The sequence below is a fragment of the Hippopotamus amphibius genome, chromosome 2, assembly GCF_030028045.1.
Source record: "Hippopotamus amphibius kiboko isolate mHipAmp2 chromosome 2, mHipAmp2.hap2, whole genome shotgun sequence".
NCBI lineage: Eukaryota > Metazoa > Chordata > Mammalia > Artiodactyla > Hippopotamidae > Hippopotamus > Hippopotamus amphibius.
The window spans coordinates 173,804,489-173,876,577 of record NC_080187.1 but is presented as its reverse complement, the minus strand read 5'-3'; the positions used below and the strand labels follow the sequence as shown (position 1 = coordinate 173,876,577).

Below are 72,089 nucleotides of genomic sequence, written 5' to 3'. Positions count from 1 at the left end.
CATTGGCTGAATATGGCAAATGGTTGCAGCCCTAATATAATTGCTGTCAACTTAACTGAGATGTCTAAATAGGCAGCTTAGACTCGCCAACCATGTCAACAAGCCATGACATGACACAGGCAAACTGATATCAGCAAGTTACACTTCCTGTTCTGGTGCAGAAGCAACTCACAGTTCAGTAATCGTGCACATGCTGTGTCAGGCACAGGCCAGGCGTTTAGCCCTGAATCTGAGACAGAAGACAGCAATTTTCACTCAGAGGAAGAGCTTCCAACATAGGGCTCCCTGGCCTGCTGAGAGTTGTCATAGCCTCCATGTGCCTTGGTAAGGCTGGGGAGGATGGCCACCAGCAGACTCAGCTCCGCTCAGCTCCCATGTTTGGGGGTAGCAAGGTATTATTGTCTGGGGGGGTTTAGGAGAGTTTGAGTAACAGGTAGAGGAATTAGAATTCTTAGTCCTACGTTGGCTCCTTGCAGCCCTCTGGGTTCCACCAGGAGAATCAGCCTAATTCTTTTTCTCTGTCTCTCTGTCTGTGTCTCTCTGTCTCTCTCTCTCTCTCTGTGTATACACACACACACACACACACACACACATACACATATATACGTGTATATATATACAATTATAATTTTTTCTTTTCCCTGGGATCCATCCTGGCCCAGAAAGTAACTCAGGACCAGCCAGAAATTTCTGGCTGGAGAAAGAGGATGCAACCTTTGACTGTGTATATGAAGCTAGTAGTTATACTTATTATTTATTCTGCTACGAACAACCAGCAGGTGGGGAAATGATTTTCCTTATTCATCAGGACTCTTACAATGAGCTGAATACAACAGAGGGTCAGTATTTTTTGAACTTCCAGAAAACAGCCAGTTCCATTAGCCTCACCATCACAGCCTTGCAGCTCGGAGACTCAGCGGTGTATTTCTGTGCTCTGAGAGACTGCAGTGATGCGGGTGCCTGTGGGAGCCCCACAGAAACCTCAGATCTCAACATGAGGCGTCCCCCAGCTGTGAACACCTTAGTGAGATTCTCAGTAAGGACAGGAAAAGGCAGGGCTGTTGTCAGCGGGAGTAGAGGGTTAGAAGTAGAAACCTCACTCTAAGGAAAATGCTGTCTCTGTGGCTCAGAGGACATATCTAATAGTGTCATTCATCAAGAGCATTTTTATTGTCAATTCTTTATCTTGAAGTAGATCATTTGTCAAAAAATTTTAAAACTTTTTTTCATGATGTTTGTATTAAAGTAAGAGATTTGGTTTAAAAAAATTCGGTAATATTTGGCCACATCTGCACCTGAATTGTTAGATCTTTCTGTCCACTGCACCAATATTTATGCATAGCTAAGTCTGGCCACTGTGTGAGATGTGTAGTATCTCTGAAATGGTACTTCTTGGACCTTCCTTGTCCCCTTGCCTCATGCTGTGCCAGGAATAACTTGGAATGATGTGCATAGAATAAATGTCACCACAAATCTTGATGCCAAGGAGAATTGAAGCTCTTCAGTGTGCTCACAATTAACCTCACCACCTGGTCACATTCTCTATATGTGATTACAACGTTATGCATTTTAAGGTAGAAAAAACTAGAATATCCAAAGAAGGAATGCTAAAAATAAATAAAATAAAATAAAATAAAAACTCAAAAATTCTACCAGTCAAGAAAAACCCTACTACAGAATCATATCTTATAGGATGTTTTCTCTTCTGCATTTTTCCCCAACAGTATATAGTGCAATAATTATTTGCACACCATTGTTTACAGATCAACATCACACATTCTAATAGTGATATTCCAATGCATGATTATATAATATTTTTTTGGTGAATTCCATCTTAGTAGCTTTTTAGAGTGTTTTACTCACAGTAATAAATAATGCTGAAATGAACACGCATGTATTTGATGATTTCCCTGATAACTCCCAGAAGTTGAATAGGAGTTTATCTTTAAGTCTTCCTGGTATGGGCTCCCTGGTCATTTCTGTGACCCTGGAGTACTGCACATTTTCACTCTGCAACTACTAAACACTCATATGTTCCCTGTTTCACAAAATTCTCTTATACAAAGTCTTTGCTCTACACTTTAGCTCCTAACAACTCCAGATGGCCTCAATTTCAGACAATTTTGCACCACATATGTGCAGAGTAGCTGTCACATCACATGTAAAACAGTGATGTCTCTGCACTATTGTTTGGTGATGTTAGGTGGGAATTAACCTAGTGGATTTGTTTTCATCTGGAATTCCAAAAAGAAAGGTACTCTTCCTTGTGTAAGGATTTTCTATCCTGACTGTACAAATTGCAATGACCCCAGTACAGAACAACCTTCCAGAAAAGAAAGCATAAGTAAGTGTGTGTGTGTGTGTGTGTGTGTGTGTGTGTGTGTGTGTGTGTGTGGGTATGTGAGAGAGAGAGAGAATAGAATTATGTAACCAAGTCATCAAGTAACTAGCTAAACAGTTACATTTATAAAATGTATTGGAAGTCAGTTAGTAAAGTCTTCCAGATACAACTTTTAATGAAGAAAATAGATGTGAGTAGTTTACAAGAGAATGAATCAAAGATTTGGAACAGGACAACTGTATCCTAGAATCTGGTGCAGGAAGTGGTATTGGTGAGAGACACTTAAAAGAGTATTCTCAACATTTAGCAAAAAATTTAAAACACCAGACCAAAAATAATCAATGAACTATCTTGTTTAACAATTATTTCAATCTGTTTGTATTTTTAAAGTATGAGGAATCTAAGGCACTTGGAATAAGATTGCATAACAGCTCAAACTGGAGCCATTGTAAAATCATGGTCACTAGTCTCCACTTGACCCCTAACACCCCCCAAATCATACCCTGTTTCCTTAGTCAATGAGCTATGTTACCATAACTGTTATTTTAAATATTCTCGATTGTCACATAACTCTATTTTTTCTAGTATCTCCATCAGATTACTTTGCCAATAAGTAAATAAATGCCATCTGGGAAGGAATGCATTAACAGTGTGTCTGCAACTTGTTTTCTGCCTCCTCTGAGGTCCCCTGAGGCCTTTGGGGTGACCTGAGCTGACCTCTTGGTGGACACAATAATTGCATTTATACTTCAGAGATAAAGAGGAGTTTTTAGGGGTTGTTCTGTACTAAGTTCTTATCTAGAATGACCTTAGCAGGACATCTAGGGTATTTCTACATTATTCATTGCAAATAAACTAGAATTTATGGACATGGGATATATCTGCTTGAAAAATGGTAGTCACCAATGTTGGATCTTTGGGAAGCTTCATTTGAAGGACTTAGGAGCTCCCAGAGACTGAAGCTGGGTCTCCTGCTCTTCCTTGCTTGTAGTTTTGCTCTCCAGAAGCCCCCTTGCATCCTCTTCTGGTCACTACCATCCTTCCAGGGAAACCACAGTCCCATAGATAGATTGGTTTGTGCATTTTGAACATTATCAAATAGATTTCTATAGTTTCGATTCTTTGCTATCCAGATTCTTCTCTTAATATCATATTTCTAAGAGTCACCTGTGCTATGTACAGTTTAGTTTGCTTATTGTCATTGCTGTATGAATATACCACAGTATATTTAGCCATCTGCTTAAATGTTTCTTTGGATTTTCCCAGGCTTTGGCTGTTATCAATAGTGTATTTTTTAAATAATTTTATTTATTTTTTATTTATGTTATTGGCTGTGTTGGGTCATTGTTGCTGCACACGGGCTTTCTCTAGTTGTGGTAAGTGGGGGCTACTCTTCATTGTGGTGTGCTGGCTTCTCATCGCGGTGGCCTCTCTTGTTGCAGTGCACGGGATCTAGGCTCATGGGCTTCAGTAGTTGCAGCACATGCACTCAATAGTTGTGGCTCACAGGCTTAGTTGCTCCACGGCATCTGGTATCTTCCTGGGGCAGGGATTGAACCCATGTCCCGTGCATTGGCAGGCAGATTCTTACCCACGGCGCCACCTAGGAAGTCCTATCAATAGTGTATTTATAAATATTCTTATACATGTTCTTTGGTGAACATATTTATACACTGCTATTGGGCATATATGTTAGACTTTCTGGATTAACGGCTATGCATATATCTGGCTTTAATTCCTCTACAAGCTAAGCCCTCAGAGTACTAATGACCTCTGTGCTGTAAATCAACTGAAATTTCCAAATCTCATCCTAGCTGACCTCTCAGAAACTTTTGACACACGAGTTGTGAGCATTTACTCTTGCTTCAAACTCTCTCTTCCTTAGAGAAAGTTTCTCTGTTTCTTAGAGAAACAACTTCTCTGACAAAACACTCTCTGAGGTTTGTACCTACTTCTTGGGCTGTTTCCTCCTTGACCCCTGCACTCACTTTCATCTCCCTTCCAATCCTTGACTGTTGGACGTCTGCAAGGTTTAGCTCTAGACTATCTCCTGCCCTTGTGTTATTCTCTCTCTCTCTCTCTGACATGCTAGTCATACCTACATGACTCTGTACCAGGCCTCACCATCTACTTTCTCTAGCTTTTCACTCAGTTCAGACAGTATGAGTCACCTTTCTGTCACGTATATACAGAGATAAAAACAACAAAGTAATCAGCCTTCTGGCCATAAACATAGTAAAGTGAGAGAAATTGTCATTGCCACCTAGAATGACCCTCTAAATCCTCCAGACTCCAGGGGACTCATTTCAAAGTCTCCGAGCCAATTTTTCGAATCTCCTCTAACTTGGCTTGAGGAGGAGTGAAAAAGACACACCATCACAGCTTCCCTTCTATTTACTCTAACTCTTTAGAGAATTATCAGTTTTCTCATATATCTTTACTCTGCATAATACGCTAAGGAAAGTTAAAAAGAATGGGCTTCATGTATGTTTTGCAAGTGTCCACAAGCCTGTATTGTGGACTCTCTCCATGCAGGCTCATGTGTTGTAGGCTCTCTTTAAAATCCAAGACAAAAGGAAATGTTGCAATTAATAATTAATATGCTTTTATGTATCTATATCTATATCTATACTTATGTATAGAGTTTTAAATTCCTGTTATGCCTGTAACTGTGAGCTCCATAGGGTAAGGGAACATGTATGTATGGTACATTACATAGTACGTGGCACATAGTGGTAGCAGATTAAATGTAGTTTAACTGAAGAATAAAATAATTGATAACATCAGCAGATACAAAGCTTTGGATGTTGGTAGATTATTGGGGATCAATTATTTCTGGTATTTGTCCATTTCACATCACTATAAGAATACTTCTATTTCCATGTACCATAAATCTCCGTTCTGTTTACACAGATTTTTGTCACAATGTACTATTTTCAGGTTTGCAATTAGACGGTCTCCCTCTTGTTGGCATAGACAGAGCCATCTTCATCGCCTGAGTGAATGTATATCTAACTAATTTTCTTTTGGACTTGAAAGTCCCTCTCTCAGTGATTCTTCTAGGTTTCTCACAGTGATGACATACCCCTTTATTATCTCTTTTCTGCTTTCATCTGTAGAGTTTTTATCTTAGAATTTCAGCCTCAAATATTTCCTTGCTGTAGCTAGAAATACAAGTCCTATAAAGCTAAGAGTGGTAGAGGGTGGGGAGTGGGGGAGCAGGCCAGGCTGAAAGAAAATCATAGTTAATATAGTTCTCTTTGAATCCCAATACCTTTCCTTTGCATCCTAATTTCTAGGGCTCAAAGGAAATGATCTGTGTAGAATAGATGTTCTGTATACACTACACGTTGCCCACGAGTACAATTGGATGGTGTCAAACTATCTGTTTCTATTTATCTTTCCCATAGCTATGACTTGCTCCGCTTTTTATATATTTTTTCTTTCAAGTCTGGTGACCTAGTTTTTAAAAAATTTTTTTGTGTGTGTGTGTGTGTGTTTTGTCTTTTAAACTCCTTTATTGTTTAACTTTGTTATAAGGAGTAAATATAAAGGTATATTTGAGGGAAAAAGACCTTCAAAAATATTAGAATTTTGCAAAATACAAACAGGGCAAAGGAAATTGTATAGTATCTGTACTTCTGTACTTCAGTAATCTCTAATCTGTACTTCTGTAATAGCATTTCTTAAATATTTTATTTAAATTTCTAGTCTTTTCTCATGCTTATAAAAACTTGTTTAGCATAATTGCCATAAAATAAATTGCACATATGTAAAGTGTTCAGTTTAATGAGTTTGACATGAAGTGACCTAGTTTTGGTGTAGATGTTCCTACCATTGGAAGTCCTAGCCTAAGACAAGAAAAATGTCCTGTCTGTTTTCCCAGTTTCCTAATTCTGGTTCCAAGGGTTGAATTATTTCACTCAAGAATCCTTTTAAGCTCCTAGGTTCACAACCCTTAAGGAATCTTTCAGAAAGTATTATCCTCAATTGTAATATTGGTATTGAAAAAATTCTCCTATGAGAGCAAAATCAGGACTCTGCCCCTCGGACAGTAGGAAGAAGAATCACTACACGCCTGGGGACATGACCTTGGAATGGTGACTGTGAAAAAAAGGTAAATGGAAGCATGTAATTTTAGCAAAAACTAACAACAGAAAAAGGAAGTTTTCCTTCTTATAGACAATTTGTAGAGAATATTCTCTTCAAGAAACACATGCTTAATATAGAAAAGAAGTTACAGGCAAGGAGGAGAATCTCACTTTTATCTCAGTTTGATGACTTAAAGATTGTTAGGCATCTTTTTTTTTTTCAGAGAATTTTAAAGATTAAAAGAATGTGAATGTTAGGAAAGATTACAGTTATCCTTGATCATAAGATAGATGTAACCATTTTCCAAATCTACACTAGAAAACATTGTCCTGTAATACATGACAGAGGATTTCAGAGGCTGATGACTTGAGAAGGATTTGATTTTGTACTATAGTTTTGTTTGTTTGTTTGTTTTTGGTAGAAGTTTATTTGTTTGTTTGTTTGTTTGTTTGTTTCCTTTTGGCTGCATTGGGTCTTTGCTGCTGCGCACGGGCTTTCTCTAGTTGCGGTGTGAGGGGGCTGCTCTTCATTGTGGTGCTCAGGCTTCTCATTGTGGTGGCTTCTCTTGTTGTGGAGCATGGGCTTTAGGCAAGCAGGCTTCAGTAGTTGCAGCGCGTGGGCTCAGTAGTTGTGATGCACGCACTTTGTTGCTCCGTGGCACGTGGGATCTTCCTGGACCAGGGATCAAACTCACGCCCCCTGCATTGGCAGATGGATTCTTAACCACTGCGCCACCACAGAAGTTCCTTGTACTATATTTTTAACTTTACTTGTTAGGTAGAGAAATCACAGTAAGTATGAAAAGGGAAACTCACAGGCTCAAAGTATATGTTTTTTTCACTCCTCTATTAGAAGTCCTCAACCTACATTTTGGTTATGTTGCTTTAAACTAGTCATTTGATAACAGCAAATAGGTAAAGCTTAAGACAAAGGTGATGACACATTCCTCTTTTTAAAAAAAATCTTCTGGAAAACAGACATTATAAAAATTAACTCAGAATGAAACATGGACTTAAGTGTAAAATGTAAAACTATGAAATTTGAAAAAAAAGCATAAAATCTTCAGGCCTGGGGCTAAGTAAATCTTACATTTGACACCAAAAGTGTGACACACACACAGACACACACACACCCATAACTGAAACGAAGTTAAAAACTTTCCTCTGCAAAAGACCCTGTTAAGAATATGAAAAGAAAAGTTACAGACAGGGGTAAATATTTACAAACCATATATCTGACCTAGGACTTGTATCTAGAATATATAAAGAAGTCTAAAAGCTACAGGGTAAAGAAAATGAACAACCAATTAGAAAATGGGCAAAAGATTCAAATGGATATTTCACCAAAGAGGATATACAGATTGCAAATCAGCACAGAAAAAGATACTCAACATCATTAGCCATCAGATAAATGCAAATTAAAACCACAATGAAATATCACTGTACAACTATTAGTGGGGCTAAAATAAAAAATAATGACAACACAAAATTCTGGCAGACGTGGGGAAAACTGAATCACTCATATTGCTGATGGGGATATAAAATGACACAGGCACTCTGGAAAACAGCTTGGCAGTTTCTTATAAAACTAAACATGCAATTGCACCCTTGGGCACATATCCTAGATAAATAAAAGATCTTATTTACATAAAAATCCATACCTGAATATTCATGACAGCTTTATTCAAAGCAGCCAAAATATGGAAACCTGATGTCCCTCAGTGAGCGTCTGGTTAAGCAAACTGGGGCACATGCACACCGTGCACTACAACTCAGAAGTAAAGACGAAGCAAACAGGTGGACACACGCGATAACTTGGAGAGGTCTCCTGCTTTTATTACTCATGCTGAGTGAAAAAAACTCAACATTGACTTCTATATGATGCCATTTGTATAACATTCTTCAAATAACAAAATTGTAGGGATGAAGAATAGATTAGTGATTGTCAGGGTTAATGACTAGGGAAGGGGTGGGTGTGGTTACAAAGGGGCTGCAGGAGGAAGCCTTGTGCTGATGAAACAGTTGTGCATCTTGACTGTGGTGGTGAACCTACACATGTGATATACACGAATACACAAATCTGTACATGTGTAAAATTGCATAGAACTGCACACACACACATGACTGCATGTAACACTGAGGAAATAAAGCTAAATAAGCCCTGTGGGTTGTATCAGTGGTCATTTCCTGGTTTAGATACCACTGGAGGAGACCGAGCAAAGAGTACATAGAGCCTCCCTGTGCATTTTTGGAAACTTCCATGAATCTGTAACTATGCCAAAGTAAAATTATTTTTGAAAATTACACGCAATTTTCATAAAAATTACAACAGTATATCATCTCCTTGGGCTCCATTACACATCACACATTCAGGTCCTGGGTTCCTTTAGTGTCTATCCTGCAAAAAACTCCTGCATTAATCTTGCAGTTATCTTTTTCACTTTCTTTCTGAGATACACATTCAGAAACAGAGAAAGATTGCCTTTTAAATATAATTTGTAGGAGTCAGAGTTTGTTGTGTACCTAGAAAAAATAAAATCAAAGGAGGATAAAATGGATATGTTAGTTTAATAATTTTTAGATCACTGAGAAATTATCACATTTTCAAAGAAAAAATCCAAGAACAGCAAACCCCTTACTTACACTGTTAGTGCAATAAATTCTTTGCAGCTTATTTCTTCTGGTCACTGAGAGGGTGAGGGATGAAGTGACATCAAAACAGTGCATCTGAGAGTTCAGGCTCTTTCTGGGTTCTAGCTAATGGGGGGTAGAGTGTGCTGTTCAGACAAGTTTGAAGAGAGCTTATATAAATAGCAGTCAACTACACAACATAAACACATGGTCAATGACAGAATCCAGTGGAGTGTCATAGAATCAAACAAATCATGCAATACTAGTTTTGCAATATGTATCTTCCTGCCCTCCAGGCTGTCCCATGACTTTCTGATCTCTCTGAGGTCTAGAATGGAGAGTATTCTTTCCCTATGCCATGCTCTTCCTTCCTGTCCTCCTAAGATCTATCAAGTTCATGACCTTGAGTTTTAGTTACACTTGGTTCCAGTAGTCAGGCATAAAATTATTTGAAGAAATGGATTTCTCACCTTATGTTCTTAATTCTCAAAGAGGCTTCCAGAGAGATCCACAACTATTCTACCCCACACCCCCATCCCCGATTTTTAAGCACTTTAGTCCTTTTATGGTCTCACCTGCTGAGATTCTTGTGTCCTATAAAGAGAAACACAATCCCTTACAACTAGGCTTGGGTTCAACTCATAACCTCTGGTAGCAGTTTAGCTTTGAAGGCTGTTCTAGGAACAATGAAACGATTCAAATTGCAGGCAGAGAAGGCTTCTCTGATTACGGCTTTAAACCTCATATGCACTGTGCCCACCAATATAAAAAGTGTCCTTCCCTCGATCTTTGTCTTTGTAGATGGCAGGAGTGGGTCCTGTGAAGTGTTTGTGTTGGTGGCCACCAGGTGGCAGTGGTTCCACTCCTCGCCTTCCTCCAGTGCCTTCACCTTCAAAGGCAGGACAGTGACTAGAGGATTTGCTCTTGACTGGCTGAGCCGCCAACAGAAAGGCTCTCTTGTGCATTAGAGAAGGAGAACGAAGACACAGGAGCAGCTCCTCAGGGGAGAAGATTTGGAATCACTAAAATTGTATCAAGAGTGAGATACCGGGATGGAGAACGTGCAGGAATGTGCATTGATAGTCCTGTGGCTTCAGCTTGGCTGTGAGTTGGAGGTTAAGGGATGAGAACCATACGGGCACATTTATCCACAGCTGGGGAGAAGAGAGACAGGGGTCCAGTCTCAGCTCGTCCCAGGTTTCTTGTTGGAATTTTTCAAAACTGCTGAACTGAAAGCTTTGTTATCATTTCTGATTTTGTTTTCCTGAACAGGGTTGAGTGGAGACGACCAGGTGGAGCAGAGTCCTCAGACCCTGAAAACCCAGGAGGGAAACAGTATCAGCCTCAACTGCAGCTACACCGTCAGCAGTTTTAGAGGGCTACAGTGGTACAGACAAGATCCTGGGAAGGGCCCCGAGCTCCTCTTCCTCCTTTCCTCAGTTGGGGATGAAAAGCAGAGAGAAAGACTAAGAGCCACCCTGTTAAAGAAAGGAAGTGCTCTGCACATCGAAGCCTCTAAACCCGAAGACTCAGCTACTTACCTCTGTGCTGTGGAGACACAGTGCTCCCCAGGCACCTGCAGCCTGTACACAAACCCCGCAGTTGGCTCCAGACACACCCTGCTGTGTAAATAAAATATTGACACACACACAAACACATGCACACACACAAAAATACACACAAACACACACACACACTCTCTGTTTGACCATAAAAAATCTTAATACATTTGAAAAACTAAAATTGTGCATAATTTATTCCTTGACCAAAAGTGGAATTGATTTAGAAAATCAATTGCAAAATAGTGTCTCAAGAAACTCCCAAATATTTGTAAGTTAGGTAGTAAACTTTAAAATAACTTATATGTTAAAGAAGCAATTATACTGGTTATTAGAAAACATTTTGAAAGAAAATGCAGTGAAAACACATACATGTAAATGTGTATGAGACATAGCCAAAATAATACATAGAAGAAAATTTATCCTTTTAAATATTTGTAGTACCAAAGAAAAAAGATTGAAATACAATTCTCTAATCTTTCAAAAAGAGAAGATAGAAAAAGAATAAATAAAATCCAATATAATCTAAAAGAAGGAAAAAAAATCAAATTGGTGAACCCTAAAGCAAGCAATAGAGATAACCTTAAAATACAAAGTTAATTTTCTTAAAATGATTAATAAAATTGATATATTCCTAACTAGAATTATCCAGGGAATTATCAATAGAATAAAAGAGAGAAAACACAAATTATACATATGAGGAATGTAAAAGAAAACCATATGCAGGTTTTACAATGTTAAAAGGGTAATAAAAGAGTATCATCAACAACAAGTTTGTGCCACTGAGTAAGTGTGTAGAAGTCACCCGCACAAGTCGGGAAAACTGATTTTGTGACAAAGGTGCAGAGACAATTCAATGGAGGAAAGATAGTCTTCTGAGCAAATGATGTTGGGACAGCGGGTATTCATAGGAAAATAATTGAAACAAGGCTTACATCTCACACTAAGGTGTCTACAAAAGTATGAAGACAATCTCAAAATGGACCATACGTCCAAGTGGAAAATGTAAAACTGTAAATCTTTTAGAAGAAAACATGAGAAAATCTTCATGACCTAGGGTTAGGCAAAAAGATTTTTGACATGACACCAAAAGCACAATCCACAAAAAAACCCCAAAAGCTTAGATTTCATCAAAATTAAAAATGTTAAAAAAATATTAAAAATGTTTGCTCTGTGAAAGTCACTATTAAGAGAATGAAAAAGACAAACCAGATAGGCAGGAAATATATGCAAAATATATTTTCACCAAAGACCTCCTATTCAGAATCCAATGAACTCCTAAACTCAGTAGGAAGAAAGCAAATAATCCAGCTGAAAAATGAACAGAAGACTCACACAGACACTTAAGGGGCTATGTGGTGGGGAAATAAGCATATAAATAAGCACACAAACACATGTTCAATGCCATTAGCCATTAGGGAAATGCAAATTAGAGCCACATGAGATAGCACTCCACATCTATCATAACGGCTAAAATTAAAAATACTGACAATACCAAGTTGCGGCAAAGATGCAGAGAAACTGGATCACTCATACATTGCTGGTGAGTGAATCATAGAGTCATTCTGGAAAACAGTTCAGCAGTTTCACATAAACTTAAATATCCACTTACTTTACAACCCAGCAATCACACTCTTTGTATTCATAATGATGCTTGAGAAATGAAAAACTTATGTTCATACAGATATCTGCACATTAATATTCATGGTAGCTATATTTGTGATGGCCCCAAACTGGAAACCACCCACATGCCTTCATTGGGTGAACTGATAAGTACATATTGTAGTACATCCATACAATGACATATTATTTATAGATTTTCCTCGACTTATGATGGAGTTAGGTCACTATAATCCATTGTAAGTTGAAAAGACTGTAATAGTTGAAAAATGCATTTAATACATCTAACCTATAGAACATCATAGCTTAGCCTAGCTTAGCTTAAACATGCTCAGCATTTACATTAGCCTAGTGTTCGGAAGAGTTATTTCACACAAAGTCTATTTTATAATAAAGTGTTGAATATCTCTTGTAATTTATTGGGTGTTGTACTGACAGTGAAAAACAGAATGGTTATATGGGTACGGAATGGTGATAAATGTATTGGTTGGGTTGTTTACCCTCTTGATCGCGAAGCTGGACGGCAGCTCAGCTTGCTGTCTCTACCCAGCATCACCCAAGAATACCATGCCGTGTGTCACTAGCCCAGAAAAAGATCAAAATTAAAAATTCAAAGTATGGTTTCAACTGAATGTATATGGCTTTCTCATCACCATAAAGTCAATAATCGTAAGTCAAACCATCATTAGTTGGGAACAGTCTGTAGTGATTAAAAGAACAGACTATTGCATTGATACATGCAATAAACTAGGTGGATCTCAAGGGTGTTATGCTGAGTGAAAACAAGTCAGTCTCAGAAGGCTGCATAGTGTATGATTACACTCAATGCATTATTATGATTCCATACATAATGCATGATTCTACTTGTACAACATTCTCAAAAGGACACAATATAGAGATGAAAAGGAGATCAGTAGTTGGCAGGGGTTAGCAGGATTGCAGGGGTGGGGAGGGTGTGCAAAGGGAGTATTTTTAGGATGATGGACAGTTCTGTATCATGATTTCAGGGGCAGTTGCAAGAACCTATTCATGTGATAAAATTTCATGGAGCTGTGCATCAGAAAAAGGGGCATATGAGAACTGATGAATCAGACTAAGATCTGTATTTTAATAACATAAGTATAATAAAGTATTTAAATAAACATTTATCAATATCAGTTTCTGGTACACGTGTAAATATTATATTTATATATATGTATATATATTTATAACATCATGCTGCTTCCCAGGCTGCTGTGGACATCAATGGGTCTCCCCTGCTTAGCTACAAATACTTGCAAACCAGGTAATCGGCTGCCTGTCAGCACTCAGAGGTGACATGGGACAGCAGAATAGATGTCTCAAGTAAATATACACTCTCCTCCCTGCATCACTCATTAATGAGTAGTTCTGACCTCAAAATTAAAGGAGGGCAGCTTTACAGGCATTGTCTGTACTTTCTTTTATCTATTTGCCTTTGCTCCTCTTATATTAATTCATCCACTAAAACAATGAACCCAGATGTAAGACTGACAGCTCTATTCTTCATGATTGTGTACAGTATACAAAACTTCAGTCACCAGCTTCTGTAGTGTTGACATAGACGAAGAGTTTGCAGCTTGTTGACTTCACATTTTGTAGAATTGTATTATAGCATTGTGTCACAACAAGGTCTGGCATGCTTATCGTGGCTTTATTTTACAAAGAGAAAAGTAACCAGCCACTAACAAGTGAGAGTGAACACTTTGGGCCACTGGGACAGAAAATGTGAAGTGAGGACAATTCTAGGACACATGATCTAATAAGTACAATTCTACTCGTGGAGGCAACAGGATCGCATATCCTGATCCTCATCAAAGTCTAATAAATAAGACTCAATATCAGATTTCAAAGGAATAATATTTTATTCCTGATACAATTTCATAAAACATAAATAACTGAATAGATTCTGAAAGTAAGAACAACTGATTTTTTTGTCGTTTGAGTGTGAAGTAACTTATTTATGGAAAAACCTAAGTAGAGCCCTAGAACCCAGTAAACAAGACATACATTAATTATTTGGATAAGATTGCCTTTCACCAAGAAAGCCAAAAGTCTATGAGTTTCTGAAGAGTTATTAGACCCTGAATGGAGAGAGGTAGGTATAGGCTAAATGATGACCAGTAAAGTAGATTTTAAGAAGGGTTCATAGCATATACTAAATTCTGTTTAAAATGGGCTGGAAAAATTGTTCTGCTGCATAATCATCAATGTATACCAACTTGTTTATTCTTCAGTTCCCTCAGCTCAAACCTTTAATAAGAATAACTTTTTCCATGCCCCTTTTCATATACTACGTAGGTGAAAAGTGACAAGGTAATTAATGACCAGGGAAAGAAAAATAGAAAAGTAAAGGTTGGAGGTGTGCCAGATCTTTTTTCCATCTGTGCACAGACCACATGGTCTATGAACATTACACCCCACTTCCTGTTTGGGGGGGTCACACAGGAACCCAGGTACTATGTATATGCGCTGCCAGGCCCTCAAAGACTCTGAGCTCTCAGCTTGAGGCAGAAATAAGCACATTTGTGCAGGGGAATCCATGCCTCATGCCGCTCTCCAGCCTGCTCTGGGTGTTCCTGGCCTTCACCTTCTCTGGTAGGGATGCTTCCAAACATGGATAGGAATGTTCAGAGTGAAAGGACTGCACACAGGCACGTAGTACTTCACATGGACTTGGGGAGGAAAGAGGATTGGAGAAAAGCAAGCATCTTATGATTTCAATGTGGTTTGTCTTCTGATCCTAAATTAGTCTAATTCTTATGCTCTTTTGTTCACTGCTTCATCTCTGTTTTCTGCTTTTTCCCATAGGATCCTGTGTGGCCCAGAAAGTTACTCAAGTCCAGCCAGACATAACCTATCAGGTGGGCGAGGCAGCCATCCTGAACTGTCGGTATGACACAAGTTGGGCAACTTGGAACACAGACATCTACTACATTTACTGGTATAAGCAGCTACCCAGGGGTGAGATGACTTTCCTTATTCGTCAAGAATCTAATAGCCCAAATGCAAGGAATGGCCGCTACTCTGTAAACTTTCAGAAAGCAGATAAATCCATCAGCCTCACCATTTCAGCCTTGCAGCTGGAAGATTCTGCAAAGTACTTCTGTGCTCTCTGGGACCTCACAGTGCTTGAAGTAATAGGAAAAGCTGAACAAAAACCCCAGAGCTCAATAAGAGAGCCCTTCTACTGCTGGAGTCAAGCTGATAGGCACACCTGCAGATCCCAGACAAGAAATGGTAGTCCTGTGGTTGCTTCATCTGTGGTCTGGATCAGAAGATTTTATTTTAAATAAAAGCTCCTTCTACCTCATTTGGAAACAGATGTTCAGAGTAACTTTTTAAAAAAAAATTATTTATTCATTTTATTTATTGGCTGCATTAGTTCTTATTGCCGTGCGCAGGCTTTCTGTAGTTGTGGAGAGCAAGGTCTACTCGTCATTACAGTGCATAGGATTCTTATTGCAGTGGCTTCTCCTGTGGATCACGGGGTCTAGGCAAGCGGGCTTCAGTAGTTGCAGCACATGGGCTTGGTAGTTGTGCTGCACAGGATTAGTTTCTCCATGGCACGTGGGATCCTCCTGGACCAGGACTAGAACCCATGTCCCCAGCATTGGTAGGCAGATTCCTACCCACTGGAGTCACGCTGAAATGCACACCTGCAGAAAGGAAGCCCCAGAGTAACTTTCTACTAACACATTCTCAGTGTTGAATTTTTGATTTTGAAACAATCATGCAGAATGTGTGTCAACTTGTCTAAAGTTGAAAACTTGTCCCCAAATCATTTAAAGTGACAGTTTAACCTAAAGACCCTCACATCACAAACCTGGGTCTAGGTATCTGGAATTGACATAAAAACTACTTCCTTAGACCCTTCGTCCTAGGCTTTGTGTCAGGGTACAATAAGAAGCAGAGCACGAGTGATGTAGAACAAGAGATTAGTTATAAGGCTTAGAACTCAGGCAATGGCTAGAGCTGGTGGAAGAGTCTACACAAAGCTATTCTCTTTGTATCTGGTATTGAGCCTGAATTTACTGGAAGTCAACTAGAGTAACATTTGGGAAGGAAAGTTGGACATGGACAAAAGCATGGACAAACTGTGCCATGTAAGGACATACTAGAATACATGAGGACAATGGAACTCACAAAGACACACTAAAACTTTTCTCTCACCTCCTTCAGCCTCACAGTCGTGGGTGACCTTAGGAGAAGTGGGTGTCATTTGCCATCATGCTACATGCATACCTGGCCCAAGACAAAGAAGATGAGGAGGAGATCTGGTGGGAGGTGGAGGAGTTGTGAGTCAACAATAAGATGAGCTATCAGATCAGAAGCAACATGTGTGAGTTGCCACAGTGCCTGGAGCCCTGCACCAACCAGTGCAGCATAAAAAATATGGCTACTTCATGACAACTGCCTTCTAAATCTTGCACACATCTTTTTCATGGCCAACCTTAACCCAGAACAATACAGGGAAGCAAATTCTGAGAAATAGATTTCCAGATCCTTGAGACAATACAAAGCTACAACAATAGCTTCACTATTTAACTTGGCTCTTGTTAACTAGGCATCCATCAGTACTTTTTTTAACAACACAACTTTCTGATAAAGACAACAGCAAAACTATGCTTCCTACTAATATGATGCGATTATCCCTCATTCAATCAAAATCAAGCTAACCCTCTCCTGCAAAGAGTATACCAAGTTCATCTATCCATTTTTGGGTGAGGTTCTTTCCTCTTCTAGCTGAATCACACTCTCCCTTTGAACCCTGTACCTTAACTACTGAGTTACAAGATTCACTTATATTAGCACATTTTATGTTACCACGTGCAGGCAAACGTGAGAGGGGAGTTAAACATGGTTAATGTATACATAAGTATATTCATATAAAAATGAAAAAAATTCATAACTATTATAGTTTTTGTTACTGCAAATGCCCACATGATTGTAGGTGGTATTTATAACTGCCTCTTCCATTACCTATTCCATAACCTATTCACGCACATCAAGCCCCTCCACTTAACTGCTGTACTTGACTTCCTATGAAACAAGCTCCTTATTCAGGAGAATACTATGTGGGAAGCCATAAATTTGAATAAGGAATTCTGCAAGTCCACCACTGCGGTTTTGAAAGAAGTTTGCAAGGCATCGAAGGCAAATCCAAGGGGCTACTTAAGTGGAAATAATTTTGCCAATTCCCAGGGGAAATTGACATAGTGTGTTCTGGGAAACATCATTAAGAATGATTCCTGACTTCTCTTCAGAAGCAGCAGCAGTCACCAAGGAAAGCATTTCTAAAGTTCTTAAAGAAAACAAGCAAATAAAACTTTCAAGTTAGCTTTTTAAAAAATCACTGCTAAGAGGGTGGAAAGTCAATGCCAGACTGGTAGACTATATCTGCAATGCGTATATCTGACAAGGGACACTAATGCAGGATATATTCAAAGGTCATAAATCAATAGGAAAAGAAAGTACTTAATAAGAATGGCAAAATCTTGGAGATCCAATTCAGCTTGTAAACATACAAAAATGACCTTGATTTTATTATTCATTAGAGAAATCAAAATAAAACCTCATCTGAGTGTTCCTTCCCTGTCTTTTCAGCACCCTGAGTGTATCAATGTAGCTAGGTGGATATGACCCTAAAAGGGTAGTGAAAAACCATGACTGTCTCCAGGAAAATAAGTGATTAAGTAAATTTTCGAGATACTTACATCACTGACCTGATGTGGGGAAAAAAAAAAAAAAAGCAGTAACAGGCCACAAACCTGGATATTGAAGAAAAGGCAGACTGTAGGAGAAAATAAAAAGTTGATATTTATTGAGCTTACTATATGTCAGGCACTGTAGTATGCATTTCAAATTCATTATCTCATTTAAATATCAAAATCCTGTTTGATATGTTTTATCGCTCCTATTCTTTTTAATCTTTGGGAAAAGAGATATAACTTTCTTAACTTTGAAAAATATCTCTAAATTTTCTTTCTAGCCACAGTGTAACATCTTAGAGAGCTCCTAAAGGGAAAGGTTTGGATATGGAGATGCAGTTGGCCCCAGGACAGCATGGCTGGATATCTCAGTGATGGTGACATTACTGGTTTAAACTGGAATCTAAAGGGAACTAGGAATGAGGATGCCAAACCTAGGCACAAATTGCCCCAGGATCAATGGATGAGGAAATCACCCGTTAATCAGTTAGCAGTGCTGAATGCTTCAGCAAGATTCTCATGCAATAGTGTGCTGGGAAGAATAAGGGGCTACAGGGGAAGGTGAGATATTATTCCTTAAACACTCCAAGCATGTTTCTGGATCAAGACCTGTGCCCCCTGCCTTTGCCTTCTCTACGGTGGTGCTGTCCCCCAAATATGTACATGTGCGCCTCTGAACTTCGTTTACTTCCTTAGTCCAATATCTCCCCTTTGTGAATCCCTTATCTAAATCTTTCTATTTTCCTTCCTAGAGAAGCAGGCTGTAGCACCCTGCATGAATCAAGAACGAAGCTGAAGCACTGCCACCTGCTCAACCATTTTGTGAGGCTCACACTGGCCTCCCTGCTGCCTTCCAGGGACCATTGGTTAAATTGTGTGGAAGCCTAGTCACAATCGGAGCTGATGTTGCTGAACCAAAGTCAGTCAACTTCCCAATGCAGAAATCAGGAGAGAGAGGATTCAGGAGAACAGGCTGGTTTTTAATCTGTTGCCTGCCACATGGGAAAGTGATTGACTTCAAATGACAAGTATAATACAGGGAATGATTTTGGCTGGAGACTGTCTACATGGGACAGAAAGCTTGGGATTGTTGCACAAGGTGAGAAGTTTTTTTAAAATTTTATTTTGTCTATCTATCTATCTATCTATCTATCTATCTATCTATCTATCTATCATCTATCAATCTATCTATCTATTTATCTAATCTATCATCTATCTACCTATCTATCTATCATCTATTTATTTCTAAGTGAAATTGTGTTACTAGCCTGTCCTTTCTTATAGTAGAGAAATATTCCGAGAAGTGGGAGCAAGACTCAATAATGGAAAAAAACTCGTCGTAGCAAACACTGCTTGGTATACTCGTTCCATGTTATAATATGCCATTCAGTCTCTCAATATAGCACCCCAATGAACTGATTTCCCGTTAATTGTAAGAGCATGACAGACCATGGATACCTATGTGTTGTGGGAGCACAACACAACAACTGGGATTATACTTCTAGATCTACCACTCAGTAGTTGAGTGATCTTGGGAAAATGACTTAATAATTTTTATCTTCAGTTTCCTCATATCTACAACGTGGATATTGATTGTCTCTACCATGTAGGGCTCTTACGAGAAGTGAATGAGGTGATGAAAGCCAGTGCTCAGCCCAGTGCCCAGCATAAAGATACTGGCTACTTACAGAAAAGGAAATTGAACATGAAAAGGGTTCAATACCTTGCCTGGTGTTGCACAGTACGTGTCAAAGCGGAGCTCTCCCTCTATACCTTACTTAGAGCAGATGCCTTTCCTTACCCCAAGATTATCTATCTTCAATAGAGTACTGTATTGCCTTTAAAGAGCTTATCACAATTTAAAATTATCTTTTTTAAAAAATCCATTTATTTAGTATTTTTTTCTTCTCCAACTGCACTGTAGGCCTTTCATATCTTCTTCACTGCCGCATCCTCCAGGCCTGGCAATACCTAGCACACAGGAGTCCAAAGAATGTGTATATTTAAATACATGTACAAAAGATATTATTTCTAGAGTCTATGCTATTCAAATACTGATATAAAAGATTATGCTCGACTAACTTTTGGGTTGTCTATCTAGAACGGTCAAGACTGATACCCTCCAAGGCACATGGTGTATGATTTAATTCGTGCAGTATTTCTAGGAGTCAACTGGCTTGGCCTCTTTCAGGTAAAGTGGGTTATTATAGATGACAGGATTCTACCACACTAGCTGCAGGAATGCCATGGTTGTTGGAAGCACGCCCTGTTTGTTCTGGACACAGACCCTCCAATATGCAGGTCAATTTTTCAATGAAATCAGTATTTTCATCAAAAACAAGTTCCACAGCAAGTGAGGTTTCTGAATGATGTGGTGATGCCCTCACTCTTGTATTCATCAAGTGGTCTGAGTGCTGTGAGCTGGAGAAGAAAAAAAAGGAACTTGATTTGTAGTGGCTTCTGTTTCTCTAGCAGTTCATCCCTAACCTCAGCCTGTGCCTTCTCAATTAGGAGACATTATGAGGTTTTTCAGGATTTCCTTTATTAACCATAGTTGCATCTGTTTTCTTGGGAAGGAAAGTCAGAGAGGTTAGCCATCGAGACACCTTCCAATCCAGTTCTACTTTTGGGAACATGATTTAAACTCTGTTTGAGTCGTTGGAAGTCACTGTTGCCTGATTTTAGCAACAACCGTACACTATTTCCGTTGTTTATTTCTGTTCACTAGAAAGAAGGTTTTGTAGTTAATTTACATTACCAGTTTCCTAGATATAGATTTAGATTCTGAACAATCTAAATTAATGCTATATTGTACTACTAAATTTTCCCTGGACATATCTTTTTTTTCGAACTGTGTTTTGAGCTCGCAGGGAACAGAGAATGTTATTTTTATAATTTTTAGATCTCCCAGGGAAGTTGTGGGCACAAAATCACTGTTTAAATAAATATGCACATATTGAATCAAACTAACATTATTCCTGGGCTGTGACACAGGTAAGATAGAACATACTTCGTAGTTACTTGTAAACAACTCTATTTGAGGTATAATGCACATTCCACAAGATTCATCCATTTTGAATTTACAGTTCAATGATTTTTGGTAAATTAGCTGAGTTAAGAAACCATTACCATAATCCAATTTTAAATATTTTTATCACTACAAAAAGATCCTTCATGCCCAATCACATTAATTGCTATTCCTGTGCCTGGCCCCAGGCACCATTGATCTATTTTATATCTGTGTGGGTTCCTTTTCTGAACAACTCATATAAATAAAATCATTCAAAATGTGACCTCTTGTGTCTGGTTTCTTTCCCTTAATATAAAGTTTTAGAAATTCATTTATGTTGGAGTATATATTAATATTCAGTTCTTTTTATTGCACTATTAATAGTGGTCCATTGATGCATATACCACTTTTGTTCATCCATTGACCAGCTGCTGAACATTTAGGTTGTTCCCAATATTTGGCTATTAGAGAGAAACCCTAAAAGTAGACGTCTATTATTTTTAGAACGTATCTCCTCTAACATTTAAAACATTTACTGAGCATCACAAATGTACGTGGCATGACGGATTCCAAACACAATAGACTCCATACCAGATAGATATGTGTTCTAATTCTCACTACGCCACTTACAGATGTTTGACCTCAAGTTAAATACTTAATCTATTTTGGCTTTAGTTTTCTTGTTTGTAATCTGGGAATAATGTAACTATATTGCATGACTTTTGTATGAGAATAATGGACATGAGGCAAAAGATAGATTAGCACATGGCAGGTGTGCACATTAATAACTTGGGGAATTTGAAAGTTTTAAAGGGGCTTCCCTGGTAGCACAGTGGTTAAGAATCTGCCTGCCAATGCAGGGGACACGGGTTCAATCCTTGGTCCAGAAAGATCCCGCATGCCGAGGAGCGACTAAGTCCATTGCCGCAACTACTCGACCTGACTTCTAGAGCCCGCGAGCCGCAACTAATGAGTCCAAGTTCTGCAACTACTGAAGCCCTCATGCCTAGAGCCCATGTTCCACAACAAGAGAAGCCACCACAATGAGAAGCCCATGCACCACAACAGAAGAGTAGCCCCCGCTCTCTGCAACTACAGAAAGCCCGCGTGCAGCAACAAAGACCCAGCGAAGCCAATAAAAATAAATAAATAAATTTATTTAAAAAAGAAAGAAAAAATGTGGACCAGTATTCTCAGATTCTTTGGGTTCTCAAATGGATCTGAAATTGAAAATAGCCTGTTAAATTTTGATTATTCGTAGAGATACAGTCATGACCTTTTAAATAGCTCCCCCCACCTTTTCTTTAGAGTTCCCACATGGAACAAGAAGAATGAGTGAAATATAAAAATCACACTGAACAAGAAAAGCTTACACTCTCTGTTTACATAGGGCCCCAGCATGAGCAACCAGCCACCTGCTCCTGGGCTGTGTGAGCCCAAGGCTCTCATTGCCACCTTGTCTTCTGTGCCAGGAAAGGAGCACTAGGACCACATGTGAGAAGAAGTTTGGGGAAATAGGCAGATGTTCCAGGTCCAGCTGTTAGAGGCAATCAGAAATCAGAGAGAGGAAAAGCACGTTTTATTCTTGTCAATTTCTCACATGTCCTCAATAGGATTCTCTTCATGGGGCTTCAGTGTCACTGTGTTTTGCTGCACAACAAACCACCTGAAATTCAGAGGCTTAAAAGAGCTACCGTTTTATTATCTTATGATACCTCTGCTCCATGTGATGACTGGGGGCTCGACTGCACTGGAACCCCTCAACTTGCTCACTCATGTGTCTGGACCTTAGTGGGGTTGCCTGGAAGCCGGGGCTCCGCGGGAACCTGAGGGGGCGGGCTCATCTCTCACTCCACTCATTCTCAGGAGTGGCCGTGGCCCCTGTGTGTGCTCTCTCTTTATGGTCTCAGGGAACCTGTGCGTCTTACTGATGCCTCAGGGCTTCCAAAATCACAAAAGTGTAGGCTGCTAAGGAGTCTTCATGTTTAGTCTCAGAACTGCCACGATGTTAACTTCTGCTCGTCGATTTTTTGCAGTGAGTCAGGGATCACTGGGGGCAACTTTGGCCACTAGTTTCCACATGAAATGATAGAATAAACACATTGCCTATGACAGACGGGTACCAGAGTCTAATGAAACACAAACACCTTCAATAATCATCAAGGTCGTGTCAGTTTATGTCTCAAACAGCACCCACATCCATTTCCTCATTTCTGTACTCTTTGCTACTCTTTTGTTTCAGCAATTCAGCACCTTGCACTTGAGTGCTGGGGGGCCTCTTAAGTATCTTCCTGCCTCTACTCTCAACTCCTTGAATCTAACTTCTAAGGAACACTAGAGTTACCATAAAACATATATATAATCAGATCACTTCCTGCTCATCTTTGGGTGATGAGGAACCATTAGAAATTGTAAACATCAAATTCTATGGTAAGAAATACAAGGCAATACACACGTTCCCCTAACTTACTTCTATTTTCATCATTCCCCGCTTTCCATCACGTACTCCAGATATACATCAGCCACTTTAAAATCCTAACCCTTTATGCACATATCAAGCTCTTTCCTAAATCCAAGCCTTTGCAGATGCTGTCCTCTTTGGCCAGAATGAAATTTTCCCATGTACTTGTGAAAATGCACACAAGTCCCATCATCCTTCATGGCCCAGTTCAGGAAGCATTATTTCTTTCTTATCTGAAATCTCATAGGATACTACTTATAACATCTTATTGTAAATATTCTTGGATCTGGTCTCCTCTCATAATGGTTTTGACAGGAAAATTTGGAACTGAGGGCGATCTTCTATTTGTATATTCAATGGAATCAATTCCTACTAGGCATGCAGAGATTCCTTTTCGTCCATACACCAAAGCAAGGCCAGGCCCCCTTCTCTTCATTTAGCAAATTTCTACTTCACACCACAAGACCCAGAGATAGGCTACAGCAAATACCGTGGTGTGATTTGGGAAAGGACCACCTTCTCCAGCACATGACTTTTATATCTCAGGTTACATTCCCCTGTGTAAACTGCAGCCGGGCTCCTGACCTGCATGACGATCACCAAACCTTCAAAGCATCCCCAGGGGCTGCTCCCGACTCCTTGCTCTTTCGGGGTGGGGGAGGAGCCTCCACTAACATAGCAGTGCTAGATTTGCCTTCATTTTGGGGTCCAAATCCAACATGCATGAGAAGGAAAAGTTATCCCAGTGGGGTGCATTTCATAAACCTTTGTTAACTCACGGGATTTTCATTTTCCAGCACATCCCAAACCTGCTTGTCTTTCTGTTCCATATTATGCAGTAATTCAGACTCACTGTGATTCTGAAAGAAGTGTTGAGATTTCTGTCATTGATACATTTCCATGGCAATACTTCAAAAAAAAATTAAAGACTCTATACTGGGTTGAAGGGCGGCCTCCCAAAAGATGTGTCCACATGCTAATCACAGAAACTGTGAATGTGAGCTATTTGGATAAAGAGCCTTTGCAAAAGGAGATAAGTTAAGGGTAGCAAGATAAGGTCATCCTGGTGTATCCAGGTAGGGCCTTAATCCAGTGACAAGTGTCCTTTTAAGAGACACACAGGGGAGAAGGCCTTGTGAGGTCTTCTCGTTGGAGGTAGAGATTGGAGTTATGCAGTCACACGCGAAGGAACAGCTGCAACCACCAGGAGCTAGAAGAGGCAAGGAAGGATTCTCTCCTAGAATATTCAGAAGCAGTTTGTTCATGCTGACACCTTGTTTTCAGACCTCTGGCTCCAGACTGTAAGGGAACCAGTGTTTGTCTTTTGGAGCCATCAAATTTGTGATAGTTTGTTACAGCAGAACTAGGACACTAATACAGTTTTCCCAAAGTAACCTTTCTAAATAGGTACAAGCAACTCCTGATTGTTTCCATTCGTGGAAGGGAACTTTTAAATTGGTCTTTGGCATATTTTGAGTTCAAACTCTCAAGCACGCAAATGCACCCATTTATTTATTATTCAACAAATACTTTAGTATCTACTATTTATCAGGTATTCAAATAGTTTCTGGGAACATGGTAATGTCAGTATACCAATATCTCAAGTGCATACCACATATCTGGGACTTTAATTGTGATACAAAACAGGCTAAATTCCTTGTTTTCATAGACCTTATATTCTAGAGAATCACCGTTCAATGGAACTGAGATGGTGGAAATGTTGCGTGTCTGAACTGTCCAGTAGCCCCTGCTCACATGTGGATACTGAGCACTTGTTATGTGGCTAGTATAATTGAGAAACTAAAATTTTAATTGCATTTAATTTTAATTAATTTTAATTTAAGTAGCCTCATGTGGCTACTAGCTACTATACAAGACAGCTCAGCTCTTGAAAGTGATACAGTACACACCCTCAGCATCATGAGGCCAGTCTGCACAGTTAACAGGTCATTACAATACAGGCTGATAAGCGCTATGGCAAGTGAGAAATCCTGTGGAGCCACACAAATGTACTCTATCCAAGAGTTTGGCTTAAGGAAGTCTTCTTAGAGAGATTCATATCTGATAGATAAGACTTTTTGTCAAATTATACTGATTTTTAAAAAAATCCCTGGAATGTGGTAAAATAACATGGTGGGACAGTAAATATGAGCTCTAAATTGGATAATTTACAACCAGGATAATCTGCATGACAGCAGAAGAAGAAGGTACTTTTTATTCTTCCATTTTGAGATTTTAGGTTGTCTAACAATAAATTATGATTCTTTTCCACTTTTTAAAAAAATGTCTATGACCTAATATGTTCCATTAGCACACGCAGAGACACATACTGTATGATTCTGACAAAACTGGAAATGACAAATGAAACATTTTATTTTCTTCTGATGCCCTAGTTTTGTATCACAGAATCCACTTTAAAAGGCAAATTATTCCTCCCTAAACAATATTAGCATGAGTAAACTCTTTCTTTTCAAGCCTTGGCAAACATATTTACCACTTGAATTAGAGAGTGTTCTGTAAACATTTGATTATAAAATCAGCAATTTTTGATCTAGTCATGGGGGAAAACATCTGCAAACACAGATATCCGCCCCCTTTCTGAAAATGGGTGAGTAAATAGTGGTAAGTCTGATTGGCTGCATCAAATTGCAGTCACTCCTTTCCCCTTTCTTTCCAAAAGGCAGTGCAGACTGCATTTCTGTGGGTTTGGAAGAAGCCTGTACAAGGGAAACCCTTTAGGAGCAGTCAGATTCAGCAGTTCTTTCTGAAGAGGGAGAAGAGGGGAGATGCTACCAGCAGCACCCGTGTTGGTCTTATGCAGGCAAATATCACGTGAGTCTGGGATTTCCCTGACTGCTTCCAGAGAATTCAGCTCAGTGGGATATTATCTGTAATCGGCTGCAGGAATGAGATTTTCTGATTGAGAGTAAAGATGTTGAGAAAAACACAGAAACTAAAAAGTGGTAAGATAGAGGGAGTTGGGGAGGGAGACATGGAAAGAAGGAGAAAAATATGTACGCAAGACGACTGAGAGAGACCATTGTAGCTGAGAGAATACACATCTAATCAGACTTTCTCTGATACTTCTCACTGCTTTTCTGAACAGAAGTGAATGGACAACAGATAAGGCAAATTCCTCAGTTCTTGTTTCTACATGAAGGAGAAGACTTACCATATACTGTCATTCCTGAAGCACTTTAAGCAGCTTACAGTGGTATAAGCAGAGGCCTGGGGAAGTCCTGTCCTCTTGATGGCGTTAGCTAAGGGTGGAGAAGTGAAGGAGAAGCAAAGACTGACAGCTCGGTTTGGAGAGACTAGACAGCACAGCTCCCTGCACATCACGGCCGCCCAGACTGCAGATATAGGAACGTGCTTCTGCACAGGGGCACAGTGGATTCATTTGGGACAATTTACATCTTAACATATGGAGTCTTGGGTCCTGTCTAATTTATTAAAGTTAAATTTTTTTTTTGTAGAAGACTTGCATACCTTGTATTAAATTAATTCCCAGGTATTTAATAAATGACATTTTAATTTCATTTGATAAAGCTTTGCGCTAGTATCTAGAAGTAAAATTGATTTTTGTGTTTAGTAACTGTATTAATACACCTGTTAGTTTGAGTTCTTGTAGTTTGTCTCTAGACTCCTTTGCATTTTCTACATATACAAATGTATCACCCAAGAATAAAAATGGTTTACTTCTCCCTTTTCAAACTTAATACATCTTATTTCTGTTTCCTGATTTGAAGCCAGGCCCTCCAGTAGGACAGTGAATAGAAGTAATGATAGTCTGTCTTTTCCACAGCTCTATAGGGAATATTGTTGACTCGTGATATTTTCATTGATTCCCTTTATTAGAGTCAGGAATCTCTCTTCCATGTCTGGATTGTTGAGAGTATTCATTATGCAGAGGTGTTGGCCTTTCATCAAATTCTCCCGATTTTCTGAATGTAAGGTATGCACATTAACTTGGTTTTCTGATAACCTCACCTCACATGCTCTTAGAGATATAATCCTCTAACATTAAAAATTCTGAAAAGAGCCAATAGACTAGAAAACTTATTTTTAGATTCTCTATGGTCGCATAAAGTATATTTTGTTTTTCAATATTATTTAAAATGACACTTTTGTAGTGGTTTCTACCATCTTCTAAAAAATAAAGACAGAGAAACCAAAACCAAAAAATTTGTAAATTACTTTTCTTTCACTTTTTGCTAATATAATAAAATAATGCATTCATATCTACTTCAAATAATTTTTAGTTGTTCTTATATTTTCAGTTGTAGTGCTTGTTGGATTATCTCGTGTGTGTGTGTGTGTGTGTGTGTGTGTGTGTGTGTGTGTGATTTGCCACAGAACAGGCTCCCAATGAATATTTATGATTATTTGTTAAATGAAGGAAGCATGATTACCATGATATTTATGGATATTGTCAGTCTAATTTTCCTCCATCCTAGGCATGGCATGTTTGTTGTTGAATTCTGTCCATGATTATAACCCTCTGCTTATCCTATTGGAGTCTTTTGTTTAACATGCCTTCCATAAAATTGGAAGATTATTTGTAGAATAATTTAAAGAGTTGCTCAGCATAATGTTTTTCACTAAATTTACAAATAATGATTCATCTACTAATTTAGGAAACAGATAATTCTTGAATGCCTGGTCTCTACCAGCCACTCTTATACACATTGAATTATATGGGCTTTTGAAGTAAACTTTAAATATGGGAAGGTTAGAGAGAAAAGGAAAGTTAAAAGAAAAGCCAACAACACAGAGTCATACGGCTGAAATAAAGCAATCAAAAATAATTAGAACCTTCTGTGGAGTATTATGGGACTAAGAAAACAAAGGTGAGTGCAGAGGTATTATAACTGAGATATTTACCTTCAAACTGAGGCGTCTTTGAAAAGGTTGCTGGCGGACTTTTGGTCTGGGTTTAGCTCTGCAGGTCATTTATTCAGCCACAAGGGGGGCTGCTTCACCTGAAAACAGCATTCCTTTCTGGGAGAAGGGAAGGAAAGATGATGTTTTCTACTGATGTTCCACAGAAAAAGGAAAAATGACATATTTTCATTCTTTTTAGACAACTTGTGCTTTATACACCCTTGTTGAGTGTGTGTGGTCAAGGATTCAGGGAATCTAAGCTCTTTTTGTGTACCGCCCTAAACACTGCTTTCTCTTTCCCTCCCATGATTATCTTCTCTATTACATATACTCTTTTTTCTTTCCTCCCCTAACTTTTCTACCACCCTCCTCCCCACCTCCACCCCACCCCTGCCTTGTTTGCTTTCCCTTCTGTGTTTTCTCTCTGCTTCAGCATCCTTGGTGCACGGCACCTACAAGCATGGGCATAGAGAACATGAGGATTAAGGACCACTGTTCAAGGAGGATGAGGTGAACTGCATCTGAGACATCAGTTGCTATATCAAGAACAAATGCATTGAGAAATGTCTACCTAGATGGTGATGGATGCATGATTCCAAGGGCCTTTGCAGGAGCTCCAAGCTCCAGGATGTATAGTTTTAGTCTGAAGGTTATTCATATTTCCTGTCCCCCAGATCATAACGTGGATGGGAATTTTCATCTCCTTACAATACAGAGCTCAGTTCAGTTTTCCGGGATTAAACAATGCTTTCCACAAGCTTCATGGAGTATCAGCCAATTTCTTTAAAGAACAAATGATAGAAGAGTGGTTGTGCATAGACAGATCATTGTGATTGGTGTTTCTTTTCCAGAGCCAGACTTTAAATGTCACAGATGATTGGCAGTGGGCACCCTGTGAGCTGGGGATGTCTCACCTTCTTTTGGGGATGTGACTAAAACAGGGGAGGAAGATCTAGACAAGAAACTGCTCCATCATTGTCTGAGAAGGTCCTGGCAAAAACACAGAGGCAGCTATAGTGATTGTAATTCTTTACTAGCAGCGGTTACTTCTGTTCTCTGGAACTCCTTTAAGCCTAGGATCAGACACAAGACAGCTCCGAGCCCATGATCCTAGCTTGTCATTGAAGTATGAGGCTGGTGATTGGAGTGACTGTGTTTCTGACCTTGGGTAAGTGTTTTGTGTCTACCAAGAAATGACTTTGATGCCAATGGACCATGAAAATTTATTTGCTCTCTACTCCTCCTCCTGTGCTTTCTTCAACTTGCTAGGGATGGAACTGAGAACCGATCTATGCATTTGCTAGGGAGCCCAAACTTCTACACAACATGTGAAATCATAGCCATGATCCCAGAAGAGTCCTTAGCAGTATCCTGGTTGTAAGAAATCTCTGGGATTATTGAGCCAAGGCCCCATGGAAGAGAGACTATGGAGTCTCTGATTCTTGTCATGTGTCTTTGGTCTCTATTATAAACACCAATGATAGTTTTGCTGGGCATAAATAAAAACACTGAAGTAAGGGGTAGAGCTAGAGAGTTATGGGAGTGTTGTGTCCTTGATCCGTAGAATTACACTGATTTGTGGTAAGGGGCTAATTTTATTTTCTTGACCCTTTAGGGACTGTGATTGATGCTAAGACCACTCAGCCTAACTCCATGGACCGTAAGCCTACTTTGTAACCACTCTACCACAGGTGGAAATGACTATACACATCGGTATCAGCAAAATCCCAATCAGAGTCCACAGTGTATCATTCACAGCTTATGAACCACTGTGACCAACAGCATGGCCTCACTGACCATAGCTCCAGACAGAAAGTCCAGCACCTTGGTCCTGCCCCAGGTTACCCTGAGAGACACCGCTGTGTGCTACTACATCCTGAGAGACGCACATTGGGACAGATGGGGCTGCACCTGTGCAGTATCTCTCTGGTGGCAAGGTGGGGGACATGGGGGAGCAACAGACACTGAGAGCAAATCTAGAGCCATGTAGAAGGAGAGTCAGAGAGCAATAAGAACAGAGAAAAAATGAGAAGGAAATGGTGAGAAGATGGATAAAGAAAAGAAGAAAGAGAGGACAGGAAGAAGTGCTTCATTGACTGGTGTGGCTGAGGATGATGAGGAGACTAAGAATCACAATTTTAATACAGCAATAAAGTGAAGAGGTATTAATGATTCATCATGGCTCCTCCTCATGTCAATAAAGTCTTGGTCAGTGTGTGAGTCTCAATGTAAAAAGTGAGAAAATACAAATAATTCTCCTTGTTCCAAAGGCTTCTTTCATTTGGACCCACGGGCAAGTCCAGACCTTGAAATGCATGTTATTGTAGTTGTTCCACTTACCAGAAACAAATTACTCTTTCTCTGAGAAAAATCTGAAATGTTTTTTGTTTCTAGCCTAGAACATTTATATTTCTGATTTTTTCTGAAAGAAAAAAATTAAGTGAAAATTGATTTATTTTTAGTCTGTCTAGAAGTCCTGCCTCTACAAAGAGTTTTCATCATTTTCTGATATTCCCTAAGCCACATATAGATCCACCTCCTCATAAAAGACTCAGACAGGACAAAAGTGAAAGCCCATGGCTGCCTCTCCTTCATTCCACCCTAGCTCCCACCGTCCTCTGAGAAAAACGATTCTGATAGTTTAAAGATGTATCATGTCAGCCCATTCAGTTCAATTATCTATATCTTTGCATATCATTTTATGCAATTACATACACACATATATGCATGTGTACACATACAATTTGCCATGCAAATTAGATTTATTTGAATTTTTTCCACCTTTCTTTTTGATTTTTAGTTAATAAAGTGTCGCGGAGGTTTTTCTACAGTAGGAAAAGGCAGGGAGGTCCACTTCATTCTTTATGATGCTTATTTAGTACTTTGAAACATTCCACCATTAAATTAATTACTTTCCCATTAATGAATATTTCTTTCTATGACTACTGTCATAAAGAGTCTTGTCTTATACTTCTTTATAGATTCACTTTTGTATATTTGTGGAAGTGTCTATTATAATGGGATTTCTGAACCTGGAATTGCTGTGTCCAAAACAAGGTGCATTTAAAATTTTTTGGAGACAATGACAACTTGCCCTCCATATAGTGTAGACAATTCTACTTCAACCAGTAGGGAGTAAGAAGGTCCATTTTCCACCCTCTACAAACTGGGAATTACCAGTAGTTTTCATTTTAACAATCCAACCGTACATTATCTATAGACATTTCCCTGATCCTAGTACTTTTGAGCAAATTTTTCTCTATGTATTGGCAATCTGTCATTTGGTCTTGGTCATATGCTTATTCTTAACTTTTAACCATTTTTCTATTAGGTTTTTTTTTCTTTTTCTTTCTCTTTGTGGGAATTATTTGTATGCCTTAGAGGACATTTTAGTTTTATATTTGTATGTTTTCTTCTAACATACCTTTTATTTTATTTTAGTGGAATATTTTTTTAAAATTAATTTTTTTGGAGCATAGTTGTTTTACAATGTTGTGTTAATTTCTACTGTGCAGCAAAGTGAATCAGCTATATGTACACATATATCCCCTCTTTTTTTGGATTTCCTTCCCATTTAGGTCATCACAGAGAACTAAGTAGAGTTCCCTGTGCTATACCGTAGATCTTATTAGTTATCTATTTTGTACATACTATCCCTAGTGTGTACATGTCAGTCCCAATCTCCCAATTCAACCCATCCCCCTTTCCCCCATGGTATCCATATGTTTGATCCCTATGTCTGTGTCTCTATTTCTGCTTTGCAAATAAGATCATCTATACCATTTTTCTAGATTCCACATATACGTGTTAATATATGATATTTGTTTTTCTCTTTCTGATTTCTCTCTGTTTGACAGTCTCTAGGTCCAGTCAGTTCTCTACAAATGACCCATTTTTGTTCCTTTTTATGGTTGAGCAATATTCCATTGTATATACGTACCACATCTTCTTTATCCATTTCTCTGTTGATGGACATTTAGGTTTCTTCCATGTCCTGGCTATTGTAAATAGTGCTGCAATGAACATTGGGGTGCATGTGTCTTTTTGAATTATGGTTTTCTATGGGTATATGCCCTGTAGTGGGGTTGCTGGGTCATATGGTAGTTCTATTTTTTAGTTTTGAAAGGAAACTCTATACTGTTCTCCAGTGGTTGTACCTGGGATCACCGCAAACTAAAGAACACCAGGCTTCTATTAATAAGGATGAAGAAGTAAATCTATTTGTAGGCAATGAACAGTATCAGTCACAACCTTCAACATTAAAGGGCTCCCAGGACTGTGGCATGCTAAGCAGTCAGTAAGATTTATTAGCCAGCATCTTTGCCATTATTTACATTATGCCGGAATCTAGTGCATGGTTCCAGGTTGCTGTAATAGCAGATAAGGGAGTGCATCCTGTCTTCGGATTTGGGAGGCTGGTGACATGGAAGAGAGAGAGGAATGTATTCATGGATGGCATTGATAAAAGAGCTTTGGAATGACTGTCTTTAGACCCCATATTAGGTAAGGAAGCAGGAGAAGAGAGGGATGATGTCAGAAGGAAAGAAAGAGAGGTCAGATACTTAAATTATCAATGGATAGGAAACCGAGAAAGAAGATTCACAGTCAACCTAGATAAACATTCCAATGTCTTCCAGCACATTACAACCTTCATTTCAGAGACCCAGGCAATTATTTGTAAGCAGTGAGTGCAGAGAGTGGGGCTCCAGGGATTGTCTACAGGTGTGCCCTCTGAATGTGAGGCAGAGATAATTTTCTCCAGTGACTCTATGAGTAAGGAAAATCACTTGCAGATTTTTTAATGTAATATAACATAACATAACATAACATAACATAACATAACATAACATAACATAACATAACATAGCATAATTAAACACATGAGAGCTGAGTCCATCTAGATAGCCAGCATGTATTGATTTATGACATCTGATGAGAGACCTGAGCACCAGCTGATCTGATTGTGGCCACGTTCCTCTGTACTAGGACCCCTGGAGGCACATTCAGTTCTACCTGTAATTGACTTCTTCTATAGAGGAATGACTCACAAATGAGTTTGACTTGTTTAACTTTCTACTTTGACATAACTGCCTCTAACCTCCCAAGAAACTTTCTACTGTGGCCCCTGAACCCCATTCTATCGGAAACAAACATTCAGTAGCCCCTGTGCAAATCCCTTCCACGTGCCTGACTGCTTGCAATGCACGTCCTTTCTCTCGTGGTGGCTCCATATTACTTAGGTGCTCACCTGAAACACCTCAGATCCAGAAATGGGAACAGCATCCTCTTCACTACCACATACACCCCAAACCCAGACTCTTGTCTTTGCTGCTTTGAGACTTGGCCTTTCACCCCTACTTTTCCTTATTCCTTTTTTCACACCCATCCTTATAAACACCGGACACTCTTCCTTATACATTGAAGACGTTAACACAGAAGATTCTACTGTAACCTAACACAACACGACTTAAATGTCCACAAGGACAATTCAGAGAGAAGCCCGAACTCATCCACTTTGAAGATTATCAATCAGAATCCCCTTCAGCCACTAACTCCCATGGCCTCACTCTAGAAAGACCTGATGATAATTCTCCAGTTAGATGCTGCTCCACCTCTGAAATCTCACATCCTGTCCAACCTTGCATCCAAGCATTCTTACACCCAGTTACTTCTACGATGCTTGTTCTTTGACCGTACATGGTCATTTTGTCCCCTGATTCCTTTACCGTCCTCTTATTTCTCACTGTCTTCCTATCCTTTATTTCCTAATCTACAATATCTAAACTCCATGGCCCTCCTTCAATCAGTATTTAGTCATTAACCTCATTGTTCTTGCCCCAATTCTGTGCCGTATTAGTGATCTTATTAATTCCCAATCATGGATCAATATATGTCTTCTTATGTGTATTTAATAAGCAGAGTTCAAGAAAATCACGCAGATGGGTAGACTGGTGTCACTGAAACCTGTTGTCACCTTCAACACTAACTAGACCCACAGTGTTGCCAGAAAAATATTCTTTTTCTTCGTAATCATCTCTCACTGTCAATCCTACAATGACTATTTCATAACTTCTCACACTCAGACTTCCTAACCTAGAACCTCCTCTGTTCACTCTCTTGGGTGGAATTTAATTTCTACTCATAAGAACAAAAAAGATTCCATTAGAAATTAATAGATGTTTCAACTTTCTGCCTTCACACCCTGAAATAATCCTGAAATTCAAGCCAATCCTTTCTTCTGTCATTCTAATGAATGGAAATAACTGTTTCTTCTCCTACTGAAACTTGGTCCTCCTACCTATGGTCCATATTCCATTCTGCCTGTCTCTTCAGAGTTTTGATGCATTGCTTGTAGATCCTTTCCAAAACATGTAAATATATCCCAACCTTTAAATCCCCTACTATTACCACTTCAGCATTCTGTCTGGTTACCACCACATCTCTCTCCTCCCCTTCACAGTGCAGCCTCTGGAAAGAGATTTCTGTATTCATAGTTTTTTCTCCCTTGTCTCATCGCTACTATAGTGGAGCTGCTGCTGAAAGACTCAAATCATGATCTTTGCACTGTTAAAAATCAATAGACACCTTTCAGTCACCATCTCACTAGACAGGCATTTCCTCTTCTCTTCTCATTCAGGACACCAGCCAGTTCTCATTGGCCACGTGCCTCTCTGGGCTACCCTTTGAGGTTTCTCTGATACTTTTTCTATTGCCCATCACCTCAGGGTTTGGGTTCCTTGGCGATTTTCTTTAGTCTCTGGTTTCTTCTGAATTTTGCTCTGGGTGTGTGTCTTGGTGAAATTACATCTGTTCTCAAAGAGTAGTACTGTATCATAGATAACATAGTGGGTAAGGAACTGGGCTTGGAGTCTAGTAGAATTAGGTTCTAATCCTTATGTGTCTTTAGGCAATTATTTAACTGCAAAAGGATTGATTTCCCTTCTATTAAGTGAGGATAATATCTCCTCTAAAGGCCATAGTGCTAAATTATCAGTGGTCAATGACACAGATTCTTGAATCAAACCAATGGCACAAATTCCAGTTGTCAATTACTATGGTCCTGAAGAAAATTACATCCATTCTTCCATGCTTCAGTTTCCTCATTTATAAAGTGGGGCTGATTTACTTCATAGGATTAAATAATACTACTTAATTCATAATATTAAAAGAGACTCTTTATAAGAAAACCCCTAAAACAGCCTCATCAGTTTAGAATGCTAAAAAATTCAAACCTAGATAGCAGCAGGAAGGAGATGGGGCAAGAAAGCCTCACGACTGGATTTACTTCCACTGTTGACCTCCGGAGGGTGATGGTGCATAAACTGGAAATGTCCCTTGTCATTCAAGGTCTACCTCACTCCTATCAGCTTCTCACCTCACAGTTCCCTGAGGCGCACACTTGAACAGGCTCAACACCGGGAGCAGTTATTGTGAAGGAAGCATCTCTTACTGATAGTCTCTAGAACTTGCCTAAAAAGCAATCTCTTGACCCTCAGGTTTTCCCAGTTACAAGGACTCAGCGTACCCTGGCACATTTCTTCCTGCCCCTCAGGGAAGATCTTCCAGAATATGGCTCTCAGCTTCCTCCCTGCCTAGCCCTGTTCTCAACCACCCTTCTCCTGCTGGGAATGCTCTTCACAGGGATTAAGTAACATTATGTTCCACGCTCCTGCCTCTATAGAAGGAACATTGTTCTGGCTGGAATCTGACTGGAAACTGTATCATTATAGGTAGGTCTGTCCTGGTCTCACGGATTCAGCATTGATGTCTCAGGAAGAACTGGAGCCCAGTCAGTGACCCAGCCTGACGGCCACATCACTGGCTCTAAAGGTCCCCCCTGAAGCTGAGGTGCAACTCCTCCTACCTGTAGTGGACTTCCTTATCTCTTCTGGTATGTCCAGACAACATAGTATGAGGGAAAAAAGGATTTCTTTATCTAGTAACAGGCATTCTAGGTTAAACACATTGTCATGGCCAAGTTCCAAGTCGAGTCCTGGGGCTAGTGGTTCTGAGTGACCCACCCAGGTTGCCTCTCTCCTCTTTTCTCTCTTCTAATTCAGTTTCTCTAATATCTACTGTGTGCCCCCCCAAAATTACTGATTCCTAATCATCTTTATTTTTCTATACTATTTCTCACAGTGCATTTAGTGAACATTTGTAGCAGTGTTGAATTGGCCATGTTAACTTTAGTGTCTGCAGACCAGTTCACTTTTACTTCAGTAAAAATGTACAGGTCCTCATTTTCCATCCCTTTTAACTCCAAATCTATTTACAGAGAATTAGTGTTATTTATAGAGTCTCAGATAACAGCACAAACTAAAATTATTTTCATATGGTTTCAAAAACTTATTTTTCCTTAAAACTACCTCAAAATTAAAAAGCAGAACACAAATAATAGTAATCAACAGTTTAAAATGTATTTAAACTGAAATTTTATTTAAAATGTATTTTTTAATTATAGCTGTTTTAATAAAAATAAAACTACTTACAATTCTAGTTTCAATGTCCATCTAGTGGCTAAAGTAAATAATCTCACTCTCTATGCAGGCTGAGTCTAGAGTAAATATGTACACCTTAAATGTAAAACTGTTGAATACTGCACAGGGTTCCATCCGGTAGGAGAAACTGCTGATCCTGGGCTGACTCATGAGCACCTGCAGAACCACAGGCGCGTGCGTGAGAGAAGCAGAAATACGGATCCTCAGCACTTCTGGGAAACAGCAGTTCCTTATGCAAGAACCTCCTGCATCCATGCCCTCTGAGAGCAGAGATGGGGCTACATAATTAATTTTTGTTTTCTCTTCCCTCGAATCCCCCCAGATTCCAAATCAGAGTCTGCCCTCTCTGAAATGTTCTCAGAAAATTGTCCCTCAAGTCATAAAATAACGACCTTTCTTCTTCCCACTGTCACTCCACCCCTCTCCAGCCCATTCTGAGTTGGTTGAGGCAGGAGGGTGGGGCTTCCTGTCACAAAGTGTGGGCTTGGGCAGGGTTTGCTGGGGGAGGTGATTGGTTGCAAGAGCAGGAAGCTTTCCAGAACAAGTCATGACATCACTGACCCAGGGTTTAGTTAAGTATCTTACAGTGAAAATGTCCCAGCAAGAAGAGGCAGCATCATGAAGAGGCTAGCGGGCAGTGTGCTGGGGCTTCTGTTTGCCCAGGTTTGCTGTGAGTTGGGGCTGCCCCACAGGGGAATAGGGAGGACTGAGCAGCTGCTGAATTGTTGAGGGGTGACGGGCAGAAGCTAAGTCCTGCAGACTTTCTATCCTCATCATCTATGGGTATTGGGGGGCAATCTCAGGGTTTTGTAGGTGTTACAGTGAGTTACAGTGCCCCTCACCTGTGACTGTTTCCCTGTTTCTCATCAGGTGTGCGAGGGGCGGATGTGGAGCAGAGTCCCCCCGCCCTGAGTCTCCAGGAGGGAGCCAGCTCCACGCTGCGGTGTAATTTTTCCTTCTCCACACAGAATGTGCAGTGGTATCGTCAGAACCCTGGGGGCCGCCTCATCCACCTGTTTACCATTGCTTCAGGGACAAAGCAGAGTGGAAGATTAAATGCCACGACAGTCCCTAAAGAACGCCGCAGCTCATTGTACGTTTCCTCTTCCCAGACCACAGACTCAGCCACTTACTTCTGTGCTGTGCAGCACGGTGCTCCCCAGGCAGCTGCAGCCTGTGCACGAACCCTCAGCGGGGCTCAGCCCCTCCTCCAGCCACGGTCTCGCTCTCAGGCCGCCACACTGTTTACAATGCTCAGTATTCCTTACCTACATTGGTACAGTTTTAACCACAGACAGTTTTTGGCCCTACAGATTTGGGACGTTGGTCTTTACCTTCCTTCTGCACCAGAACCTTCTAACTTGTAACCTGCAAAGTAGCTGATAAGAGGACAGAATTAAAATAAACATTTAACCACAGTATGTTGGAATCAAAAATGATAAAAAGTGAAAGGAACTAAAAGAAGAAAATATTACTCCAATAAGGATATTATCCGGCTTAGTTAGGTTTCTCAAAACATGTTCAGTTCTGCTTCACTACAATGTGTCCCAACAGACATTTGCAAATACTTACATCCCATCTTACTAGGGCAGCAAAACAAACAACAATTAAAAAAAAAAACCTTACTGAATGTTTAAGTGAACTTGGTCCCTCTCAAAAAAATTATTTCTTATTGTTCTGGATGCAAGAAGTCTGAAGTCAGTTTCAGTGGCTACAGTCAAGGTCTTCGCAGTGTTGATTCCTTCCAGAGGCTCTAAGGGAGAATCCATTTCCTTGCCTTTTTTAGCTTCTGGGGGCCAGCTGGAGTCCTTGGCTCATGACACCTTCTTGAATCACTCCAATAGCTGGCTTCCACCACACAGTTGCTTCCTCTTCTGGAGTCAAGTATCCTTCTGATTCTGTCTTATAAGGTGTAAAAAATGAATAAACAGAAACGTCAGTTAAATAGAGTTGGAGACAAGGGGGAGCTCTCACGACCTGTGAAGAGGGCAAAGGGAAAATGAAAGTCTCCTCTTCTTCCCTGGCCAGGACCCGACCAATGAAAAGCCGTGGCCTCTCTGTTGACCGCCATCTTCCTTTTCCTCTCTATAGAAGCATCTCCTTCCCTTGCCCTGGGGGACTTGCACATGGCTCATCATAGCTGCAGAGCCCGAATTGGGATCCTTTGCTGATTCCCAAATAAACTCATCTTTCCTGGAGGAATATCTACAGCCTATTGTTTGTTCCCGGTATCTGTGATTCTGTTGTTGTTCTATTTGTTCCTTTGTTTTGTTTTCCAGATTCTATGTATAACTAAAAACACACAGTATTTGTCTTCCTCTGTCTGACTTCCATGTCTATCCATGTTGCTCCACGTGGCAAGATTTCATTCATTTTTATGTTTGATTAATATTCCATTGTGTGGGGGGTGTGTGTGTGTGTGTAGATAGATAGATAGATGATAGATAGATAGATAGATAGATAGATAGATAGATAGATAGATAAATGATAGATAGATGATAGATAGATGATAGATAGATATCTTCTCTATCCATTCACCTATGAATGAACACTTAGGTTGGTTCCATATCTTGGCTATTGTGAATAATGCTGCTATGAATATGGGGGTGCACAGTGTTTCGAAAAGAGATTTTGTTTTCTTCAGATAAATACCCAGGACTGGAATTTCTGGATCATATGGTATATTTTTAATTTTTTGAGGAATCTCCTTATTGTTTTCCTTAGTAGCTGCATCAATTTCCAACCCACCAGCAGTGCCCCAGAGTTCCCTTTGCTCTACATCTTCACACACTTGTTATTTCATGTGTTTTGGTGATAGCCACTCCGACAGGTGTGAGGTGATATCTCACTGTGGCCTTGATTTGCTTTTTTCTAATGATTAGCGATGCTGAGCATCTTCTCATGTGCCTGTTGGCTATCTGTATTTTTTTGGAAAAATACTTGTTCAATTCCTCTGCCCATTTAAAAATCAGATTGTGCTTTTGAAGTTGTGTTGTATGACTTCTTTATGTATATTGGATATTAACCCCTTATTGCAAATATCTCCTCCTATTCAGTAGGTTGCCTTTTCATTTTGTTAATGGTTTCTTTGCTGTGCAATAGACTTTAGTTTGGTTAGGCCCCATTTATTTATTTTTGCTTTTCTTGCCCTTGCCAGAGGAGACAGATCAAAAAAAAAATATTACAAAGGCAAATGTCATTGAACATATTGCCTGTATTTTCTTTTATGAGTTTTCAGGTTTCAGGCCTTACATTCAAGTCTTTAATCCATTTTGAGTTTATATTTGTATGTGTTGTAAAAAAAGTTCTCGTTTCCTTCTTTTACTTGTCAGTGTCCAGTGTGCTCAACACCACTTATTAAAGAAACTGTCTTTTCCCCATTGCATATTCTTGCTTCCTTTGTCACAGACTGAGTACCTGTATGTGCATAGGTTTATTTCTGGACTCTCCATTCTATTCCATTGGTTTGTAATTCTGTTTCTATGTTAGTACCATACATTTTGATTACCATACCTTTGTAGCATATTTTGATATCAGGGAGCATTGTTCCTCCAACTTTGTTCATTTTTCTTAAGATTGCATTGGCTATTTGAAGTCTTTTGTAGTTCCATACAAATTTTAGAATTATTTGTTTTAGTTCTCTGAAAATTGCCATAGGTATTTTGATAAGGATTGCATTGAATCTGTACATTGCTTTGAGTAGTATGAATATTTTAACAATATTAACTCTTGCAGTTTCTGAACATGGGATATCTTTCTATTTATTTGTATTGTCTTCAATTTCCTTCCTAAAAGTCTCATAGTTTTCAGACTATAAGTTTTTAACCTCTATAGTTAAATTTGTTCCTAGGTATTTTATTATTTTAGATTCAATTGCAAATTGGATTGTTTTCTTAAGTTCTCTTCCTGATAGTTCATTATTAGTGTACAGAAGTACAAGAGATTTCTGTATATTAAGCTTGTATCCTGCAGCTTTACTGAATTCATATATTGGTTGTATTAGTTGTTTTTTTTTGTGTGTGTTTATGATCTTTTTTGTGAGTATCATGCAATCAGGGACAGTTTACTTCTTCCTTTCCAACTTGGATGCCTTTTATTTCTTTTTAACGTCTGATTGTTCTGGCTAGGACTGCCAGGACTATGTTAAATAGAAATGATGTGAATGAGTATCCTTGTCTTATTCCTGGTATTAGAGAAAATGATTTCATCTTTTTATCATTGAGTATCATGTTAGCTGTGAATTTGTAATAAATGGACTTTATTCTTTTGAGGTATGTCCCCCTTATACCAAGTATGCTGAAAGTTTTTATCATGAATGATGAATGCTGAATTTTGACAAATCGTTTCTGCGTATGTGAAGATAATCATGTAATTTTTATTCTTCACTCTGTTAATGATTATCACATTGCTTGATTTGTGGATGCTAAAGCATTGATACACACCTGGAATAAATCCCCCTTGATCATGAGGTATGATTCTTTTTATATATTGTTGAATTCAGTTTGCTAATATTTTGTTGAGGGTTTTTGCATCTATGTTTATCAGGAATATTGGCCTGTAACTTTTTTTTTTTTGTAGTATCTCTGTCTAGTTTTGGTATTTGAGTAATGCTAGCCTCCTAGAATAAGTTTGGGCGTATTCCCGCATCTTCAATTTTTTGGAATAATTTGAGAGTACTAATTTTTCTTTAAATGTTTGGTCAAATTTCCCTTTGAAGCTGTAAGGCCTTGGACTTTAGTGTCTTGGGAATTTTTTGATTGCTGATTCAATTTCATTACCAATAATTGATCTGTTTATATTTTGTTTTTCTGTATGATTCAGCCTGGAAGATTGCATGTTTCCAGGAATTTATTCATTTCTTGTAAAGTCACATTGTTAGATTTCAGGCTATAGGACCTGGATAACTATGGGGGCCATTATTCCGGCTACCACATATATTTATAGCAACTCTGGATATCCATTTTCCACCCCCTCTGGGCATTGCTGTTGTTTGCTTATTTACTTGTTCAGTGTAGTAAAGTTCATTTTTCCCGCAATGTGCAACTTATGATTTGTTCTTCAAAGGATACAGTCTTGGGTATGTGCTCAGATATAATGGCATGTTAGCAGTTTTAGGCAGGCTCTTTGGCAGTCTTTTTCCCCAATTTTTGCCAAAGTGTCTGCCCCCTGTTTGTATCACATCTAGGCCATAGACTCCTCTAATTGCTGGCTGATTGTTTTGTTTGTTTGTTTGTTTTTTATACAGTGCCAGGAGGGCATACATTGTTCCAAGGTCTCATCCAATTAAATTCAAGCCCGTTTGCTGAGACAGTCTTTGAGCTTATCTTTGAGGTTGACTGACTAGTGAGGACTCTTCCTAGCTGTCTCTTTTGCTGTGCTTTCTGTTAAGATTTTGGGTAGTTGTCTATGAATTACCTTGTTGCTCTCGTTAAGCTACCAGCCTCCTTTTAATTGCTTACCATCAAAATCTCCACTGTTTTCAGTAGAACCCTTAATCTTGAGTTTCCCAATGCTCTCTTCCAAATAAAGTCTTTCCGAAGGGAGAGCTCTCTGTTCTTACAGCTGCTTCTCTCCCTGGACACAACCCCTGTTCCACTGCTCTGGACCTGTGATGAGGGACAGTGGCCCGCTTGTCTCAGAGGGACATCCCTGCTTCATGAGCAGTGTGATGGGAGGGAGCAGTAGCCTCTTGTCTCTTGGGCTTGCCTTTGCCTGTATGAAAACACCATTCTGTGAGTGAGCTGGAATGAGAGCAGTAGCGCCCAGTATTCTCAGTCTACCACGCCTGAGGTAGAGCTTCTGCCCCAGAGTGAGGTGAAAAGTGGCCATAGACATGTCAGCTTTTCTTGCCTGCAATAGAGTTTCTGTAACACAGAGGTGGGGGAGGTGAGAAATGTTGACAGTCACCACCTCCCTGGGAGATACCGGAGCCCTCTCCTGGGAACTAAGGAGAGAGGGAGCCCCGTGATCTTGGCTACACTCACCCAGCGTAGAGCTTCGGTCACCCTGAGCTGGGGATGGGGAGCGGGTCAAGGCTCCATTGCCACAGATTCTTTCTGTTCTCACGGAGACTTGGTAGGTTTCATGAATAAATATCTCTCTGTATACTTAAAAAAATATTTTTCTGTATAACCTTAGGACTGTATCCAGATGCTTTAGTGTTTTCAAAGCACTTTCCACCAGTTATGATTGTTTTCTGGGAGAGTATCCAGGAATCTACTCACAACCTCATTTGGTAACTTACAGCCTCCTACTGATGTTATTAGCACAAATAGCATGGGGTTAAACAGAAGATAATCAAAAGTTGAGTTTTTCTTTCAGATTCATTGGCTCTCTTCCACTGACCAAAAAAAAAGCTGTCTTCTTAGCCTATATGTGTCACAAATAAAATTAATCAAACCTCTCTTGGTGTCATCACAAAATAACCATGTATTCTGAGAGTATTAATAATGAAAAACAGGAACATCATATCTTTTCTGAAATCAAACACTAGTTGTCCTTAGAGCTATTATCCAAAACTAATTGAAGATTAAAACTCATTTCTTCTAAGTTTCTGGCTCTCTAACAGAAAGCATCATTAGTGTTGATTTTTACAATGTCTAATGCTATCGTGTCTCCTGAAGATAACATAATTATGAGTAATAGTACAATGTTTTTCACGAATGAAACTAATGGACAAACTATTTAAGTACTCATTGCCTTAGGTCCTGTTCCCCAGGATCAGACCTTGAGATAAAGATTCCTGCACCTGAATAGGGAAGGAGAAAAGGCCAAACAAGGGGCATTCTGACTTTCTGTCTGCCTGATTTTGTGGGGAGATCTAGGGCATAAATCCTACTACAGTGTCCCATTTAGAGAAAAGAGAGCTGGTCTTACGAGGCCCACAGAAGTCTGTTATTATCTAATCTGCTGGCAGCAAAGCCCACAAGAGTAGGGGAATGAGCACAAATGAGGTTTCTGACAGAATTTGAGCAAGGTACCAACATTGTCTAACACTGTCACTGTGACTTTTATTCCTTGAAACAATCATACAGTTTTTACTGCTTTTGCTATTATTCAGGTCATATTCTGCAGTGTTCACATTTGTCTTTGAATATTTTTTGCCTATTCGACCAACCCTTGTCTTTTTCCAGTCATGGTTACACATCTTCCCCCACAAACTATCCACTTGAATGTTCACACTTCTCTACTCCTTTAGTGATAAAGGACATTTTGAAACTCACAGCTCCAGGTTTCTCTCCTGACCCAGTGTTGCCTCCCAACCTTTCCTTCCGACCTCTTTGACCCCGATATAGGTTCTCTTATTCACTAATTTTCCAGAATCGTATTCACCACCCAGGGGCTGTGAATTGTTTTCTTCTCCCTCAGATGAAATTTCAGCAGAAATGCTATTGTGACCCTAATGACATCAGAAGCTGAGGGACATCTGTGATACTGATGTGTGTGAAGGAAGAGACAGAGTGTACATATGTCTCAAATCTGAAGAGATTTATAATTTAAAATTCACTTTTTATTCTTCAACTCTCATCAAAGTATTTGGAGCAACCTGAATGTTAGCTTTGTATCCATGATCCCCTATGATAACTTAGGACTTGATGTCAGGGTTTCAAATATGTGATGGGCAGTGCCCAGTAGAGGAGAAGGTATGGAAAGAATTCCTGACTGTTCTGATTGACAGTGCCTTGTGGTTGGAATAAAGCAGGGATGAAGAGAAGCTATGCTTGAATGAGGAAGTGCATGAAGAGCCTGAGAATCTTAGAGAAGCTTTGTTAACACTGAGTAGTCCTAGACTACAAAGAGTGAAAATCTGTATACCCAATACAAGTGCTTTCAGAATACTTCTGAATAGTGAAGTTTAGTACTCTGTACTCTTCTAAGTCACTGGTTCAGAATCAGCTTTTTGAAAGCAGTTATGGATTATTTTAGGCTGACTTGTCCATCTGGTAATGAGAGTGTTTGTTGAGCCAGAAACATGCCATTTACAAAAAAAAATCAATAAAAGACAACAAGTTTTCCAGCTTTGGGCAAAATATTAGGTCAGACTCTTTTTGAAAGACATATGGGTGACCAATGAACACACAAAAGGACTTAGTTTGAATCAGCAATCAACAAAATATGGCCCACAAACCAAATCCATCCAGCCACCTAATTTTGTAAATAAAGTCTTCTATAGGATCATGGAAATGCTTGTTTATTTATGTATTGTCAGTGGCTTCGTTCATGTCACAATGGCAGAATTGAGGAGTTACAACAGAGACTGGGTGGCCTACAAAGACAAAAATGGCCTACGTTTCTACCATTTATGGGAAAAGTTTGCAAACCACTGTTCTACATCATTAGGGATCAGGGAAATGCAAGTTAACACCATAATGAGATCTCTGTCCACCCATTATGGTGGCTGAAAATAAAAAGACAACTGTATCAAGTGTTGACAATGATGTAGAACAATTACGTGATTTAGAATCTATTAAAGACATGTTCTCTTCAGTGTGAAGGGCTCTCCTTCAGCTGATGTTGATCTTATGGGAGGAAAGACAGCCCCATGCACTGATTCAGCCTGAGACCAATTTCTGTCTTTGAAGGGACCCTAAGGCAGATGAGGCCCTACCATGAATATTTCAGGAGCCCTGTTTTTTCTTCTGTTATGCCCAGCATCCCAAACAAGGCTTCCAGATCCACGTGAGGCACACCTCAGTAAAAAGCAGCAAAGGTTTCATAGGAGACCCCAAGTTGGACAAGATCTTCTTCTGTCTGAAGAAATCACTGCCCCAAGAAGAAGACTCAGTCCCTCACTTCAGTGCTCTGATGGATGCAGGGGTTGTGAACATAAACTTTTAAGAAGTTGTGTAAAATCATTCAGAGTACTTCTCTATATGGCCACAGAGGGGCAATGCTCCTTCAGAGAAGATTAACTTTTGTGTCACATACACAAAGTCTTCAGGTAGCCAGAAAGGATCCTTTAAGTATCTGTTAAATTATTATCTCCATCTTCGCTTCAATTTACATCTATCAGTCTTGTATGTATGCATGTATGTATAATGCGTATCTATGTGTTTACCTAAGTAGTATCTGGGTATATTCTGGCCTAATAGTGTGAAAAATATGGCTTTGGAAACGAATATTTCCTTAAATAATATAGGCTGTCCATCAAGAACAGGGCCAAATTAGCTTCTATAATATAAATTTATAATGTTTTCACTCAGATACAACTCAACTCCAACCATACTGAGTTAATCTGTGCCTAGAATTCCCTTACCCCATTCTTCGCTGGGCGGTCTGGTGGTGGTGTAAGTCCCAGTTTAAGCATGCCCTCCATCAGAGCTATTCTCTAACTGGGTTCAGAAGCAGAGTTCATTATCATTTTCTTTGGTGCATCACATACATGCACATTTCTCTTTAGTAGCTTTTATCTGACTGTACTGGAGTATTGGGACTGGGTTGACCAAAGATTTTTACTGTCTCTTTCATGAATGAGACCCAAGTATTGAGCATGTAGTAGGCACTTCGTACCACTAATAAATATATATTGAAGACTTGCATTAATGAATGCATAAATGAAAAAGGAAACACATCAAAAGTTCATGGAACAACAAGAAAAAAATCCCCTTAGAGTGCTGGAGTAGATGGGATTTGATTGAGGAGTGGGAAGGCTTATCCTTGTCTCCTGTTGCACTGTGAGGATGTTTTCCTTTGATGGGATCTGAGATGACATCAAATACAGAGAACACAAACATTTCTCTGTGCTTTAAAAAATGATCTCCTTATTTCTTTTAGCTTCTATGTATAATGCAGATCACCCCTATTTTTAAGGCTGCTTTGGAATTTATCCTCAATTTTTGTCTCTGTATCCAGCTGTGTTGACATCAAAAGCTAAATTAATCCTTCGCATTTTTGTATTTTACCTGTTAGGATAAGGTGGAAGAAAATGTTGAATGTTTGTTCAAAATCAAGATGAGGACTATCAAAAATGCTGCATTCCTGAGTGGTCATGGCCCCATATTCCTGAATTCTGCAGATGTCTTCTAGCCTCTCTTATCCGTTTGGAGATCAAGGATCCTACAGAACAATTATTCTAGTGCTTCTCAATTTATTTTCCCCATGCATATTCTTGGAAATATTTCATTTGCCTGATTTATATTTTAGAAGAAATATACATTGAAATTGATTTAATTATCCTCTTTCTTAGGGTCATGTAAAATGTGGACAGCTCTGAAAGACTGCATTGAAATTGAAGTTCCAAGAGTGCAAATGGACTAGACATTCTCTCTGTTCTGATCCCTGACCTTAGCTTGTAATGGTACATTGTGCCCCTTGTGCATCCTCAATAGAGTTTAATTAGCATTTGTAATAAAAAAAGAAATGTCCCTCTGCATGCTAGTCTTGTGACTTCATGGGAGTCCCTCTCTTTCCCATTGTAAAGTAATGTAATCCCTGGTAAGACTTCAAGCTGTCCTGATATATAATTTTTAAGCATCTAGGAGGTGTGAGGAAAAGGAATGGTGGATAGAGGGAGAGAAACGGTAACCTGTTGTGTATGTATGTGTGAGCAACCATTTATAATTCTCAATGAAATTAATGTTCAGCCGTTCTTAGTGCAAAATGGGAAACACTTCCTTTGAGAGAGATGGGTTTAAGTGAAAGCACTTGTGAGAGGGTGGGGCCTGCTGGAAGAATTAAAGCAGGTGTGAACTTGAAGTCAGAGTTCTAGCTGGCTGAGAAGACCAGACAATGAACTTGGGTTGTCACTGAGCACTGGTGCCAGGAACGATGGACATGATACTCGGAGCATCATTTTTGATTGTGTGGCTTCAACTAGGCTGTGAGTTGTGGTGGAGAATCCCTAGGATATCTCATTAATTTGGGGGAATGAGGAAATTGGGGAAAAACAAGTTCATCCAGGTAGACATTTTAAGAAGGAAATATAAATTTGTGGACCTAATGACATTTTATCTCTTTAAGCAGGGGTGAGTGGCCAACAGAAGGGAGAAAGTGAGCAGCAGCAGGTGAAACAGAGCCCTCCATCTCTGACAGTTCAGGAAGGAGAGATTTCAATTCTGAACTGTACTTATGAGAACAGTGCATTTGTCTACTTTCCAGGGTACCGACAACATCCTGGTAAAGGCCCTGCATTCTTGACAGCCATACGTTCAGTTGTGAATAAAACGGGAGATGGAAGATTTACAGTTTCCTTCAGTAAAAGTGCCAAACATCTCTCACTGCACATCACGGCTTCTCAGCCTGGAGACTCAGCCACCTATTTCTGTGCAGCAAGTGCACAGTGCTCTCCAGGCACCTGCAGCCTGTACACAAACCTGCAGCTGAGGCTCCTGCCAAATCCTGCTGTGTGGGTGAAATATTCACTCACACACACATACACACACATAGACACACACACAGACACACACACAAAATCTGTTTGTCCATGAAAAAGTGTTAATATGTTTAAAAAAATAGTCATTTTAAGGAATTTATTCTTTGACCAAAATGGAATTCGTTTAGAAAATCAGCTGCAAAGAGATGTCTCTAGAAACTCCTAAATATTTGGAATTTATGCACTAAATTAAAAATAACCCCAGGTTAAAGAAACAATTACAATGTCTATTAGAAAATATCTTAAAAGATAATATGGTAAGAGCCCACTATATATATATGTATGAGATGCAGCTAAAATAATACATAGAAGGAAATTTATCTTTTTAAATATTTCTATTGCTAAAGAGAAAAGGTTGAAAAACTATTTTCTAAGCTTTCAGTAAAAGATGATAGAAAAGAAGAGCAATTAAACCCAATATAAACTGAAAGAAGTAAATAATAAATGATTGAATTGGTGAAATAGAAAGAAAACTATAGAGATAATCATGAAATACAAAGTTAATTTTGTTAAAGCGGCTAATAAAATAAATATCCTTAGGTAGAATTATCAAGGGAAAAAAGAAAAAAAAATTATAAATATGAGGACTAAAACAGAAAACCATTCTACAGGTTCTATAATGTTAAAAGGGTAATAACAGAATATCATTACCATGTTTATGCCACTAAGTGTATAGAACTAGACCCACGCAAGTGGGGAAAACTTATTTTTTGACAAAGTGCAAAGACAATTCAATGAAGGCTACATAGTCTTATGAGCAAATGATGTTGGGACAATTGGATATTCTCAGGAAATAATTGAACCTTGGCCTAAAGCTCACATCTTATACAAAAATTTGAGTAGTCTCAGAATGAACCATACATTCATGTGTACAATATAAAATTACAAATCTTTTAGAAAAAAACTTAAAAGACTATCTTCATGCCCTAGGATTAAACAAAAAGATTTTTGGCATGAGACCAAAAGCCCAATCCATAAAAAAATAAAAATTAAAAATGTTTTCTCTATGACAGACACGACTAAGAGAATGAAAAAGATAAACCACAGAATGGCAGGAAATATTTGCAAATTAGATTTTCATCAAAAGACTGATATTCAGAATACAGCAAGCTCTCTAAACTCAGCAGGAAGAAACACACCATCCAGTTGATAAATGGACAAAAGGTTCCCAGAGACACTTCACCGAAGAGCTATGTGGTAGGGAAATATGCACATAAATAAGCATGTAAGCTTATTTTTATGATGTTCAACATCATAAACCATCCGGGAAATGCAAATCAAAGTCACAATGAGATAGCACTCCACATCTATCATAATGGCTAAAATTAAAAATACTGACAATACCAAGTTCTTGCAAGGATGCAGAGAAATTGGAATATTCATACTTTGCTGGTAGGTGAATGGTACAGTCATTCTGGAAAAACATTCAGCAGTTCCACATAACCTTAAGTGTTCACTTACCTTACAACCAGCCATTATACTCCTGGGTGTTTATGCTTGAGAAATGAAAAACTTATGTTCACACAAAAATCTGTACATGAATATTCATGGCAGCTATATTTGTGATGACCCAAAACTGGAAATCAGCCAAGCGTTCTTCATTGGGTGAATAAATAAGTAAATATACTGTCCTTCATCTGTATAATGACATATTATTTATAGACTTTTCCTCAACTTGAAATAGGGTTATGTCTCAATAAACCATTTTTAGTTGAAAATATTGTAAGTGGAAAATGTATTTAACATACCTAACCTAGCCTACCTTAAAGGTGCTCAACACTTACTTTAGCTTACAGTTGGGAAAAATCATCGAACACAAAGTCTATTTTATACGAAACTGTAGACAATCTCGTGTCATTTATTGAGTTCCGTACTGAAAGTGAAAATCAGCAGGGCTGTGTGGGTACAGAACGGTGGTGAGTGTGCAGGTGCTTCACCCTCATGAGCTCGAGGCAGGCCAGGAGCTCAGTGCGCTGCTGCTGCCCGGCATCACCCGGGAACGCCACGCAGCGTGCTGCTAGACGGGAGAGGACCACACTTCAGTATTCGAAGTAGGGTTTCTGCTGAATGCGTATCGCTTTCTCACCACTCTAAAGTCAAAAATCCGAAGTTGGTCCATCAAACTTAGGGACGGTCTGTAGTGATTAAAAGGAACAGACTGTTGATACACACAGTAGCTTAGATCGATCTCAAGGATGTTATGCTGAGTGAAAAACAGTCAGTCTCAGAAGGCTACATACATGGTGTATGATTACACTTATTGGATTATTATGATTGTACATAGTGTGATTCTACTTATACAACATTCTCAGAAGGACAAAGTATAGAGATGAAAAGGAGATCAGTAGTTTTGAGGCTGTAAAGAGTTGCAAGGTAGGGAGAGTGTACAAAGAGAGTTTCTTTATAGAGATGCAACAATTCTGTATCATGATTTTAGTGTTGGCAAGAAGAACCTATCCATGTGACAAAAATTCATAGAGCCTATGCATCCAAAGCAAAGAGTGCATATAAAAACTGCTGTATCAGATGACAGTGTGGATTTTAATAAAACGTTACAATAGCAATTTCCTGGTATGTATATGTAATTATTATATATAGATATCTTTTAAAATATCATGCTGCTCCCGAGGCTGCTGCGGGCATTCATGGGTCTCTTCTGTTTAGTTAACAAATAATTGCAAACCAGGGCATAGGCTGCCTGTCAGCTCTCAGAGGTGAAATGGGAAAGAGGGGTAGATGTCTGAACTAAATATAGACTCTCCCTGCATCACTCATTAATGAGTTATTTTGATCTTAAATTCTAGGAACTGGCACTGTTTTAGACCTTGTCTGTACTTTCGTTTCTACTTGTTTTTTTTGCCTTTGATTCCTTTATACTAATTCATCCATCAAAACAATAAAACCAAATGGAAGATTGACAGCTACAGTCCACATAAGCATGTAACAGTGTACAAAATTTCAGTCATCTACCTCTGTGGTGTTGACTTACCCTAAGTGTTTGTAGCCTATAGATACCAAGTTTGGTAGGAGTGCATTATAGCATTGCATCACAGAAAGACCCAGCATGATTATCTGGACTTTATTTTACAAAGAAAAGAATTATCAGCCACTAGCAAGTGAGACAGATCACTTCGGACCAATGGGATAGAAAATGTGATATCAGGAAAATTCTAAGACACATGATCTAGTAAAGTATAATTCTACTTTTGGAGGCAGTAGTTCTGATTATCCTGATCCTCCTCAAAGTTTAATAAATAAGATTCATTTTCAGATTTCAAAAGAATAATATTTTATTCCTCTTGTAGTTTTATTCAAACATAACTCAATACACTCTGAAATTCAGATGGACTGGGTGTTTTTTTTTTTTTTTATCATTTTATGTTGAAGTAACATTATTTTATGAAAAACCTAAGTAGAGCCCTAGAACCTGGTTAAAAAAAAAGACATACATTAATTATTTTGGATAAGATTACTTTTCACCCAGAAGGCCTAAGATCTGTGAATTTTTTAAAAGAGTCACTAGATTCTGAATGGAGAAAAGTAAGTATAGCCTAATGAATGACGAATAAGTAGATTACAAGAATGTTTTGTAGGCTGTACTAAATCCTATTCTAAATGGGATGGCAAAAACTTTTACCGAATAATTATTCATGTATGTCAACCTGTTTAGTCTTCCGTTCCCCTCAGTTCAAACGTTTAGTAGTAGTTGCTTTTTCCTTGCGCTTTTGCAGGACCTACCTAACTTAATGACCAGGGAAAGACAAGTAGACAAAGCAAAGGTTTGTGGTGAGCTGGACTTTTTTCCCATCTGTGCATAGACCACGTGATCTATGTACATGACAACCACACTTCCTGTTTGGGGGGTCATACAGGAACCCAGGTACTATGTATATGTGCTGCAGGGCCCTCAAACACACTGAGCTCTCAGCTTGAGGCAGAACTAAACACTTTTGTGCAGGGGAATCCGTGCCTCATGCCGCTCTCCAGCCTGCTCTGGGTGCCCCTGGCCTTCATCTTCTCTGGTAGGGATGCTTCCAAACATGGGTAAGAATGTTCAGGGTGAAAGGTCTGCACACAGGCATATGGTACTTCACGTGGACTTGGGGAGGAAAAAGGGTTGGAGGAAAGCAAGCATCTTCTGATTTCAACTTGGTCTGTATTTGGGTTCTAAATTAGTCTAATTCCTACATTATTTTGTTCACTATTTCAGCTCTGTTTTCTGATTTTTTTCCACAGGAACCGGTATGGCCCAGAAAGTTACTCAAGTCCAGCCAGACATAACCAGTCAAGTGGGGCAGGCAGTCACCCTGAACTGTCGGTATGAGATAAGTTGGGGCACAGACTACTACTACATTTTTTGGTATAAGCAGCTTCCCAGTGGAGAGATGACTTTCCTTATTCAACAGTATTCAGAGAGCTACAATGCAAGGAATGGCCGCTATTCTATAAACTTTCAGAAAGCAGATAAATCCATCAGCCTCACCATTTCAGCCTTACAGCTGGACGATTCTGCAAAGTATTTCTGTGCTCTCTGGGACCTCACAGTGCTTGAAGTAATAGGAAAAGCTAAACAAAAACCCCAGAGCTCAATAAATGGGAGCCGCCCAACACCCGCTTCAGGACCCAAGCTGAAATTCACACCTGCAGACCCCAGACAAGAAATGGTAGTCCTGTGGTTGCTTAATCTGTGGTCTGGATCAGAACATTTAATTCTAAATTAAAGCTCCTTCTTTGTCATTTGGAAGCAGGTGTTTAGAGGAACTTTCTAGTAATACATTCCCCTCTTGAATTTCTGACTTTAAATCTGTCATAAAGAACATGTGTAAATTTGTCTAAAGTAGAAAACTTGCTCCATAATATTTTTTATTATGTATGTATGTATGTATGTACGTATGTGTTTACTAGCTGCACTGGGTCTTCGTTGCTGCTCACGGGCTTTCTGTAGTTGTGGCGAATGGGGGCTACTCTTCATTGTGGTTCGCAGGCTCGCAGTGGCTTCTCTTGTTGCAGAGCATGGGCTCTAGGCACGCGGGCTTCAGTAATTGTGGCTCATGGGCTGTCGAGTGCAGGCTCAGTCGTTGTGGCGCACAGGCTTAGTTGCTCCGTGGCATGTGGGATCTTCCTAGAGCAGGGATCAAACCCATATCCTCTGCATTGGCAGGCAGATTCTTAACCACTGTGCCACCTAGGAAATCCCTTGCTCCATAATAACTTAAAGTGGCAGTTTCACTAAAACATACTCATATCACAAACCTGGGCATAGTTATCTGGAACCATCAGGAAAATCATTTCTCTGGTAAGTAAAATTGTTGTCTACTGCTCTGTCCTCTCTTGTAGTATAGAAATATCCTGAGAAGTGGGAGCAAAAGTCAATAATGGGGAAAAAAACAAAAAATTGTAGCAAACCCTGCTTGGTATACTGTTTCCCTATTTATGCCACCCAATCTCTCAATAGAACACCTTAATAAACTGATTTCCCATTAACAGCAAGAACATGATAGGCCATGGATACTGACGATAATACGTGTAATCTGCTATGTAAAGTGCTAAATACACCTCAGAAAAATATTGAGCTTTATCTTGTGGAGAGACTCCTCTGTAATTTCAGACAGTGTCTCCCAGCCCCCAAGATTGTATACATTGCCTGCAGCTGGTTGAGAGCCTATGATGGGGAAGGTGTTGTTCTAGGTGATTTGCATGTGTGTTCTCACTTAATTCTTATTGGAACCCCTCAAGGTTGAGTCCATCCTCCTTTAGGGAGGCAGGGTAGCAAAGTGCTTGAGGCCAAAGGCTTAGGGGTGCATTTCTAGTTCTACCACTCATTAGTTGAGTGATTCTGGGAAAATGGCATAATAATTTTTATGCTTCAGTTTCCTCATATCTGCAATGAGGATATTGATAGAATCTATCATCAAAGGTTCTTATGAGAAGTGAATGAGCTGATGAATGCCAGTGCTGAGTCCTGTGCCCAGCAGAAAGACACCAGCTACTTACAGAGAAGGAAATTGAACGTGAGAGAGGCTCAATACCTTGCCTGGTGTTGCAGAGTACATGTGAGAGTGGAGCTTTCCCTCCATACCATATTTAGAGTAGATGCCTTTCCTCATCCCAAGAATATCTGTCTATCTCAGGACATCATTGTATTGTCTTTAAAGTGCTTATCCCTGTTTAAAATTGTCCAATTTTTCAAAAATCTGTTTATTTAATTTTTTCTCTTCCTACTGCAGTGTAGGCCTTTTATATCCTCTTGACTGTGGCATCCCCCATGCCTCCTCCATGCTTGTCACACAGGAGGCGCAATCGATTTACAGGTATATAGATATATAGATGATATACAGATATTTAGATACTTATAAGTACATATATATAAATATTATATATATATAAATAATTGAGCAGTCCTATGGGGCCTTTCTGGAACAGAACCCCCCCCCACCCCGTGCAATGCCCTCTCTTTACCTCTTGTGCATAGAAAAACTTTAGTTTCTTAGGCCTATGGCAAGTTCCAAAGTATAAATTTAATTATAGACGTGAGAAAAGGCAGAATGAGAGGAAAATAGTCAAGCAAGACATAACAATAATAGTTTTTTTTTAAATAAATAAATAAATAAATAAATAAATATATTTATTTATTTATTTTATTGGCTGTGTTGGGTCATTGTTGCTGCAGATGATCTTTCTCTAGTTGCAGTGAGCAGGGGTACTCTTTGTTGTGGTGCGCAGGCTCCTCGTTGTGGTGGCCTCTCTTGTTGCACAGCATGGGCTCTAGGCGCATGAGCTTCAGTAGTTGTGGCACATGGGCTCAATAGTTGTGGCTCACGGGCTCTAGAGCGCAGGCTCAATAGTTGTGGCACATGTGCTTAGTTGCTTCGTGGCATATGGGATCTTCCTGGGGCAGGAATTGAACCCATGTCCCCTGAATTATCAGGCAGATTCTTAACCACTGCACCACCTAGGAAGTCCAAAATAATAATAGTTTTGCTACTAAACAAAGCAAGGACCTTCAGTTCCCCCTCAAGGTCTATAAATCATATTCTGAGCCATGACCTTTGAGCTGTTTTGCAGATTCTGAAACCCCACAAAGTGGAAGAAGTTAACTATGCTGCCCACAAGCGCTAGGCCCCAGACCAGTTGGAACCAAAATGTGGATGATATTGACTCCCGATTACCTCACCACTGACCAATCAGAAAAATGTCCACAAGCTGATCACACACCCCACACCCCCCTCCCTCACCCTGTCTTTAAAACATTTCCTTCAGAGCCATCAGGGAGCTCCAGCCTTTTCAGCACTAGCTTCCTGGAGTGCTTGCTTGGTGCCGAGCAATAAACACTGCATTTTGCTTCACTACAGCACACGTGAGCAAGTGGACCCAGTTTGGTTCAGCACGTATACACACACACATATATACACACACACATATACATATATACATAAAATACATGTATATAATATATGTAGTGTACAAAAGATAGGATTATTTATAGAGTCCACACTATTCAAACTCTAAAATAAAAGATTAAGCTGGATCAACTTTTGTGTTGTTTATCTAGAATTAACATTTCTACCTTGCAAGTCACTTTAGGCAAGATTGATTTAATTTATCTAGTGGTCAATTGGCTTGGCCTCTATTTCAGATAATTACGATGGCTTTAGATTTCAGGATTCTGCCTTATTAGTTGAAGGAATGCACCCTGCTCTTGGAGGTATACGCTTCTTGCTGTGGACACAGCCCCTCCAATAGGTGGGTACATTTATCAAGGGATTAGGATTCTCATCAGGAACAAGCTCCACAGCAAGTGGGCTTTCTGAGTGGTGAGAAGATGCCCTCACACTCCTATCATCAAGGGTTCTGATTGCTGTGATCCGAAGCAAAAAAAAAAGATAAAACTTGACTTGCAGTGACTGCTGTTTGTCTAGCAGCTCCTGCCCAACCTTAGCATTTACACTTCTAAATTAGGAGACATTAACGAGGGTGTTCAGGACTTCCTTTAACAACCGTAGCTGCATCTCTTTTCTTGGGAAGGAAAGATAGAGGTTAGTCACTGAGGTGCCTTCCAATACTATACCACTTTTCAGAACACGATTTAAGTTTAAGTAGGTGAAAGGCACTATTCTCTGATTTTAGCACCTACCCCATTCTGTTTTCTTTGTTTATTTCAGTTGTTCACTGTTAAATTTACTCTACCAATTTTCCAGAAGTAGATTTAGATTCAGAACAACCTTAATTAATGCTATCTTGTACTAGTAAAATTTCCCTGGACATATCGTCTTTTTCTAACTATATTTCGAGCTCACAGGAACAGAGAATGTTGCTTTTCTAAGTTTCAGAGCTCCTAGGGAAATTGTGGGCACAAAATCACTGTTTAAACAAACATGCGGATGTTGAATCAAACTAACATCATTCCTGGACTGTGACACAGGTAAGATAGAACATAATTCTTATTCACTTTTAAGCAACTTTATTGAGATATAAGTGACATTTCATAAAATTCATCCATTTTGAATTCACAGTTCAATAATTTTTAGTAAATTAGCTGTTATGAAACCATTACCATAACCCAGTTTTAAACATTTTTGCCACCACAAGAAGATCCTTCATCCACAATGACAGTTATTCTCTATTTCCACACTTGGCCGCAGGCAACCACTGATCTACTTTATATCTCTATAGGCTCCTTTTCTGAAGATTTCATATATATGGAATAATTCAATATATGATCTTGTCAGTTTCTTTTCCGTAACATAATTTTTTATTCATTTATGTTGTAGCATATATTAGTATTTTACTCATTTTTATTGCTGAATTATAATTCATTGGTGAGTGAATTACATTTTGTTTATCCACTCACCAGATGTTCCACATTTGGGTTCTTCTCATTGGGGGATTATTAGGAAGAATAACCACAAAGGAGGCTCCCACTATTTTTAGAACATATCTTCTCTCACATTTAAAGCTTTTACTGAGCATCACAATTGTAGATGACATGGCAGATTCCAAACACTGTAGACTACAGAGCCAGATAGGTACGGGCTCCGATTGTTCCTATGCCACCTACCATATGTTTGATCTCAAGTTAGTTACTCAATCCCTTTCAGCTTTAGTTTTCTTGTTTGTAAGTTGGGAATAATAATATCTCTATTGCATGACTTTTCTATTAGAATAATGTACATAAAGCAAAAGATAATTGAGCACATAGTATTTGTGCACATTTATAATTTGGGGATTTGAAAGTCTTAAAATTTTATCAAAATTTTATATGAAAGATTCCTAACCAAAGTGTGTTTCCTGCCATGAATTGCCATCCCAGTCTCTCTCAAGTTGAATAGAAGCAGTCCACGATGAGGCAACTCACTTCTGAAAGATTGTCAGTTCTCTTTATGTTGTGAGCTCATGGGGGATGTCCTCAATATTTGTGAAGTTACTCTCAAGGAGGCATGTTTGATCCCTCCTTTTGAACCACAGGAGACTGATTCTAAGGCAGAAATGATTGGTGTGTTTCTAGGACATGTATGTGGTCTTGTCTCTAACTGGCTGGACAAGCAGATGCAGAGTCCTGTTTTCTGAAGCAGAATGTTCCACAGATCTAGGCTGCAGAACGTTCGTCTCCTGAGGATACTTGGGCAGGAAACATGGAGAGGAACACTCTCCCAGCCTCATTGCTGATCCTGTGGCTTCAACTTGAAGACATTCTAAATAGTCTGGGGTGCTGACGGGGAAGGAGGAGGATGTAGTCAGTGACCTCTAGGTTCTCTTTGGGAATGTGTGAAGACAATGAACACTCTGTAGAGAGATCAGTTTCCGTGTCTAACCCAGTCTTTCTGAGCAGGAGTGAGCAGCCTCTTGACTGTGGAACAGAGTCCTCCCTCTCTGCGGGTTCAGGAAGGAGAGGGCATCAATTTCACCTGCAGTTTCCCTTCCAGCTCTTTTTATGCTTTACACTGGTACAGATGGGAACCTGCAAAAAGCCCCAAGGACCTGTTTGTAATCACTTTAAATGGGATGAAAAGGAGGAAGGACGAGTAAGAGTCACTCTGAATCCTAAGGAGGGTTACAGCTACATGTTCATCAAAGGATCCCAGCGTGAGGACTCAGCCACATACCTCTGTGCCTCCACACAGTGCCCTTCAGGCCCCTTCAGCTCATACCCTACCCATGCCTGCTGCTGCTCTGGTACCAGCATTGATGGAAAGCAATGTGTGGGGTGGAAAAGGTAAATTCAATGAATTACAGTGTTTTCAATAATCAGAGGGAAATGCAAACATAGGTAAACAGTCATTCCAGTCACCTGAGATCCTTCCACTAACTGGACTAACTGAAGGATAGTAAACTTCTCTAACTTGACTCCTGCCAGCATGTTGGCCATATCATTGAGTCAGATCCCTAGCCTCTTCTTTTCCCACGATTTCAAGTGCAATAAAGGTCACTCAAACCTATCTAAAATAATGTGGTTAAACTTGGGTAATATTTACCCCTCATATCTGGTACATGCTAAGAGCTAGTACTTCTATGGTATTTCTTCAAGTGCATGAGTACAACACAAGATATGCCATCTTCTCACACACCTGGCATGGAAATCTGCATGTCTCATACCAGGACAGTCAATTCGGCCTCGTTTAACTAATTGGGAATTTTGGTTTTGGTTTAGTTCAATCTTGCTACTACATAGACATCTGTATTTCATTTCTTCTTATATGAGGCTACCTTAACTTTTAAAAATCACTTGTGATATCTGAAAGGAGCATTGATATGGGAAATTCACTACTAACCTTGATCTCTCCTCCAGTTTGTCCTGTGATTGTGATGCTGAATAATAACTGAACTCTAGGATATAAGTTTCTTCATTTGCAATTTCCAGGTGTATGAGACTAGTTGAGTATCTGGTACTACGCTCATTTTTCAGATTTCCAAATAACCCACCAGTTTAATACCCCATTGGTACTCTAAGGGCAGCTAATTCTGGAGTCATTTTGGGTTTTGTCAACATGAATTACTTACTTCTGGTCCTCTTCATCCAATAGTTTGAGTTTCAGTTTTCTCCCAGCGTGTACATTAGTAACTCGTTATCCAGGTTCTGTCCAGATTACTAAATTATGTTGCCATTGTGCTCCCCGCCCCAACATCTATCTTTCTTTTGTAGGTTTATGTTTTTTTTTTAAAGCTCTTTATTGGAATATAATTTCTTTACACACTTGCACCAGCTTATGAGGTACACCAAAGTGAATCAGCTGTATTTATACATATATCTCCATATCCCCTCCCTCCTGCGACTCCCCCCCACCCTCCCCGACTCGGCCCTCCAAGGCATCACACAATCATCGAGTTGATCTCCATTTGTTATACAGCAACTTCCCACTAGCTATCTATTTTACAGCTGGTAGTATATATATGTCTATGCTACTCTCTCACTTCGTCCCAGCTTCCCCTTTGCTCCCTACCAACCCCGTGTCCTCCAGTCCATTCTCTGCATCTGCATCCTTATTTTTCTCCTGTCACTGGGTTCATCAGTACCATTTTTTTCTTTTTCTTTTTTTTTAGATTCCATATATATGAGTTAGCATACAATATTGTTTTTCTCTTTCTGGCTTACTTCACTCTATAAGACAAACTCTAGGTCTATCCACCTTATTACATATAGGTCCATTTCATTCCTTTTTATGGCTCAGTAATATTCCATTGTATATATGTGCCACATCTTCTTTATCCATTCAATGGTTGATGGGCATTTAGGTTGCTTCCATGTCCTGGCTATTGTAAATAGTGCTGCAATGAACATTATGCTACACGTTTCTTTTTGGATTATGGTTTTCTCTGGGTATATGCCCAGGAGTGGGATTACTGGATCATATGGTAGTTCTATTTTTAGTTTTTTAAGGAACCTCCAAACTGTTTTCCACAGTGGCTGTGTCAACTTACATTCCCACCAACAGAGCAGGAGAGTTCCCTTTTCTCCACACCCTCTCCAGCATTTGTTGTTTCCAGATTTTGTGATGATGGCCATTCTGACCAGTGTGAGGTGATACCGCATTGTGGCTTTGACTTGCCTTTCTCTAATGATTAGTGATATTGAGCATCTTTTCATGTGTTTGTTGGCCATCTGTATGTCTTCTTTGGAGAAATGTCTATTTAGGTCTTCTGCCCATTTGTGGATTGGGTTATTTGCTTTATTGGTATTAAGCTGCATGAGCTGCTTGTATATTTTGGAGATTAATCCTTTGTCCGTTGCTTCATTGGCAAGTATTTTCTCCCATTATGAGGGTTACCTTCTTATCTTTTTTATGGTTTCTTTTGCTGTGCAAAAGCTTTTAAGTTTCATGAGGTCCCATTTGTTTATTCTTGATTTGATTTCCATGATTCTAGGAGGTGGGTCAAAATGGATCTTGCTTTGATGTGTGTCATAGAGTGTTCTGCCTATGTTTTCCTTTAAGAGTTTTACAGTGTCTGGCCTTCCATTTAGGTCCTTAATTCATTTTGAGTTTATTTTTGTGTATGGTGTTAGGAAGTGTTCTAATTTCACTCTTTTACATGTTGCTGTCCTATTTTCCCAGCACCACTTATTGAAGAGGCTGTCTTTTCTCTATTGTATATTCTTGCCTCCTTTGTCAATGGTAAGGTAACCATATGTGTGTGGGCTTATCTCTGGGTTTTCTACCTTGTTCTATTGATCTATATTTCTTTTTCTGTGCCAGTACCATATTGTCCTGATTACTGTAGCTTTGCAGTATAGTCTGAAATCAGGGAGCCTGATTCCTTCAGCTACATTTTTTTCTTTCTCAGGATTGCTTTGACTATTCAGGGTCTTTTGTATTTCCACACAAATTGTGAAATATTTTGTTCTAGTTCTCTGAAAAATGCCACTGGTAATTTGATCGGGATTGCATTGAATCTGTAGATTGCTTTGGGTAGTATAATCATTTTCACAACGTTGATTCTTGAAATCATTAGATGATGGTATATCTCTCCATCTATGACAACAATATTTTAATACTATAACTGAGATATTCCCTCACAGTTTCTCAACCACCTTGCTCTTTCCCCATGTAGTTATTCATTGCTTTACAAAAATACAAAATCAACAACAACAACAACAAACCCAGAAATGCAAAAGAAAGGAATCTTAAGCAACTACTTTGAAAAGTTGTAAGTCATGAATTATTTTCATTATAGGTTTCCCATCCCATCTCCACCCTCAGCTGCAACCCCACTGGTGGATTAGATAAGGATACCTTTGATGGGTGGATGGAAGGACTAGAGTCAGAAGGTGAAAACAGGTTGAAACAAAAAGCCTAAACAGTTGCAGGGATTCAGATCAGAGAAGGCTCATGTTACCATTTTTGAACAAAGGGTGAGTAGAATTCAAAGTTCCTGGCTTGAGCCTTGTGGGAGAGTGTATTGACATAGCTGAGAGACTTAGCTACAGCCATAGAATATCCCATACCTGCAGCGGGGTGTGGGAGCACAGAATGACTTCAGATTTCCTGAGAAGGTTGTCTGAGTAAGCATCTGGAATAAAAAATTCTAGACACTAAGGAACTTTGTTAAGGTGATTAAAGACCTACATGGATAACTTATCCAAGACTACCTGGTATCAAGGATGTTTTAGAAAATATTGGTGAGGGGAGTTGGGAATACCAACAAGGATATGAATATCCCCCTGCTCCTGACTCACTGGCACTGTGGGGTTGTCCTCTAACTTATACCCAAGTCCAGAAAAGATGTTTGTGGCCTGATGGAAATACAGCCTTATAGTAGATCTAAAGTTGAAATACAGGGAAAAAAATTATGAGTCACACTCATTGTAAAACTGAAGCTGTGGTCTGTTAGACATGACGTTGTTCACATAGTCCAAAGAGTGGGAAAACTTGGAAACGAGGAATTAAGACTTTTATTCAGTTTTCATCATATAGCCAGGGGCTAAAAGAATGCAATCCAATCAGAATTTGCTTCAAATCTCAGTCTGCAGACTTATGACTCACAAATATTTCCAAATCATGGAAAAAAAAAAAAAAAACATTTGAAAGGCAGTAAGAAAAAGCATGAAGTTGTCCTGGAAGCAAGATACTCAAATTCTTGTTCCACTTTTCTTGTGTGCCTTCTGGTGCCACTGGGAAGAACCATGTTTCTGGTGTCAGTTTGAACATCTTTTGCTACAAATGAGCCACTTGATTTTAGGCTATACTCTTATACATATTTCAAGATTTGGTTTAGGATTAAATGAGGTAGCATATTGTATTAGGTTGAATTCCTTAAAAGCAAAGCCTAAATTGGGGTTTCCTGTACCCGTTATTTTATTTAGTTATTTGGCTGCACCAGGCCTTAGATGCAGAATGTGGGATCTTCGTTGCAGCATTCAGGATCTTTAGTTGTGGCATGCGAACTCTTAGTTGTAGCATCTAGTTCCCTGACCAGGGATCGAACCTGGGCCCCCTGCATTGGGAGCATAGAGACTTAGCCACTGGATCACCAGGGTAGTTCCACCAATAATCTTTTGAGAAATGCAAGTTAAGATTGATGGGAAAAAGCTGAGAAAGGATGTGGCTCAGCTGGACTCTTGATCCAGCCTGACTTCACGGGGATCTCTGGAGCATGAAATGCAGCACAGAACTGATCCCTCCTGCCTTGAGTCAAGGGGGGCGGACAGCTGACCTTCTGTACCCCAGAATAAAGTATCATTGGATCAGGGGTATACCCTACTGGAGAGTAGTGACATTTATTGGCATAGAGCGGTTTTCTGGAGAAGAAGGCAACTGTGAGCCAAGCATAGCCTACACTTGCCACAGCTGGGGATTGGGTACACTGCCCTGGAAAAGGGAATCTAGGCTGGGCACCAGCAGTGTCCACTACCAACGTGGAACTCTCTTATCACATCATGTGCATTCAGTAAATGATGGACTAAATTCAATAATTATTATATTTAAAATGTTCATTTCTTTCCCCATTTAATGAGTTTCAAAAAGCTGACCTTACCAATCTGGAAGAATTGAAATAATGTAGGGTAAAGCATTTAAGAGAAAGAAATCTAAATACATATGAAAGTTATTATTCAAAGCCGAGACTCAAGATTTTTTGAGAGTAGTGACCAAGAAACCAGTATATTCCCTTACTTATTTTGGTCATTCTCAAAATACTACATTCCCATACTAGACCATAGAGCATGACATTCTGCCCTCACTTTGGATCCAGGTATAAATGATTCTGACGATTCACAATTGATGGCTCTGGGCTTCTAGGTGTGGAAAGAGATACCATCTATACTTATAAATGATTAGTGTTACTTTGTTCCTGGTTTACATTTAAGAATGAAGGGCTGGGTAGCAGGACGGACTCCTTATGTCATTGTGTCCATGTTCTCCACAAGGTTTCTTCCTGAATGAGATACTTGGCCAAGTAGTCTGGGCATGTGGACTTACCACGTTACTTGGCAGGCTTCTTTTCAGGACGAAAGAGCAGGGAACTGGTTATTAACTTGTTCCTCCCTCTCCCCTTCACCTAATATCATTTTGAAGGTAGCTTAACTCTGTCAACTACTCACAGGAAAAATTAGCATTCCAGGTGTGTTATTTCAACTTTAGTGAACATCAAATATTCACGTACAGGCTTACTATGCTCCTCACATATAAGTACAGCAGCAGGATGGAGGGTGCAGAGGGAGACTAGTGTAGCTATTCCACATATTGACCTTCAATTTTGTCCCATGTTCTGTCCCTCCTGCCCTCCACCATACTTATTCTCTTTCTCAGTCCAGAATCTCTACAGGTCCCTAAGGAGTAAGTTTCCTTCACTGGCATTTCCAATCAAATCTTCTCATAGTTCATTCTGGGCTGTGCCTTCTCCCTCTCTGTCTCACCCATCAGTATGCATCTACTTTTTATTTTATGGGAATTGGTGATATCTTTCACCTTTTTATTACTTTCACATTATGGACTTAGTACCATCCTATTTACACTTGTAAATTTTATTCCAGTGGGAAGACTGGCAAGGAAAGTACATATGCTTGATCAGATATTTTGAATCAGAAGCACATCCCAGCAACGTTTAAAATTTCAAACTGACCATGTGATTTGGTCTTACATGTGAAAAAAAATCTATCGACAGGCTCAAGAAGTAAATAGAAACACAAGGAAGTGATTTCAAGCTGGTACAAGTCAATGGAGTACTCAGAAAGGAGGAAGTTGTTCTGACCTTGTGAAAAGGACATCGGATGGCCAGATTTTCATTTTATTCAAGAAGTATCTTCTCAGTTATTTCAATTTTAGGTTTCAGTGGTCTCTATGCTACCATAAGTTGGGTAGGGAAGTCTTTTCCCTTCGGAGTTTCGTCTTAGTATTAGACCACAGAGGGAATGTCCCTTGATTGACAGACCTTGTCTCCTACCTGCATGGGATGCTGCTTGCTTTGCTACGTTGAGTGTCACTGTCAATCTACTCCCATGTCCTCTGTACCCTCAGAAGTTCCTCTCGTTTCTGCTCTGCTGTTTGCACTCTTTCCAGCTTTATTGAGTTCATGTAGGTGTACTTTTGTTTTTCTCACAATTCTTTCCAGAATCATTTATTTATATGACATATTTTCCTTACCTTGAGAATTTTGTTCAGCTTTCTCTGCAGTTACTCCTCTGCTGGCATTCTTCTTAGTGTGAGGTCCCCTTCATTTGGCCTAATATGCCAGTCTATTCTGACCATTGAAAATTGGAACAGGACTCTCACTTTCTTCACTTAAACATGTGGTGCCCCAGTTATTTTCACATAGTTTTAACAGATAACGAAGTTGTTCATCTGAGACTGAGTCATCTTCAGAGTTTCTGCTTGACAAAGAAAATTGTTTTTATTAGTTTGCGTTGATTAAATAATTAATGTCACATGTTCCAGGCTGATTTTAAGTAAAGTCTCTAATTTAATTTACTTTTTCCTTTTAGCACCAAATGAAAGAATACCTTCTCCCCCTCTCCCACCCGCTATCATGCTCACATCCGGCAGCACAGGCCATATGAAGCTCAGCTCAGCTGAGGCAATTGATCTTTTTCTTTCTGCCTCCTGAATGGCTTTTAAAAAAAAGAGTAGAGTCTTTCAGTGAAATTCCAAAGTCTAGAATATGCTCTTTTGTAACTAATTTCTCAGTGAAGTAAACTACTCTTCTATTACAAATCCCCATTTCTCACTTATTTTAGGATCAACACCATGTACTCCAGAAGATGACATTATCACAGATTCAAGAAGGAAGAAACATGTTCTGCTGATTTTTTTTCCACATCTTTATTGGAGTATAACTGCTTTACACTGTTCTGCTAATTTCTGCTCTACAACAAAGTGAGTCAGCTGCATTTATACATATATCCCCATAGCTCCTCCTTCTTAAGCCTCCCTCCCACCCTCCCTATCCCACCCCTCTAGGTCATCACCAATCATCGAATCTATCTCCCTGTGTTATGTGGTTGCTTCCCACTAGCCATCTTTTTAACATTTGGTAGTGTGTATATGACAATGCTACTCTCTCACTTTGTCCCAGCTTCTCCTCCCCCTCTCCATATGTCCTCAAGTCTGTTCTCTACATCTGCATCTTTATTCTTCCCCTGCTCAACATCACTAATCATCTGCTGAAGATGATCACATCTTTGAAATGAAACAGCCAGCTCTCACGGATCGAATGTTCTGCCTCTGGCCTCCAGAGGGCGCTGTTGCACAAAGGAGACAATTGTTTTTGCTGCAGATCATCACCATCCACTGAGCCCTCCTCCTGCAGCCGGCAGCTTGTCCTCACTGATGTCTGAATTGATAGGAACCTGTGACGAGAATAAGAGGCCAGAAGGGATCCAAACTCAGTAAGAGAAAGACTTTCTAACAGTTCTTGAACCTTGTTTAAGCAAGGGACTTGTCCAGCTCAACGTGTCCTCTCCTCCTACAGCTCTGAAGGCTCAGGGGCCTGGCCTACTGTCTTACCTGCTCAGGAGCCTGCAGCGTTTCCACTGCTCAGCCATGTGCCTGCTGCTCCTCCCGGTGCTTCAAGTGGTTTTTGCCCTGAGTAAGTAACATCCCATTCCTTTTCCTTCTTTCACAAAAGTGACCGTGTTCTTACTGGAGTCTAAATAGAGACACCTTTTCTTCATAGCCAAATTTGTGCTGCTTCTACTTACACGGCATTGATGTTTCAGGTGGAGCCCAGTCAGTGACCCAGCCCCACGGCCACATCACTGTCTCTGAAGGAACCCGTCTGGAGCTGAGGTGCAACTACTCATCTTCTGTTTCACCGTATCTCTTCTGGTACGTGCAGTACCCCAACCAAGGACTCCAGTTTCTCCTGAAGTACACATCTGGAAACAGCCTTGTTTGAGGCATCAAAGGTTATGAGGCTGAATTTGAGAGGAATGCGAACTCCTTCCACCTGAGGAAACCCTCAGTCCATTGGAGTGACTTGGCTGAGTACTTCTGTGCTCTGAGTGACACAGTGCCTGAGTCTGCAGGGGCAGCAGGAGCGGAACACAAATCTCCTGAGACCTTGGGACATTTTGTGACTCAAGAACTTGAGAGAGTTTTCTAGGTGGTCTTTTTTTCTGTGAAGGCAAATAGGGCAGGATGGGCCGGGCCCTGGGGAATTCTTGTCTCTGGAATAGTTGCTTCAACATCCGTGCTGTGCCACATTCAGATAGACTTTATATGGGATGGAGGTCTTCTGATGAATTTCTCCAGAGGGATGCCCCCCACCAACATCCCACACCACCCCCACACTGAATCAAAAGCATCAGAAAGTGTCAGAGTTCTTCAGTCAAAAATGTGAAGTGAAAATTGATTTTTATTAAAAAAATCATTTCTAGCATTCATTATGAAAGCACAGTTCAGGAATTGACCAATGTTTGGAAAACTGAAGCACTTAGTTATAATGTTAGCTGACAGGCTGTGCCACATAAATGCTCAGTTAGGGCAACCTGCACAGCATATGTCCCAATGAGTGCTGTATAGGTTCTCAATCCAGATTTGAGCTTAACATCTAGCGCATACATAGTATTTCACTGTGTAATACTGACATATTTTAAAATCAGTCAGCCATCATGATACCTAGATTTCTAATCTTGTGAGTGTTACACAAACCTAATGAACAAACTGAACGTAATTCGCAGTGTAATATTGAAAATCTAAAAGCCACCCAGCTCTAACTGTTTTTTGAAACAGTTATTCCAGTTATTTCTGAAATAACAATTTGAGGCCACTACCCACCCCCAACCATATCAAATGCAATGTATTAAACTAGTGAAGATCTGTAAGGCATTTTACCAGTTGTCACACCAATTCACAACATAATATAAAATTACACATTCAACAAAAATTTCCAGTCTTTCACAGCACATTAACAAAGTTATAGGAAAATAGATTTCCACTACCAAAGTTCACAATATCAAAGATTACATGAGTAGAAGGGGGGGTGGGGGGGAGAAAAAAAAATGCAGACTTCGAAAACAAAAGAAAGCCACAACCCAAACAAACCAAAATTTTAATGCTCAGAATTGGCAGCACAAAAGAAAAGTTCTCTCCTGACATGTATCGTGGCAGTCTGAACGCCCCCAGAAAATTGTGCCAAAGAGTTTAGGAAACAAACATACAATAAAAGTAAACACACACAAACAGCAAACTTCAGGTAACTATTTTGGATTGCAAACAAGGATAAATTTAATGTTTAAACAATCTGATAAAATAACCATTTGGAAACTGCTTGGCCTTCTGTTCTCTTTTATTTGATTGATTATAATGCGGTATTGGTCTCTTGCTGCACTTCAAAACCAAGTAATCAAAACAAAAAAATATATATGTGCGTATATATACATACATACACAGATAATATATATACACACACATATATATGTTAAAACTCTTGTGATGAAAATGGCACTTGAAAAAGGTTATATTTTTCCACTGAAGTTGAAGATTAATAAAATGGTGTCAAAACATTCCCCTGGTCACACGCTTTAATATTTTTTTAAAGTGTGATGTGCTGTGATAATGATAAATCAGACAATTATTTTCCCTTTTACAAGGGAACAGGGCACCCTGAATTTTGGTTTTAGACTCTTTCAGCAATAAGGAGGGATGTTGATGAGCTTTGATCCCCTTTTGGTTTTGCAGTTATTAGGAGTTTTTGCTGGCATTTTGAATATGCTGCTTTCAGAAGCACCAAGGAAGATTTTTTAGTTGCTTCCTGGTATTTGGAGGATTAAAAAACAAGACCTTAACTTCCCACTTCCATTTCCATTCTAGCAAAAAATATGGGCTTAAATTTTTCTCTTTGCCAACTCCCTGTTGAAGCCTTCCATTCATAAGTGGGATTGGCTCTGTTTTGCCCATCCATACGGCAGCATCTCTAATAGCTCTTGTACAGCGTATCAGATATTGTGCCTTTTGGTGCCAGGTTCAAAGTCAAGTGCCGATCTATGAACCAGTGTACAAAAAAAAACCCAGGTGTTTGAAGGAAAGACGCTCCATTGTGAATAAAGAGCTCGCACCAGCTCCTAAGCCCTAGGAAGAGACCTGGCCCTCTAATGCCTTGTTTAAATATAGTTGTTCCCCGAGGGAAAGGATGATACACTAACCATTCCTGATAAGGGTTGGTCAGGGTTTAGGGAGGGGGCAGGAATATTGGGGAGAAAAAAATCTGATCATCCCTCAGTGCTACCCATTTCTGTCCTGTGTGGGCTGCTTAGCTAGACAGCAGGAGAATAAAGTACACCGAGAACCATAAAAAAAAAAAAAAAAAAAAAGATTACATGAATTCTAACAGGGCTATCCAACACCTGGGAACATTTTTATTTCTTCTGAAACAATTTTACCCAAAAGCCAACATGTTTAAGGTATTTTATATACATGATTATGACTCTACATTGTTTTTTGTGATTTGATTAGTATGATATGCTAAAAAAAACTACCCTCCAAAATATTGTAAAATGTTTACACACACAGAAGTTAAACCTCCCTTAACTCAACATTTTAAAATTTCTAGTGGCAGAAATTATGAAGTGAATGATTTCACTTTTTAAAAAAAATTACAATTACCTAAATTTACTTTCTTTAGTGAGATGAGATGATCTGTATTTTAAATGTGTCTCTAGAAGTATAAAGCATATGTTTAAAAATCTTTTATAAAGATGGTTCCGTGAAATGAACAGAAAGGGGGTGGGGGGTCTATGTTCAAAGCAAAACAGACTTGGCTTTTTCCTCTGTGGCTGCATCAAAGATTCATTGTTCTCACTTTCAGGTTCTTTGGCTGCTGCTGACTCCTTAGATTCTAAACCTTAAGGTGTCATCTCTTCTAGTTTTTCTTTTGTTCCCCTTTTCTTTTTTGTTTGGAGGTTTTATGACAGAAGATTTGTCCTTTCCTTGTACCTTTTCTAGTCCTTTAATTTGCTTGGGTCACATTTCCCAGGCACAGGAGACTTACTGTTCTCTTGGGCTCTTCCTTCATTGGTCCTTCTCCAGAACTGACCTTCCTCTTGAGCATCTTGTTGAATGTGATGCTCGCAGAGGGAACAGAATTGCCTGAATCCAGCAGGGAGCCCAATCGCACACTTTTAGCATTCTGTCACTTCATTTCATTTTTGTATGTCTTCTAAGCAAGATTTGAAAATCATTCATATTGCCTATATCTTAATAGGAAAATTTACCTATTTCTGTTTGTGTTTATATGCATTTATTGGTACAACTAATATTTTTAACTTATTTGAAGTAGTGTCAGTTTGAACAAAGTACAATAGACCAGGTGGCTTACAAACAGCAGGGATTTATTTCCCACAGTTCTGGAGGCTGGAAGTCTGAAGTTGGGGTGCCAGTATGGTCACGTTCTGGTGAGATAGATCCCTCTTCTGGGTAGCAGACTGATGACTTTGTTTTGTATCCTCACATGGTGGAGAGTAGAGAGAGAGACAAGCTATTTGCATTTCTCATAAAGGAGTTGCTCCTTCTCAGTCTCCTTTGAGGGTTTTTCTGAAAACCTTGCTGAAAAACTAGAAGGAAACCTCTTTGCCCTTCAATCTCCTTGCACCCCTCTTCATTAAGGACAAATGGACCTCAGCTTATCTGTTACTTTCTTCTCAGCTATTTTGGGGCTAGAGGAAAGTCTTTCTCAAAAGAACTAGCTTCCTTCTTAGAGGTCCACTGATCTCTGCATGCCAAGTTTTCTTCCACAACCTATAGTTTTCAGCTTTTCAACCTGGAGTTCCCTTCTGCTGAGCCCAGATTTATTTATGAGCTTCAATGGGATACCTCGCTTAAGCTCTGTGGGCATAGCGTGGCCGACTTCCACAGAAGCTCGTTGGCTGAGCACAGGGCAGCAGGGACATTTTTAATCTACCATCTTTCTAGAATTGCCTCCTTCTTAGATCTAATGATTGTTACCTTGTTTATGGCCTATTTAAAAAAAACCCTGTAGAACTGAAATTCTAAAGGGCCATTCTTGGTGTGGGGAAGGTCAGAATCAATGATGATGCATGGAAAATAAGTTGATATGGGAACATTTAAACATTTCATTAACATTCCTGGACAGAAGCTTAAGTTTCCATGAAGTCTGATCTATCAATATTTTCCCTTATTCTTTCTGACTCTCATGCTTAGAAAATCATGACCATCCTAAATTTATAAAAATAGAGCTTTTATTTTATTTAGAAGTGTTAATTATCTGTATTTAAAATTTATTTCAAAACAGATGTTAAGGTAGGCATCCAAATTTAATTGTTAATCGCTAAATGATTCTCCATTCATGAAGGCATAATTTATTGAATACACCTTTTCTCTATTTTTTTAATAACTAAGTTTCCATAAGTAATTTGTATGTTTGGATTTTCTATTATGTTCCATTTATATTTCTATCTGGACCTTTCTAGTAACATGCTTCTTCACGTAATGTAGCATTACTCTTTGTCTCAGTGACTGTGGAGGAAATACCTCTCCATTCTGTTTCAGAACTGAGGGCTTCCTGAAGCCTGAGATTATCTGTAGTATCAGATTTGGCCTCTAGAGGAAGATGCTACGCCACTTGAACTTGACAGAAAGCCAGAAAGCAGCCAGCCCTTTGAGGAAGAGCTTATACTCTGCATGCACTGTAAACTCACTCACTGCTCTGTCAGGGTGACCATGTGGGTGAATCGTTTCCTGGAAAAACCTGCAGAAAAGAGCCTCCTGTTTCCTCACAGCTCAGACATGAAGCCCACCCTCATCTCAGTGCTGGTGATGATATGCACACTCCGTGAGTAAAGTCTTTTTTAAAATTCTATTTTTCTCTGGTCTTCTGATTTAGGATGAGTTTAACGACATATTCTCCTGTGTCCGCGAGACACTCCCTGATCCAGAATTGGTGTTACAGGAGGAGCAGGAGCCCAGACAGTGACTCAGCCTGAGGACCACATCTCTGTCTTTGAAGGGTCCCCAGTGCAGGTGAACTGCAACTACTCATATCCTGGGAGTCCTGAGCTCTTCTGGTATGTCCAGTATCCCAAACAACATCTCCAGTTACTTCTGAAACAGATCTCAAGAGAGAGCATCAAAGGTTTCACAGCTGACCTCAACCAGGGTAAGGCATCCTTCCATCTGAAAAAACGATCAGCTCAAGAAGAAGACTCAGCGGTGTATTACTGTGCTCTGAGTGACACAGTGACTAGTTTTACAAAGGAAGCAGAGCACAAACCCCTTAGGAGTCACAGAAAATGGTTCTGAGTTCCCTATTTGGCCACAGTGGGGCATTCTTTCTCTAGACGGACACTGAGTTTACCTCTCAGATACAGAGCTGTTATCAGTTGTCAGTTAGCTATAGATTAACCTCAAAAATTTGTTCAAGCCATCTGCTTCATACCTAGTAGGGTACATACGTCGTTCCCAATCTCCCAATCCATCCCCCCCACCCCCACCCCCAGTGTCTGTACTTTT

General features: G+C 39.5%; 1 pseudogene and 6 gene segments (V, D, J or C); all 7 read left to right on the top strand.

Annotated features, from left to right (window-relative positions):
* The first annotated feature begins 10,041 nt into the window (after positions 1-10,041).
* Positions 10,042-10,697, top strand: LOC130844610 (T cell receptor alpha variable 20-like). The segment is given in 2 exon segments: positions 10,042-10,167; positions 10,336-10,697. Coding segments are annotated over 2 exon segments (414 nt in total).
* A 4,112-nt stretch (positions 10,698-14,809) lies between these two features.
* On the top strand, positions 14,810-15,556 carry LOC130844608 (T cell receptor delta variable 1-like). The segment is given in 2 exon segments: positions 14,810-14,858; positions 15,072-15,556. Coding segments are annotated over 2 exon segments (534 nt in total).
* Positions 15,557-37,433: 21,877 nt separating this feature from the next.
* Positions 37,434-38,191, top strand: LOC130844607 (T cell receptor alpha variable 22-like). The segment is given in 2 exon segments: positions 37,434-37,494; positions 37,695-38,191. Coding segments are annotated over 2 exon segments (549 nt in total).
* A 9,400-nt stretch (positions 38,192-47,591) lies between these two features.
* On the top strand, positions 47,592-50,216 carry LOC130844606 (T cell receptor alpha variable 23/delta variable 6-like). The segment is given in 3 exon segments: positions 47,592-47,643; positions 47,787-48,168; positions 50,105-50,216. Coding segments are annotated over 3 exon segments (546 nt in total).
* Positions 50,217-52,168: 1,952 nt separating this feature from the next.
* Positions 52,169-52,916, top strand: LOC130844605 (T cell receptor delta variable 1-like). The segment is given in 2 exon segments: positions 52,169-52,217; positions 52,432-52,916. Coding segments are annotated over 2 exon segments (534 nt in total).
* A 5,229-nt stretch (positions 52,917-58,145) lies between these two features.
* On the top strand, positions 58,146-66,726 carry LOC130844604 (uncharacterized; annotated as a pseudogene).
* Positions 66,727-71,279: 4,553 nt separating this feature from the next.
* Positions 71,280-71,879, top strand: LOC130844603 (T cell receptor alpha variable 16-like). The segment is given in 2 exon segments: positions 71,280-71,412; positions 71,530-71,879. Coding segments are annotated over 2 exon segments (462 nt in total).
* Positions 71,880-72,089: the final 210 nt, after the last annotated feature.